General features: G+C 45.4%; 1 protein-coding gene across 1 annotated transcript; it reads right to left on the bottom strand.

Moving 5' to 3' along the window:
• Positions 1-38,743: 38,743 nt before the first annotated feature.
• Positions 38,744-39,353, bottom strand: LOC100281006 (thioredoxin-related). Its single transcript, NM_001153925.1, has one exon. It carries the CDS (start codon positions 39,321-39,323, stop codon positions 38,964-38,966), a length of 360 nt encoding a protein of 119 aa, NP_001147397.1. The 5' UTR covers positions 39,324-39,353; the 3' UTR covers positions 38,744-38,963.
• Positions 39,354-72,089: the final 32,736 nt, after the last annotated feature.

Here is a 72,089-nt window from a genome sequence, read left to right as displayed (position 1 = left end):
ATGAAGTCATATTGAAGACCTTTACACATGCTAAGAGTCCAATACAAAAAGTGTAGAAGTGGGAAGCAAAGCCACAAACAAAAGTGAAGTAACCAAAGTTGAGACAAAGAGGTAACTGAATTAGAAGTGTCTCATGATTTTTGATCTACTTAAATTGACATGGCATCAACTTTAGGATGTACAACTTTTCATTAGCTTCCCAAAAAGTCTAAGATCATCAAAACCAGAGTTCGAGGCTAAAAGTTATGCCCATGATACAAAATTAGGCATGCCGAAAAAACATTGAAGTGGACTATTGAAAGGTCTGGTGCACCAAATCTACTCAAACCGACATGGTATCTGTCACACCCGGTTTTAGGGGCAAAACTGAATGCGTAGCATATGTGTGCTAGGATCCGTTTTCCACACATATGTTGACGTCACAAGTGTAATATATCAAAAGACAATGCAATAAAGGCGTAAAAAGAGTATAGTAACTTTATTACATCATCCAGACTTAAGAGCCTTAAATAGTATCATCATGAAAGTATAGCGGAAATAGTATGGGTAATCTTCCATAGGAAGATGATTGGCGCATCGCTAGACTTAGTACTCGTCGTCACCATCGCCACAGTCTTCCTCATCAGCTTCTGATAAAAGATTTAGCAAGTGGTGAGCTCACTTATGGTGGGCGCTCAACAAGTGGGAGGAGTTATGCAAGGCTAACAAGGTAGGCTATGGTTAAGCGGTAAGCATTTTAGTTTGGTCAATATTTTATTAACAACGCCTATCTTACTAATTGTAAGTGTATCCCAAAATATCCCAATTAATCATAAGCATATGATTATATCTCAAAAGCACTTAAGTGAAACCACTTAAGCAAACCATTTATAAATCATCAGATCATGATTTATTCTCCATCTTTAAGTTCAGTTATCATGTGAGGGTCTAGTTTGCTCTTAACCGTGAGCACATCTGACATATCGGTTTTACACTCTACAGAGGTGGTACAACTTTACCCACAAGACATGTATCCCATCCAGACTGGGTTGTACAGACCCTTAAACACTGCCGAGGTGAATGGCTAGGGATCCATTATGAGGCTTTCACGAAATATCCTTATTACAAAGCCACCCGCTAAGGTTTCCACGTCAGTATTGGTGACCCTCTGGGCGAGGTAACTTAGCCAAAACTACCACCCCATGTTAACATGCGCTGCCACCAAACCACTGCCGCCCCCTCTTGCCCATCTTTCAGGTAGGGTTGCTAAGCACTAAGTCTATAAAGCTATTTACCAAAGCCAGAGCCATGATAGCACTCGTGGTTGCACTAGGTGGTCACTCCATGTTCCATTTAATACGACATGATCTTGTTTAACCATCGGGTTATCATCATAATACAAATTTTATTTCCGAAACATCAATATCATTAAAGAGTGACATCATAATGATTAAGTTGAGCATTATCACATTTACTAAGCACCATATATTATCCTAGGGTAAGCAAGGAATAGGGTTGGTATTTCTAGGTAATCCTATTTAGGCAAATCCCATCAAATTTATACAAATATCCAAAAGTAAACATTATTTTATGCATTATTTGGTTACAAAAAGAAATGAAGTGGGAGAATCCACTTGCCTTGCTCAAAGGTGTCCTACGGATCGTCTTCAAATGTATTTTGGTCTTCTACCACGAAATCAACTTCTAATATAGATTCACATATATTACATACAAAAGAAAACATACACTAAATAAATAAACATAAACCAATACATGGATAACATATACCATTATATGAATAAGCATATACCATTACATGAATAGACATATATTGAACAAACCATACTCATAAAAATGTCTAGAATAAAACTTAATTCATATTTATATTATTAGTCTACACGTATTGACATCCATTTGCTACGATAATAAAATATAAACTTGTCGGGGACCATAATTAGGGATACCTCCAAGACTCCTAATCTCAGCTGGTAAACCCCATCAGCACAAAGCTGCAAAGGCCTGATGGGCGCAATTCAGGTCAAGGCTCCGTCCACTCGAGGGACACGATCCCGCCTCGCCCGAGCCCAGCCTTGGGCAAAGACAGCCGACCCAAAAGGATTCACGTCTCGCCCGAGGGTCCCCTCAAGCAACGGGCACACCTTCGACTCGCCCGAGGCCCAGCTCGGGCAGGCCTCGCGGAGAAGCAACCTTGGCCAGATCGCCTCGCCAGCCGACCGGATCGTAGGAGCATTCAATGCAAGGATCGCCTGACATCTTATCCTGACGCGCGCTCTTCAGTCGACAGAGCCGAAGTTACCGCAGTCACTTCGCCCCTCCACTGGCTGACCTGACAGGAAAACAGTGCCACCTGCGCTGCTCCGACTGCTGTGCCACCCGTCAGGGTGAGGCTGATAGCCGCCAAGTCTGGCCTCAGGCGCCATAGGAAGCTCCGCCTCGCCTGACCCCAGGGCTCGGACTCAACCTCGACACCGGAAGACGGTCTCCACCTCGCCCGACCCCAGGGCTCGGACTCCACCTCAACTTCGGAAGACGGTCTCTGCCTCGCCCGACCCCAGGGCTCGGACTCCGCCTCGACTTCAGAAGACGGTCTACGCCTCGCCCGACCCCAGGGCTCGGACTCAACCTCGACCTCGGAAGACGGTCTCCGCCTCGCCCGACCCTAGGGCTCGGACTCCGCCTCGACTTCGGACGACGAACTCCGCCTCACCCGACCCCAGGGCTCGGACTCAATCTCGACTCCGGAAGACGGTCTCCACCTCGCCCGACCCTAGGGCTCGGACTCCACCTCGACAGTCGAAGACGGTCTCTGCCTCGCCCGACCCCAGGGCCCGGACTCAGCCTCGACTCCGGAAGACGGTCTCCGCCTCGCCCGACCCCAGGGCTCGGACTCCGCCTCGACTTCGGAAGACGGTCTCCGCCTCGCCCGACCCCAGGGCTCGGACTCAACCTCGACCTCGGAAGACGGTCTCTGCCTCGCCCGACCCCAGGGCTCGGACTCCGCCTCGACTTCGGACGACGAACTCCGCCTCGCCCGACCCCAGGGCTCGGACTCAGCCTTGACTCCGGAAGACGGTCTCCACCTCGCCCGACCCCAGGGCTCGGACTCCACCTCGACAGTCGAAGACGGTCTCCGCCTCGCCCAACCCCAGGGCTCGGACTCAGCCTCGACCTCGGAGGAGCCACCACCTCGCCCGACCTCAGACTCGGACCAACCATGTCACAGGGGGGGCCATCATTACCCTACCCCTAGCTAGCTCAGGCTACGGGGAACAAGACCGGCGTCCCATCTGGCTCGCCCCGGTAAAACAGGTAATGATGGCACCCCGCGTGCTCCATGACGACGACGGTTCTCAGCCCCTTACGTCAGCAAGGATCCAACAGCCCCGACAGCTGTACTTTCACAAGGCTCAAGCGCTCCTCCGACAGCCACGACATCACATGAACAGGGCAGCAACACCTCTCCGACAGCCACGACGGCATGTACATAGGGCTCTGGCTCCCCTTTGCTAGACACGTTAGCACATTGCTACACCCCCCCATTGTACACATGGGCCCTCTCCTTACATCTATAAAAGTAAGGTCCAGGGCTCTCGTACGAGAAGGTGGCCGCGCTGGAGAACGGGCCGACGCGCAAGGCTCTCGCTCTCTCTCTCTCCCTCGCGAACGCTTGTAAGCCCCTACTGCAAGTGCATCCGCCCTGGGCACAGGACAACACGAGGCCGCGGTTTCCCCTTACTATTTTCCCCCTTGTGTTCCGTCTCGCGCTGATCCATCTGGGCTGTGACACGCAGCGACAATTTACTCGTCGGTCCAGGGACCCCCCGGGGTCAAAACGCCGACAGTTGGCGCACCAGGTAGGGGCCTGCTGCGTGTTGACGAACAGCTTCCCGTCAAGCTCCAGATGGGGAGTCTCCAGCAACCTCTCCAACCCAGGACGATGCTCCGTTTCGGGAGTCTTGAGTTCATGTCCCTCGACGGCAGCTACGACATGATACTCCTTCCTCCGACGCGCGACAACGACAATGGCGGCCGTCAGCCCGCCCGCCGGCGGCGGAATCGACGACGTCTTCCCCACGTGGCGGAAGAGCAACATCCGGGTCTGTCCCGTCACCTTCCCCGCCGACGGAGGAGGAGGCGGGGCAGGCATGGCCAAGCAGGAGGCGGCACCTCGTCGGCTGTCGAGCGAGTCGACGGCGCCGGCGCCCCAGCGGGGGACACGTCGGGCATTGACCTCGCGTCTGAGACGAAGACGAGCGTCGTTTCCCCGCAACACGCCAACCCCAAGCAGACGGACGACGCCAGCACGCTCGCGAAGGACTTGCTGAGCGTTAACCTCGTACCTGAGATGACGGTGCGGTCCGTCCCTGACGCGACTTCGTCACCATCCGTCGATCAAGAGGTACCGTATGTTTCCCATCCTGTGCCTTTTAGATTCAGCTTCGACCCACCAAGCGATCCCGCTTCGGTGGACGCTTTCATAAAGGCATATCCGAACCTTCCGGGGTATCATATGCGGTCAACCTGGGACCGACTAACGGCCGTCTCGACCTACGGGCCCCCGGGTTCCGAGGAAGATGACGAGCCTGACTCTGGTTGGGATTTCTCCGGGCTCGATAACCTTAGTGCCATGCGGGACTTCATGACCGCATGTGACTACTGCCTCTCCGATTGCTCCGATGATGGCCACAGCCTTGACGACGAGGACTGTGGCCCAAGTCGTGAATGTTTCCACGTCGATCTAGGGGGTCTCGACGAAGGCAACCACCTTGGTATGCCGGAGGACGGCGATCCCCCTAGGCCTGCGCCTCGCCTTGACATTCTGACGCGGCGAAAGCTGCGACACTACTTCGAGTCTCATCTGGTGACTGTGGTGTCATCCTTCCCCCTGGGAGAGATCATCCAGTGCCGAGAGGCCTCGGGTAGGATTGCAAAGTGGGCGGTGGAGATCATGGGCGAGACAATCTCATTCACCCTCGGAAGGCCATCAAGTCCCAAGTCTTGGCGGACTTTGTGGCTGAATGGGTCGACACCCAGCTTCTAGCAGCTCCGATCCAACCGGAACTCTGGATCATGTTTTTCGATGGGTCGCTGATGAAAACAGGAGCGGGCGCGGGCCTGCTCTTCATCTCACCCCTCGGGAAGCACCTCCGCTACGTGCTACGCCTCCATTTCCCGGCGTCCAACAACGTGGCCGAGTACAAGGCTCTGGTTAACAGGTTGCGCATTGCCATCGAGCTAGGGGTCCGGCGCCTCGACGCTCGTGGTGACTCGCAGCTTGTCATCGACCAAGTCATGAAGAACTCCCATTACCGCGACCCGAAGATGGAAGCCTACTGCGACGAGGTTCGGCGCCTGGAGGACAAGTTCTACGGGCTCGAGCTCAACCACATCGCTCGACGATACAACGAGACTGCGGACGAGCTGGCTAAGATAGCCTCGGGGCGGACAACGGTTCCTCCGGACGTCTTCTCCCGAGACCTACATCAACCCTCAGTCAAGACCGACGACACGCCCGAGCCCGAGAAGGTCTCGGCCCTGCCCGAGGCGCCCTCGGCTCAGCCCGAGGCACCCTCGGCCCCCGAGGGTGAGGCACTGCGCGTCGAGGAAGAGCGGAATGGGGTCCCGCCTAATCGAAACTGGTAGACCCCGTACCTGCAATATCTCCACCGAGGAGAGCTACCCCTCGACAGAGCCGAAGCTCGGCGACTGGCGCGGCGCGCCAAGTCGTTCGTCTTGTTGGGTGACGGAAAGGAGCTCTACCACCGCAGCCCCTCAGGCATCCTCCAGCGATGCATATCCATCGCCGAAGGTCAGGAGCTATTGCAAGAAATACACTCGGGGGCTTGCGGTCATCACGCAACGCCTCGAGCCCTTGTTGGAAACGCCTTCCGACAGGGTTTCTACTGGCCAACCGCGGTGGCCGACGCTACTAGGATTGTACGCACCTGCCAAGGGTGTCAATTCTACGCAAGGCAGACCCACCTACTCGCTCAGGCTCTGCAAACAATACCCATCACCTGGACGTTTGCTGTGTGGGGTCTGGACCTCATCGGTCCCTTGCAGAAGGCACCCGGGGGCTACACGCACTTGCTGGTCGCCATCGACAAATTCTCCAAGTGGATCGAGGTCAGACCCCTAAACAGCATCAGGTCCGAACAGGCGGTGGCATTCTTCACCAACATCTTCCATCGCTTTGGGGTCCCAAACTCCATCATCACCGATAACGGCACCCAGTTCACTGGCAGAAAGTTCCTGGACTTCTGCGAGGACCACCACATCCGGGTGGACTGAGCCACCGTAGCTCACCCCATGACGAATGGGCAGGTAGAGCGTGCCAACGGAATGATTCTGCAAGGACTCAAGCCACGGATCTACAACGACCTCAACAAATTCGGCAGGCGATGGATGAAGGAACTCCCCTCGGTGGTCTGGAGTCTGAGAACGACGCCAAGCCGAGCCACGAGCTTCACGTCGTTCTTTCTAGTCTATGGGGCCGAGGCTATCTTGCCCACAGACTTAGAATACGGATCCTCGAGGATGAGGGCGTACGACGATCGAAGCAACCGGACCAACTGAGAAGACTCACTGGATCAGCTGAAAGAGGCTCGGGACATGGCCTTACTACACTCGGCGCGGTATCAGCAGTCCCTGCGATGCTACCACGCCCGAGGGGTTCGGTCCCGAGACCTCCAGGTGGGCGACTTGGTGCTTCGGCTACGACAAGATGCCCAAGGGCACCACAAGCTCACGCCTCCCTGGGAAGGGCCATTCATCATCGCCAAGATTTTGAAGCCCGGAACATACAAGCTGGCCAACAGTGGCGAGGTCTACAGCGAACGCTTGGAACATCCGACAGCTACGTCGCTTCTACCCTAAAGATGTTTTCAAGTCGTTCATATACCTCGTTTACATACGCAAATAAAGTCTAACCATCAAGGAAGGGTCAGCCTTGCCTCGGCAAAGCCCGACCCTCCCTCGAGGGCTAGAAGGGGAGGAACCCCCTCTGCGTCAAATTTTTCCTCGGAAAAAGTCTTTCTGCTAGAACATCTTTCGTGCTTTCCGACTACTTCGATAGTGGGATCCTGAAAACGACGGAGTACACATAAGCGGCAAGGTCGACCAAGCCGAGGGACTCCTACGCCTCCGGGATACGGATATCTCACTCATCACCTTCTGCGATAAGTAACTCACGCTCGGATAAGCGATTCCGCTGACCGAACAAGTCGTAACGCTCGAAAACTTTTCTGCCGAAACGATTTTTCGTGCTTTCTCGACTGTATCGATAACACAATCCTACGGACGAGTAAGAGTACACGTAAGCGGCAAGGCTGACCGAGCCGAGGGACTCCTACGCCTCCGGGATACGGATACCTCACTCATCACCTTCCGTGAAAAGTAACTCTCGCTCGGATAAATGATTCTGCTACCGACGAACAAGTCCTGATACTCGAAACAAGGGGAAAAGAAACGCAGCTTTACAACACAACGACGGTATGTTTGGGCCTCGGCGGCCGCAAAAAACATACGCACACTACAGATAAGCTGTTCCTACAGGATCAGACATCAGTAGGGGGAGCAGCAGCACCCTCGGCATCGACTCCACCTTCGGCGGCATCCGACCCGACCTCGGACGGCGACACGGTCGGAGGATCTCCACCTTGAAGGAAGATGTCAGCATCGCGCCTGGGCCATCGTCGCCGGGGTCTCCTCCAGGAACCCGGCCCAAGCAGACGGCTCGACCGGCCGCTCCGTAGCCTCAGCCAGCTGTCCCCCGAGGACATCAGCCCGGCTCACAGCCTCGGCAACCCGACTCCAGGGTTGGTCCCGCAAGTGGACGACCCGGCCAGGCTCCGGCCGTCGCTGCTACGCCTCCTCGGCCTGGGAAGTCCCCTGCTCCTGGGCCGATGAAGTCTTCTTTTCGAGCCAACTCCGCCTCTGTCCATGCTGACACCGCTGCCTCCTGCTCCCGCTCATCGCAGAGCGGCCGATGGTTCTTTTAACTAAGCAAGAGAAGCCTCGGACGGCAAGGCCGACCGAGCCGAGGGACTCCTACGCCTCCGAGATATGGATACCTCACTCGTCACCTTCCGCACGAGGCAACTCACACTTGGTTAAGCGGTTCAGCTTGCCGACAGGCGAGTCCTAGTGCTCGAAATGAAGAAAAAACATGGCTTTACACCCAAATACACACATGTTCAGGCCCCGACAGCCACAATGAACAGACACCGGCACTCAAGGTGCCATTACAAATGGAACTCCGGTTCCACTCCCGTGGGTATGAACAACCTCCACATCGGAGAGCCTGCGGGACGACAAACTTCGGGTGACTCGCCAGTGACCTCTGCAGCAGCAGCGATGGTCCCAGGACGGACGCTACCACTGGAAGGCTCTCGTTCATGTCCCCTCGTGGGGGACGAGAACCAGATATTAAAGCCAAAGAGCTGGAGGTCGGTCCGCGGGTAGTGCTGACGGTCTCGTCGGTGGAGAAGCTTTCTCCAGCTGCCACCACCTTAGCGCCGACGGTGGCGTCCACCTGTCCACCAACACCGCACCAGCGAGCGCCGACCGCCCCAAAGTGCACCGGGAGGTCCTCACTCCCGTCCTCGCCACGAAAACGAGGACAGAGGATGGAATGTTGCACCCTGGCTGGGCAGCAACAGTTCGCCTTCCCCGGCATGGCTGGAGGGCGCCTCCTCCACAGAGCTGGAGGATGGTTTCCACCCCCAGAAGCTAGAGGAAGAAGCGGGACACCGACCCACGCGAAGGCAGGCCCCGGCTCGCCTCGCCCTCCGCCCCAGCAAGGATGATGAAGATCCTTGAAGCTGAGGGCGGGGCAGAGGCCGCAGCCCGGCTTGCTTCTCCCCACCATCAAACTGGTGGTCACCATCTTGGGTGACCATCGGCGAGGGGATGCAGCCGGGCTGCCTGATGAAAATCCTTGAAGCCGAGCGATGGCTGAAAGGTACAAACTTCTGTGAAGTTGCGCTCCTCCAACAACGACAGCAAGACGAAAGCAATGCGGGCGCTCCCCATCCGGGGGCTTGGAAGGTGGAAGGACGCGATGCATGAGGGGAGTGCGAAGGCATGGCTGCCATCCAAGGGGGTCGCCCCCCTTTTTAAGGGCGACTCTCCCCAGTTGCGTCCTCAACCGTCGCGGACTGAGTCTTCACCAACACTCTCCAAGGTCCTCCCCCTACGACACGGGGGCTGGGTCCCACGCGTCATGCAATCTGGCCCAGGACAGAAGAAGCCAAACCGCCACGCGCGGAGCGCGTAACAGCCCAGCGGTTACAAGCACTCCTCCACTTTCGCCCAGACCAGTGGGTGAAAGGGCGGATCGCCATGCAGACGGCATGCAACCGCACCAAGGGGGCGCACCCTTTTGACTTCGACGCGTCCAGCATGGAGGCCCAGGCCCACACGTCATGAAACCGGCTCGCCGGTTACTACGTGCGAGAAACTGCACCGCCACTTACGCTAGTACCGCGCCTTCTCGACTACGGAACCGGTGCCGCGACTCGAGGCAACCCTGCGCATGGCCCAACAGTGCCAACCGAGCACATCGGTCACGGGTCAGTCAGCCGCGGGAGAAGGCGCGACAGTCGATATGGCCAAAGGTGGGCCGGCAGTAATGGCGACAGCAGGCGAGCGGAAGCGGCGATCAAATTGACTGCAGGCTCACGTCCCCTCCTGGAGCAGCAGGAGAGCCCTCTCCCACGGCGTAAAGACAACGCGCCCGTGTTCCGTTCCTCGAATGGCTCGCGCACGCACAACAGCTGCCCCGCCAACCACTCGTCCCGTCGCGTTAACTCTGCGGCAGGGCAGGCGACACCTTTGGCAGGCGAAGCAGGCGACGCTTCACCTCCGCCATGATGACCGCGTCAAAAAAGGTACGCCACGTCGTTCAATTTCGTATCCTTTTCCTCTTCCCCTTTCTCTCTCTTGCTACAGGGACCGAGAAAGGGGATACTCCAAAAGGGATCCTTCTCCACGAAAGAAGCGGGCCCCGAGCCCTCCTACTAATCAGAGGTTCGAAGGCTGGCCCCTCGGAAGGGTTCGACAGCCGCCTCAGAGCACTCGGGCTCCGCGCCCACTACTGGTCAGAGGTTCGAAGGCTGGCCCCTCGGAAGGGTTCGACAGCCGCGTCAGGCCACTCGGGCTCCACGCCCACTACTGATCAGGGGTTCGTAGGCTGGCCCCCGAAGGGTTCGACAGCCGCCTCAGAGCACGCAGAGCGAGGGATGACTCTAGGTATGTCCGATACATGGCCGAGGCTCGGGCTACACTCCCGAGGTACCCTAGGACATTTCTGAGACCAGCAGGAGCGATTCTGTAATGGAATCCCATCAGAGGGAGGCATCGAGCCCTCGGACCCTATCAAACGGGACCGGGTCTGGCAAATCACCTACAGGTACTTTTGGAGCGCGCCTCTGGGCCTCTAGCCGACCCTTATCGAACGGGGCACGGGCGTCCACTCGGATCACCCGTTAGCAACTCATTGGAGACACCATGTTCGGCGCCCTCCGAGGGCAACATGGCGCTCTCCCCCCCACCTCCTTGCGGAAAGGCGATGAAGGGGCGTATGATAAAAGCTGAGTCGGTCCTTGACCGTCCTCTCGCTCTGTGCGGAGGCTCGGGCGCTGCTCTCGCAAACCCGGCTCCGGCCAAACCGTTGACAGCGTCAACATACCAGCCCGAGAACTTGGAACCTGACTATGCACCCGGGCAACGACCAGTTCGCATGAGGGAACAACCAGACCGGCCGAGGCATCACGAAAGGCATTAAGACCTCGAAGGAGTCAAACCACTCCTCCGAGGCCTCGGGGGCTACACCCGGCGGGTGCGCTCGCGCGCACCCACCAGAACGAAACGCAACCGAGAAAGGTCGGTCCCCTTGCAAAAAAGTGCGACAAAATCCTCCAAGCGAGTACTAACACTCCCTTCGAGGCTCGGGGGCTACTGTCGGGGACCATAATTAGGGATACCCCCAAGACTCCTAATCTCAGCTGGTAAACCCCATCTGCACAAAGCTCCAAAGGCCTGATGGGCGCAATTCAGGTCAAGGCTCCGTCCACTCGAGGGACACGATCCCGCCTCGCCCGAGCCCAGCCTCGAGCAAAGACAGCCGACCCAAAAGGATTCACGTCTCGCCCGAGGGTCCCCTCAAGCAACGGGCACACCTTCGACTCGCCCGAGGCCCAGCTCGGGCAGGCTTCGTGGAGAAGCAACCTTGGCCAGATCGCCTCGCCAGCCGACCGGATCGCAGGAGCATTCAATGCAAGGATCGCATGACATCTTATCCTGACGCACGCTCTTCAGTCGACAGAGCCGAAGTGACCGCAGTCACTTCGCCCCTCCACTGGCTGACCTGACAGGAAAACAGCGCCGCCTGCGCTGCTCCGACTGCTGTGCCACCCGTCAGTGTGAGGCTGACAGCCGCCAAGTCCGGCCTCAGGCGCCATAGGAAGCTCTGCCTCGCCCGACCCTAGGGCTCAGACTCAACCTCGACACCGGAAGACGGTCTCCGCCTCGCCCGACCCCAGGGCTCGGACTCCACCTCAACTTCGGAAGACGGTCTCCGCCTTGCCCGACCGCAGGGCTCGGACTCTGCCTCGACTTCGGAAGACGGTCTCCGCCTCGCCCGACCCCAGGGCTCGGACTCAACCTCGACCTCGGAAGACGGTCTCCGCCTCGCCCGACCCTAGGGCTCGGACTCCGCCTCGACTTCGGACGACGAACTCCGCCTCGCCCGACCCTAGGGCTCGGACTCAGCCTTGACTCCGGAAGACGGTCTCCGCCTCGCCCGACCCCAGGGCTCGGACTCCACCTCGACAGTCGAAGACGGTCTCCGCCTCGCCCGACCCCAGGGCTCGGACTCAGCCTCGACTCTGGAAGACGGTCTCCGCCTCGCCCGACCCCAGGGCTCGGACTCAGCCTCAACCTCGGAGGAGCCACCACCTCGCCCGACCTTGGGCTTGGACCGACCACGTCACAGGGGGGGCATCATTACCCTACCCCTAGCTAGCTCAGGCTACGGGGAACAAGACCGGCGTCCCATCTGGCTCGCCCCGGTAAAACATGTAATGATGGCACCCCGCGTGCTCCATGACGACGGTGGTTCTCAGCCCCTTACGTCAGTAAGGATCCGATAGCCCCGACAGCTGTACTTCCACAGGGCTCAAGCGCTCCTCCGACGGCCACGACATCACATGAATAGGGCAGCAACACCTCTCCGACAGCCACGACGGCATGTACATAGGGCTCTGGCTCCCCTTTGCTAGACACGTTAGCACATTGCTACACCCCCCATTGTACACCTGGGCCCTCTCCTTACATCTATAAAAGGAAGGTCCAGGGCTCTCATACGAGAAGGTGGCTGCGCGAGAGAAAAGGCCGACGCGCAAGGCTCTCGCTCTCTCTCTCCCTCGCGAACGCTTGTAACCCCCTACTGCAAGCGCTTTCGCCCTAGGCACAGGACAACACGAGGCCGCAGTTTCCCCTTACTATTTTCCCCCTTGTGTTCCGTCTCGCGCCGACCCATCTAGGTTGGGACACGCAGCGACAATTTACTCGTCGGTCCAGGGACCCCCCCCCCCCCCCCGGGGTCGAAATGCCGACAAAACTCTACTTTGGATTGTCACTAGTGAAAGTTATATGGAAATTCGACTACAAAGGTAGTTTACATAACATAGCTTAGATGTAATGATTTAACTAATTCCACATAAATAAATTAATTATTCATTAATTATCTCTACCATAAATATTTTTAGTTTTTATCTTTTCTTTCTAAAAGAAAATGTCATCATAATAAGCAGATGTGAAATAATTTTAATCTCTACTAACTATTAAGTCATTAATGTAGACTGCCCCCGCCTCTATGCTATCCGCGCCCGCCCCGCATGTCTATCTGCATGCGGCTGTAGTCTGTGCTCTCCGCGTCTATCCGCATGCAGCTGCAGTCTGTGCTCTCCGCGCCCGCCCTGCATGTCTATCCGCATGCGTCTGCAGACTGTCCTTGCTTCTCGACGCTTCCCAAATAGAACGAGGAAAAAAAGGATCGAGAAGAGGAGAGTTGGTCGCTGGAGCCCGGAGTTCAACGGAGCAGCCACAACAGGTAAAGCGCGGGTGTGGAGAGTTGGTACATGGAATAAGTACATTTCTAGGAGCCGGTAAGCCCTGGGAGGCCACATATTCCTGAACTGCGAGAAGCTTTGCTGGAGTAAAGCGAGTACCTTCGACGAAAAGAGCTAGCCAAAATGGTCTAGGGAAGTCTTTCAACCTTTGGAGACCCCACTGTATGCAAAAAATAAAAAGCTCAATATGTGAAAAAGGAAAAGTAGGATGCCTTGTACAGCTAAGGTGGAGAATTACCTTTAGGTCCCGTTTGTTTCGTTGAAATTGAATTTCATTTTAATAATTATAATTTAGATAAAACTAATTAAGTTTATATATTTATATATGTAATATATTTGTATATTATCCTAAACATATGAGAGATTGTTGGCCATTAAAGAGTCACATATGTCGAAAGATGAAATGATAAAGGATAAAAAACATTATATGGACATGTGCTTCTGGGTAAGTTTGTTTCCAATCAATAATGTAGTAATATATAGTATCTATACATATAATCCTCATGTGGACATGTATATATATTTATCCAGAGAATGGTTGGTTTTGGTAAACTTCCAATGTACCATGAGGATCCTATAACAGAAGAGTTAGCCAAAACACTCGACTGTTGACCTTCATTGAACTATTATATCACTGATTGTAAATATGTAAGTATGTGTTCATTTTGAATGTATTTATAAAAGGCACTTCGTTACAATCCTAATGATTGATATTTTGTAGGTTCTTATGCCATGGAAATTCAACGGATGCTACGCGCTTTTTGTAATCGATCATGGTAAAAAGCACGTAACTTTTATAGAATTTACACCCACTCAAGATTGATGTAAACACATGTCATACAAGAGGTTTGCGGAAGCAATTATCATGGCCTCAAAGAAATATAAGATTGACTATAACAAGAAACGTTTTGGATGAACAGAGGATATTTTTAAGTGGGAACATACAATTTGGTCTGGTGTTCCAATTGACTTAAAAGAGTATTTTATCAATACCACGTTCTCAACAGTTTAATTTTTTTCTATGATAACCATTGTATATAATATAGTTGGCCAAACATTATTCTATAGGGTTAATATCAGCTACTTCGTTCTACAAGCTATGGTCATGTGGGGGAATGATAGACGAATGGAGTTTGATAGGGTGAGTGGAGTACGTTTGTTTCATGTTCAAACATACATTTCAGTTACATAATATAAATTTGACGTTTTGTTCTCTTATGTCTTTGTGTGTAGAATGCAAAAATTCTTCGAATGAACTTTGTGATTGATCTGTTAAGTTACGAGGACAATTCATGCCGCTATGCCATCTCTGCAAACATACAACAAAGACTTATCAATATCGCTAAAAAGGATTAGATTAATGTACGGTTGTCGACATATTTGACTATTATTAAAAATTCTATACTGACTCTTTAAAATAGTTTGTGTGATATTGATAATGTTTGTCACACGGATTCTGTATATTATAGTGAATAGATGGTGAGAGACTATACACGAGGCATGCAAATTAACAAGACTCATACAAGCGTGGAACAGTGTGCTGATGGGGCACAATAGTAACACATGCTCAGGCCTTAATATATTTGGCTTCTGAGCAAACTTTCTCCAGACCTCCAAGAAAATATAAGATCCGATTAGATATGTGTCGATACTCATCCCAGCGTACTCCCGTTGCAACGCACGGGCACACATCTAGTAATAAATTAAACCACTGATGGACTACAATATTTGAATTATTATGAACACGGGTACTACTTATATTATCTCAGTGTTAATAGAGACTGTATTATCTATTTAGTGGATCTAAATTAAGTATATGAGCCTATAAGTATAAACTACTCGACTAATTCTAAAATTCTTTATAAACAAGGGTAATTGTGAAATTATTCATCTAATGTTTTCATCACTAACACATGGTCTACCAAATCCTGTCATTCTTCTTCCTAAACATAAATTCTAAAATAATTGTAAACAATTAGTATCCACCATACGACTGATAATAGCATACTAGTTCATCGCATACCCTTAAAATCAATCGTTTACATACACATGATCTTCAAATCACGAAACAAATATTTACAGAAATTATGAACTAATTCAAACATGTCTTTGAAAATTTAATAAAAATTTGTGTTCTCTTCCACCTTGCTCTCGAACTGCACGTAGGTATGAATCGACGAATGGAGGGGGGAGAGATTGTCCAAGACGAACGGCGGTCGGTGGCGAGAACACGAGTGCGGCCGGGGCACGGCGCGGACGGTTCGGCGGCGGCGAGAGAGAAAGAGAAAGAGATGGAGAGGGCAAGCTCGGTAGGGGAGGGGAGAGCTCGGCAGGGACCAGTTTAATAGAGGGGAGAGGGAGAGGAAGAGTCGGGGTGGGAGAGGGAGAGGTCGGCGACGGTTTCACGAGGGGAGATGAAGTGGGGAAGGAGAAGGGAGAAAGGAGCACTAATGCTCCATCAGTGGGGCAAGGGGAAGGGATGATGGGGAGATCGAGGAACGGTTGCCCAAACTGGCACCGGTTCGGCTGCCGGGCGCGGCGGGACGCTGGGTGCTCGCGCGCGCTCGATGGGAGGAAGGGGAAGGACGGGTCGGGGTGGGCCCCACATGTAAGAGAGAGAGGGAGGGAGGGAATGGGGTGTGGCTCGGCTGGCTGATGGGCCTCGGCTGGGCCTGTTTTGGCCTAGCCGAGTGGCTAGGTTTTTTTCTTTTTCTTTCTTTTCCAAAAATATAAATAAATGGGTTTATACCAAAATTATTTATAATTAAAATATTTATTTTTGGATCAAAGTTCATATTTTAATTAAATGGGTTTCACATAAAAGGGATTTTATAAAATCATCAATCAATTATGAGCAAACAAAAATCTTTCTCTAAAGATAAATGAGATCAAACAATTGATTTAAATTTCTACTTTACTCACTACTAGGTTTTAAATGACTATTAATATATTATTTTAATTGATGGATTTGAGGCATTACAAAACCTACCCCCTAAAAAGAATCCTGTCCTCGAGATTAAGGAACTTCTGAAAATATCTAGGGGAATTCTGTTCTGAACTTAGCACATATTGATAACCTTACTCTAAGTAATTCTATGAGATGTTTCCAGAATTCTGACCGCATACTCAGAATATGTTAATTCTTCATTAACATCCAATTATTCTATGGGTAACTATTCTTCCAATACTCTTAAACATTTCTTGAGTTGTGACACATGGAACACAACATGTACATCTGGTAAACTGTCGGGCAGTTCCAATTGATATGCTACTTGTCCTTTCCTTTCCAAAATTTTGAATGGGCCAATATAACGGGGAGATAATTTGCCTTTAATTTTAAATCTTCTCAATCCTCTAATTGGGGAAACCTTAAGATGCACGAAGTCTCCAACTTCAAAGTTTAATTCTCTTCTATTGTCAGCATAGCTTTTCTACCTTGACTCTGCTGTTTTCAGATTTTCTCTAACAATATAGTACTTGCTTTTCTGCTTCTTGGAGAATTTCTGGACCAAATACTTGACTTTCTCCAGTTTGATTCCAATATAGTGGTGTTCTGCATTTCCTTCCATAAAGTGCTTCGAACGGTGCCATCTTTAAACTTGCTTGGTAACTATTGTTATAAGAGAACTCTGCATAGGGCAAACTCTTATCCCAACCTTTACCATACTTTAAAGCACAAGCTCTTAACATATCCTCTAATACCTAATTTGTTCTTTCTGTTTGGCCATATGTTTGCGGATGGTAAGCTGAGCTGAAATTTAACTTAGTATCCATAGATTCATGTAACCTTTTCCAAAAAAACGTGAGGTAAATTGGGTTCCTCGAACTGATACAATTTTCTTGGGTACACCGTGTAGACAAACAATTCTTGACATTTACAGTTATGCTAACTGAGCTCTTGAGTAAGTTGTCTTCACAGGTATAAAGTGTGCAACCTCAGTCAATCTGTCTACAATAACCCATATGGAATCATAACCATCACGGGTATGGGGTAATCCAACTATGAAATCCATACCAATTTGTTCCCATTTCCATTCAGGTACTTTAAGAGGTTGTAGCAAACCTGCTGGTCTTTAATGTTCTGCCTTAACTCATTGACATACGTCACAAAGTGCAACATAAGTACCAACATCTCTTTTCAAACCATACCACTAATATTTTTCTTTTAGGTCCTGGTACATCTTAGTACTTCTAGCGTGTATAAAATAAGTCGAATCATAAGATTCTCTCAATATAAGTTGGTGTAGATGTTCAATTTTTGGTACACAGATCCTCTTTTTAAACCAAGTTGTGCCTTGTTCATCTGATGTGAAGTAGGGGCTTTTCCCAAATTAATGTGTTTCAATTTCCTAAATTTTCTCATCGGATTCATGTCCCATACGAATTTCTTGTTCCAAAGTAGATTCTACTTCCATAATGGTTGCTTTCGTATTATTAACAATACCAAATTTAAGTTGTTCCATTTCTCAACATAATTCTTGCAGCATCAAATAGGTAGTAACATTGTTCACTTGACCTTTACAACTCAAAGCATCTACCACTACATTTGCTTTTCCTAGATGATTGTATATCCAAATCATAATCTTTGATTAACTCAAACCATCTTCATTGTCTTAGGTTGAGTTCTTTCGGAGTGAATATATATTTCAAACTTTTGTGATCCGTTAAGATTTTACACTTGTTTCTAATCATGTAGTGTCTCCAAAACTTTAAAGCGTGCACTATGGCAGCTAATTCCAGATCATGTGTCGGGTAATTCTTTTCATGTTTTTTCAACTGCCTTGAGGCATAAGCTATTACATTTCCTTCCTGCATTAACACACATTTGAGTCCTAGATGTGATGCATCAAAATACACATCAAAACCTTTGTGAATATCAGACATTACTAAGACTGGTGCGGTGGTTAGCTTTTCCTTTAATTCTTCAAAACGTTTCTGACATGCTTCATCCCACTTAAACTATTTACCTTTCTCCAATAGTGAAGTAAGAGGTTTCACTATCTTGGATAAGCCTTCAATGAATGTTCTGTAGTATTCGGATAATCCAAGAAATCTTCTGATCTTGAACACATCTGTTGGTTGCTTCCAATTTAATATTTCACTTATTTTACCTAGGTCTACCTTGATTCCTCCATCTGTGATAATATGTCCTAGGAAAGCGACTTCCTTCGGCCAAAAATCACACTTTAAGAATTTTGCATATAATTGGTTGTCACGTAGTTTCTGTAGAACTAGCCTTAGATGATCTTCATGTGTTTCTTCATTCTGGGAGTATACTAGTATATCATCAATTAATACGACCACAAACTGTCGAGATATTCCATGAATACTTTATTCATCAAGTTCATAAAGTTTACTAGTGCATTAGCCAATCCAAATGATATGACCAAGAACTCATATAGCCCGTATCTGGTAGTAAAGGTTGTCTTTGGTACATCTTTAGTTCGAATCTTCAACTGATGGTAACCTGATCTTAGATCTATCTTTGAGAATATCTTAGCTCCTCTCATCTGATCAAACAGATCTTCCATCCACGGTAAAGGGTAGTTGTTCTTAATTGTCACTTCATTCAAACTTCTATAGTGGACACACATTCTTCTTGAACCATCTTTCTTGTTGACAAATAGAACTAGGGCTCCCCAAGGTGACGAACTTGGGAGGATAAAACCTTTTTCTGATAATTCTTCTATTTGTTTCTTCAGTTCAACTAAATCCTTGACGTCCATTCTATACGGTCTTTTTGAAATAGGTGGAGTTCTGGGTACTAATTCAATAGAGAACTCTATATCACGATCATGTGGTATACTTGGTAATTCCTCCGGAAATACGTCTGGGCATTCACACACTATTTTGATGTTTTCCATAGATTTGTCCTCCAAATAATTTACCATGGCTTCTGCTTCTGCTGGCATGTTAACATTGACTTCCATTTTCTCTCCTTGCAAACTTGTTAATGTAACCATTCTCTTAGCACAAGATATTACTCCATCATACTTGGTTAGGTAATCTATTCCAAGTATCACATCGATTCCACTTGACTCCAAAATTATCAGCTCTACTAGAAAGCTTATTCCCCTAATCTCAAGCTTAGTTTGAGGGCATGAGTGAGTGGCTCTAATTTCACCTCCTGGTGATCTAATTAATAATTTCCTCCTCAAAGGATAGTTTTATATATTATGCTTTTCCACAAATGACTTTGTTATGAAAGAGTGAGATGCTCTAGAATCAAATAAAACTGATGCGGGTATGAAGTTAATAAGAGGAACATATCATACACCACGTCGGCATCCTCTAGAACTGTTTCTGCTGTCACATGGTTTATTCTTCCCTTACTCTCGTTCTACGGAGTCTTCTTCTGTGCAGTACCACGAGCAGGTGTATTCTGATCAACTCTTTGATTGTTGTTCCTCTAGGGTGTCTGTGGGTTGCGCTTTGGGTAATTGTTAGCTTAATGACCAATTTCTCCACACTTGAGAAACATCCACTAGGCGGAACTGGGTAGTTGGGTTGTTATTTTTGGTCGGTGTGTTCACGGTGCTTCCTTGACGATTCTGCTGGTAACCACTAGACCTTTGACCGGTTTGAGAACTGTTCCTCTCTTGGTTCTAGCATTGATTGCTTCTCTGTCCTTGCTATCCAGAGCATTGCATTTGATAATTATTATTTCCACTCTGAATTCTAGTGCGAAACTGAGAACCTTGAGAGTTGTTATGTGGACGAGTATTCCTGCTAGACTGTCCCTAAAATTTCAACTTGTGATCCGACAATTCCCTTCAATTGCTTTTGAGGCCAATCATCTTGTTAAGCAGCGTCTGGAAATTCAGGAAATTGTGGCTTTGTAGCTGATAGTTCAACGGTCTAATCAAGCCTTCTAAGAACCACTCTTGGCGCTTCTCATCTGTGTAAACCTCCTCCGGTGCATAGCGAGAAAGTTGTGTGAAATGATCCCTATATTCACTAAGACATACCTCCATGAGTGAGGGATAGGAATTCATTCTTCTTAAGTTTCATTATTTCCGAGGGAATTTGATGAGCACATAAATTCTCTTGAAATTCCTGCCAGGTTATCGCATCTGCATCTGTGTGTGCCGCAGTGAAGGCATCCCACCAGTCGGACACGATGCCTTCAAGTCTTCTAGAAGCATACAAAAGTTTCATTATTTCCGAGGGAATTTGATGAGCACATAAATTCTCTTGAAATTCCTGCCAGGATATCGCATCTGCATCTATGTGTGCCGCAGTGAAGGCATCCCACCAGTCGGACACGATGCCTTCAAGTCTTCTAGAAGCATACAAGACCTTTTCTCGCTCATTGCATGGTGTAATGTCTACCTTATTGCTTATAACTTTAAGCCAGTCATCGCCATCCGATGGATCAACCAAGTGAGAAAAAGCAGGTGGGTGATGGCTCATGAAATCTCTATGTTTGTCCCGAGCTTGGGGTGCATTCTGTTGTTGGGGATTCTATTGGTTCTGTTGAATTTGTTGTACCGAGGCAGTGAGGCCTTGGAGAAGTTGCATCTACACGGCAATGAACTGCTCCATTGTTGGGTTGGGTGGTGGTGGTGGCAGTTGTTGACCAGTACGTTGACTTTGTGTCTACCTGGGACCTGAGCGAGTGTTCACCATCTGGTTGGTTAGAAAGTGCATCCTTTAGATGAGTGAAGAGTACAGAAAGATTCTAGGGGGAATAGCTTTTAACTAAAGTGAAGCTTATTTTATAATTTTAAATGTTCTTATGGCCATCATTCCATAAGATCCTTGCACTCAAGGAAAAATTCAAATCAAACATTATGCAAACATCACCATCACATGGTTATCATAAAGAGTTTCATCGTCTAGCGCAAAATAAAACTTATTACATCATGACTTATAAATCTCTAGAGTAGCCTAGTAATAGATCCTGGGGCTCCATAGCGAATCCTCTTGTGGGGCAAGGACACAACTATGGCATGGACTTGGGCTTTAGGTGGATTCCTTCCTTCGAGTTGAGCTTCGATGGCTGCAATCCTGGCATGTGCGTCTTCTAGTTCTTCATGTACCCAGGAGAGGTCCAGGGTAGCAATGTCCAGGTCAGTGTTAAGACCTGCCACCACACCTACAAGGGTGTTGAGGTGATCTTCTCCAGCTTCACCTAGAACAACACTTGTTTGGCTTTCTCCATGAGGACGTAGGGGAAGGTGCATGTACATCATTTCATGCAGCTGTTGCCAATAGGTATGGCTGGGGGACCACCAAGCTCTCTGAGAAACATTGTTGACCGAAGCAGCATAGGTGGATAGCAGCGTCAGAGACTCATGAGATGATAGAGTCATGAAACCTCTATCTCCTGCATCCAACACTCTGATATGCATACAAGTGATGTAGTAACAAGCCCGAGGAGGCTTAGACACTCGCCTTATGTCATATAGAGGTTGAACATAGGTTCCCAACACATGCAGCACATCCTGCAGCAAGTTTGGAAAGTGTCCAGTCTCGAACATCGAAGTGTAATGTTTTGTGACAGACCGCAATCCAACGAAGTTGTCTTCTTGTTCATTGTGGACATCCTCGATGTTGTCATTGTTTTCTTCTTCATCATCATCACTGTCTTCATCATTACCGGAATCATCTGGGTCATCACCTCCAGGAGCTAAGGCTTGAGCTACTAGTACAGTGGTGCTGAAGATGAAGCTCCCACAGCGAATGCATGAGACTCTAACAATGGAGTGGGTGTTGTCAAAATCTCCTTAGAACTGTCTTCCAAGATTACACCATTCCTCACTTGAAGGTGGTGTAGCTCCACAGGGACTTCTTCCACTAGCACTGGGTAGAAAGGAGCCTATCGTGGCAGAGGGATATGATTGGTGTTTACACGGGTGGTTTGGAGAGTACACACCATCTACAATAGAAAGTGTCACCTTAGTTGATTTTTTTAAAGAGGCAAGATTAATAAAATAAATTTGTAAGATCAAAATAAACATATTTTGAACAGACTGGGCTTTCCATTTCTAACTTGTCTAACAACCTAGAGTCAGCATAGCTTTGATACCACTTCTATCACAACCGGTTTTAGGGGCAAAACCGAATGCATAGCATATGTGTGCTAGGATCCACTTTCCACACATATGTTGACGTCACAAGTGTAATATATCAAAAGACAATGCAATAAATCCGTAAAAGAGAGAATAATAACTTTATTACATCATCCAAACATAAGAGTCTTAAATAGTATCATCATCAAAGTACAACGAAAATAGTATGGGTAATCTTCCATAGGACGATGACTGGCGCATCGCTAGACTCAGTACTCGTCATCACCATCGTCACAGTCTTCCTCATCAGCTTCTGATAAAAAATTTAGCAAGGGGTGAGCTCACTTATGGTGGGGGCTCAGCAAGTGGGAGGAGTTATGCAAGGTTAACAAGGTAGGCTTTGGTTAAACGGTAAGAATTTTAGTTTGATAAATATTTTATTAACAACGCCTATCTTACTAATTGTAAGTGTATCCCAAAATATCCCAATTAATCATAAGCATATGATTATATCTAAAAAGCACTTAAGTGAAACCACTTAAGCAAACCATTTAGAAATCATCGGATCACGATTTATTCTCCATCTTTAAGTTCAGTTATCATGTGAGGGTCCAGGTTGCTCTTAACCATAAGCATTGTTGACATATCAGTTTTACACTCTACAGAGGTGGTACAACTTTACCCACAAAACATGTATCCCATCTAGTCTGGGTTGTACGGACCCTTAAACACTGTCGATGTGAATGGCTAGGGATCCATTATGAGGCTTTCACAAAATATCCTTAGTACAAAGCCACCCGCTAAGGTTTCCACGTCATTATTGGTGACCCTCTAGGCGAGGTAACTTAGGCAAGACTACCACCCCATGTTAACATGAGCTGCCACCCCCTCTTTCCCATCTTTCAGGTAGGGCTGCTAAGCACTAAATGTATAAAGCTATTTACCAAAGTCAGAGCCATGATAGCACTCATGGTTGCATTGTTTTCTTGGGTGGTCAGTCCATGTTCCATTTAATACTACATGATCTTGTTTAACCATCGGGTTATCATCATAATAAAAATTTTATTTCTGGAACATCAATATCATTACAGAGTGACATCATAATGATTAAGTTGAGGAGTAGCACATTTACTAGCACCATATTTATCCCAGGGTAATCAAGGAATAGGGTTGGTATTTTTAGGTAATCCGATTTAGGCAAATCCCATCAAATTTATGCCAATATCCAAAAGTAAACATTATTATATGCATTATTTGGGTACAAACAGAAATGCAGAGGAGAATCCACTTGCCTTGCTCAAAGGTGTCATACGGATTATCTTCAAATGTATTTTGGTCTTCTACCATGAAATCAGCTTCTAATATAGATTCACATATCGTACATACAAAGAAAACATACACCAAATAAATAAACATAAACCATTACATGGATAACATACACCATTACATGAATAAGCATATACCATTACATGAATAGACATATATCGAACAAACCATACTTATAAAATTTTCTAGAAAAAAACATAATTCATAATTATATTATTGGTCTAGATGTATTGACATCCATTGCTAGACATAAAATATAAACTCTATTTTGGATTGTCACTAGTGAAAGTTATATAGAAATTTGACTATGAAGGTATTTTACATAACATAGCTTAGATGTAATGATTTAACTAATTTCACAGCAATAAATTAATTATTAATTAATTATCTCTACCATAAACATATGTCTACTTTTAGTTTTATCTTTTCTTTCTAAAAGAAAATGTCATCATAATAAGAAGAGGTCAAATAATTTCAATAATAAATTAAACCACTGACTGGACTACAATATTTGAATTATTATGAACACATGTACTACTTATATTATCTCAGTGTTAATAGAGATCGTATTATCTATTTAGTGGATCTAAATTAAGTATATGAACCTATGAGTATAATCTACTCGACTAATTCTAAAATTCATTATAAACAAGGGTAATTGTGAAATTATTCATCTAATGTTTTCATCACTAACACGTTGTCACACCTGGTTTTGGAAGGCAACCCGAATGCGAACCATATACGTGCCAAGATCAGAAACTCACGTACACATCGATTACATAATTGGACATCATCACACATTGCTCACAGTAAATAGCGGAAAGGTACTTTATTACATCAAGATGTCCAAGACATCCACAGAGTCATTACTTAACATTGTCATTAGTATTATCGAAGTGCGGAAATACGAAACGTAGCGGATAAGGCCTTCACAGGCAACTGGCTGAGGGTTTGCCACTAACATAACTAGAACTCGTCGTAGTCCTGGAACTCCTCAAAGTCCTCCATGTTGCCTGCATCTCCTCCTGAGCACTGAATACAGTGGGGACAACCTAGGGTGGGGTGGTTTTTAAAGCAAGGATGCATGTTGCCTACATCTCCTCCTGAGCACTGAATACAGTGGGGACAACCTAGGGTGGGGTGGTTTTTAAAGCAAGGATGAGTACACATCAACGTACTCAGCAAATGTCCCATTTGGCTAAAGTGGACTTGTTGTATGTGGAGTTAAGGTTAAGCAGTTGCTTTTAGTTGGTCAGGTATTTATTACTAATAGTATAGCCAAGTTTTAGTAATAAAACCAATTATTACCCAAAAGTACTCAAGTACTCCATCCAAGAGGAAATACCAGAGACCAGAATTATATTCATCATCATTAATCATAATCGTATAAGTATCCAAAGTTCTTCTAATCAAAGAGGATCCCAAAGCTACTCTTGACCGTGAGCACGGCTGATATACAAGTTTCTAACACTCTGCAGAGGTTGCACACTTTACCCACGAGTCGTAATCCCTTTCCAACCTAGGTTGTACAGACCCGATCTTCACTACCAAGGTGAATGGACAGGGATACACTATGTAGCCTTTACAAAGACTCCCCTGGTGCATAGCTACTCGTTAGGTTTTGCCAGTCGTACAAACACAGTACACCTCCCTAAGGTGGATGACTAACAAAACCAAATTGAATGAACCTCGGCACCCACCCTTAGGAGAGCGAGCACTATGCCCCGGCCCCCATTGACGGCTCGCCGGCAAAGCCAACTACACCCCTAGGTTCATCTAATTATTTAGCTAAGGGCATCCCTTTCCACCCTCATGGTTGCACTGTTATCCTGGGTGGTCACTCAACAAACAGGTCCTTACAGAGAGGTACTCGGGAAACGGCCTAAGTCCCCTAAAGTGCCATAAGAACATCATCATAGACAGGATAACATCGTATCATAAAGATTCACATCATGATCGTTGATTAAGCTAAAGCAGTACCATTAAGCTAACCATAATAACCCAAAAGGTAAACAAAGATGAGGTAAATACAGACTAGTCAATCCTTAGCTTTCAAATAAAGTAATGCGGGACAGTGAATTATAAAGTAAATAGGACATAATAGGTCAGAGGACACTTGCCTTCACCAGGTTGTTGCTCAGGAAGGTCTTCGGCAACACACTCAGGAACCACGGGTTGCTCGTTGTGTAGATAAAGCTATCATGCATTCAATACATTTGGATATAGACAAATGAACAATACACCAAACATGTACAAACAAGTGAACTCATCTCAAAAGAAAGTATAAACACAAGAGGTAACTTGGGTTATAGGGTGAACTAACACATTTAGAAGTATGTTATTCTCTAAATTTTGTCTATCTCCATAGACTACATAATTAGATTTCACTTATTTTAATAAGACACAAAAATTACACTAGGGATAGATTCATACTTTACATATTATTAATTTTACAAAGTTAAACATCTAATTACCCTTGGGATTTTCCTTTTTATTTTCTTATTTAATTAATAAACCATTACCTAAACTAATCTATAGTCTAGGCATAAAATTAGAATGTGCAGATAGTGAATGATCCTAATTTTAACAAATACAAAATAATCCCATGAACATTTTGCAATTTGAATCACTCAATTTGGAGTTCATATGTAAAAGATATGAAATAAACAAGTTTTGGAATTTAAAACCCTAAATTAGGTCTAATTTTGTGATTAAATAAAAGTCTAGGGTTCTATCTGCAATAATACAGGGCATGCGCATGAAAACTAGAGACGGCGGGTTGATTCTTACAAAGTCGAGGGTTTCTTTAGCAATTTTACCGCACGAAGGGGTATCACGCTCTCTCAGCCATCAGATCTTAAATCAACGGCCGAGAGCAGATACCACGGGCGAGCGCACAGACGCGGGCGCGCGCGCAGCTGACAAGTGGGTCAGGGCGGGCAGTGACTGGGGATGGGAGGTTGGTTGACCGGTTGGGCTTAGCGCCAGGGGGCACAGGCGACCGACAGATGGGGCCCAGGGGCAGGGCACGCTTGCGCGAAGTGGTACCCGGTGATCTGAGCCGTTGGATAGGTATCAGACAATCGAGATCAAACTTTGGGGGGTTAACGGTTGTGGGCGGCGCCCCTCCTGCCCACGATGGTGAGGTCGTCGGAGCTAGGACAGGTGCAGGCTATAGGGGCTTCGAGGTCACCAGAGTTGGCCAAGACCGGTGAGAAGGATCCGGCGAACTCACTGGTGGGGTTTCGGCCACGAGACCGAGGCTCGGGGCAAGAGAACGGTGGGGGGAAAGCTCCGGGCGGGTCATGGTAACTCCAGCGAGGAATCCCGGCCATAGGGAGGGGGAATTGGGCGTGCTAAGGCTCGGACTAGCTTCAGCGAGGGTAGGGGGATGCTATGGACCAACACAAGGGTACGGTGTGAGGCTGAATTGGCCAGTCACCGTGTGGGGCGCGGTGAACCGGCGCGGATGAACTCTGGCGAGGCCAAATTGGCTAAGATCAGGCGGGAATAAAGAAAACCAAGCACGGGAACGAGTTCCTCACCTCGGGACAGAGCGCGGGATGGCTTGGCGCAGCTTCTGGCAGGCTGGACGGCCGATGTCACACCTGGATTTAAGGGATAAAGTCGGGTGCGTCTCATATGTGCGCCAAAGAAGAACAACACATATAATGACCAAGTGTATAGAGATAAATGTCACAAATATTATTACATAGCGGGAGTGTCTTACAAAAATAAAGGATAACAATAAAGCGAACTAATAATTATTCCTTGGTGCCATCAAGCTGACTAGGAGATGCCACCTAGATAAGCTCGTACTCCTCGTTGTAGACCTCCTCCTGGACTACCTGCTCTTCACCTGTGGGGGGTTATATATCGCAAGGGTGAGCTCACAAAAGATCATAACTTAACAAGTTGTGGGGAATAATGTACATGAACTCACCAAAGGTGGGAGTTCATGTGAAGTGTAAGGCTGATCAACAAATAATGGTTAAAGCTGAGCATTGATTTTAATAAGTTGGTCAAATTTTATTAGCAATTACTAAATGTAAGTATATACGAACCCAAAGTAATAGTAGATCAAAATTAATAACAAATCCACAATATGATGCAAATGACAAATTAAATTTACTTCCATAAATTAATCATGTGAGTGTTTGAGCCGCTCATGACCGTGAGCATGGCTGATATACAAGTTTTACACTCTGCAGAGGTTGCACATCTTTACCCACAAGCCATACAACACATTTGCCAAGGGGTCTAGAAGTCCCATTCATCTCTACGGAGGAGACGAGGCAGGGTAGCACTACGAGGCCTTTCCAAAGTTCCACTAGTTCGAGAAAACCCGCTACGGATTTAGGAAGAAGGAAGCATAGGAATCCCCTGTCTGGAAAGCTAAACAGACAGTCTGACCCAAGAACCTCCCCGCTTGCCCCTTTCAGGTAAGGTAATCTCTCCCTAGCTTTCCTAATTACTTGGCCAAGAGTGTCCTTCCACCATATTCAAAGAACATAGCAAGTGGGTCCTAAAATTTGCATGTGACCCCCTAAGCTTCTGGAAAATTGTTGCCGCGGCCTAGGGTTAATAAAGTGGGTAAATTTAATAAGAAAAATGATTTTTAGTATAAAAACAATTCCAAAAACTTGTTTAATTCATATTTAATTCCTTTTAACTCCAAATTGATTCATACCAGTTGCAGTAAATCCATAATAATATTGTTTATCCCCTGGTAACTTTATTTTGTTGTGAAACCTAAATTAAAATTATGTACTTAATTTCTTTTGTACCGACTCCTAAATCTTTAGAAAACCATATCATTTCAACCGTAACTCCGAATTTAGTGATTCTCAAACCCACGATCTCGTAGCATTGCATATAATATTATTATGGTGTGATGTTAATTTTGCCTATACCATGTTTGTTTGTATTGCTATGAATAGCAGTGAGGTCACGAGAATCTAAAGATCATCTTGGTACCTGGAATTTCGAGTCCTGAGCAAGTTGTGCCCTAGATCACTTTTCTCTACCTAATAATGTTTCTATTAATCTCTGTGACATGCTCAGGTTAATTTGATGGGACCTAATAGGTTTCCCTAGAATTGTTTATCCCCCACCTTGCAAACAGATGAATTATTGGGTAGATTTGTTATTGCTCTACCGGGTTTTGGGAAACTAATGCTTTATTATGATCATGTTCCAATTATGTTGTTTAATTATTGTTCTTGATAAGATCATATTGTTAATTGGAACATGGACAACCACCCGGGAAAACAGTACTACCACAAGGGTGGAATGGGACACCCTTGGCCAAGTAATTAGGAAAGCTAGGGAGAGATTACCTTACCCAGAAAGGGGCAAGCGGGGAGGCGTCGCTGCTAGCGTACAGGGAGGTCCTCGGGTCGAACTATCTGTAAAGCTTTTTGGACAAGGGATTCCTATGCTTCCTTCTTCCTAAATCCGTAGTGGGTTTTCTCGAACTAGTGGAACTTTGGAAAGGCCTCGTAGTGCTACCCTACCTCGCTTCCATGGTAGAGGTGTATGGGGTCCGATCAAACCTATGGCAGATCGGTAACACGACTTGTGGGTAAAGATGCACAACCTCTGCATAGTGTAAAACTAGTATATCAGTCATGCTCATGGTCATGAGCGGCTCGGACACTCACATGATTAACTTATGGAATTAAACTTAATTTGTCATATGCATTGCATTGTGGATGTTGTTATTAATCTTGATCTCTTATTTAATTGGGTTGGTATCTACTTATACCTAGTAACCGCTAATAAAATTTTGACCAACTTTAAAAACAATGCTCAGCTTTAACCATCATCTTTGGTAAGCCTTACACTTCACATGGGCTCCCACCTTTGGTGAGTTCATGCACATTATTCCCCACAACTTGTTAAGCGCTGAACGTATGTGAGCTCACCCTTGCTGTACTCACATCCCCCATGTCAAGCACAGGTACCCCAGGATGAGAAACATGAAGGTTGGCGTGATGTGTTCGTGAGAGGTCTAGGCCATCGTCTCCCAGTCAACTTTGGGTTGCTGGATCGTTGTCTTCATATGATGTAATTATTTAACTATTTTGTACAGAACTCCGTTATATATTAATGTTGCGACATTCATTTCTGTACCATGAGTCATCATATGTGTAAGACTTGTTCCTAGCACACTTGGTGATTATTTCGCGCCTGGGTTTTGGTGCCCCTAAAATCCGGGTGTGACAGAAGTGGTTTCAGAGGAATGTTGACTGTAGAACGAAAGCTAGATAGAACTGGACAACCCTTACCTACTTACCTCTGCTACTCTAATTCTTTCTTACCTTAATCTTTTCTCATCTATTGCTGCTTTACACTGATTACTCTTACCTTTTCACTTCTAAAGACGAAAGTGGATTTCACACTTTGAAATCCTGTATTTAAAGTGACTTTTAGGAATAGGAGACCTAATCTTAGGAACAAAAAAACAAAACTACTTTTACAGGTATCTATGTTCTTGAATGTTTGTTCTTATGATACTTGTCTGATTTGGATCTTTGATTGAATGTGATGAGTTGTGGAGTAAAGTCCACAATTGCATCTACATCTAGGCATAAAGGAAAATATTTATAAAATAACTAGACAACCTAGATTATCCTTATTAAAATGTATCTAGTATCACATATCTATCTTATCTTGGCAGAGTCTATCTTACCTTTTGAGATTCATCTTATGAGCCTAGTCAACCCGACATAGACACAAAACAACAGATCAAGCTCTGCTCATGATCCTTCAGTTTATGACCAGCTACTAGCCTATCTGTTTGCCTACTAAATAATTTCCCTTGCAAAACTATTTTACCATATATTTCTAACCCAGATGGTCAATACCAGGAAGGGAGGCGGTATCGATCTACCTGCTAACAACCGAAGCAGGAGGACTGTTAGCCAACCACAACCAGAGATGAACCCTCCACCGGCTGGACCAGATCCCGTTGCTGCTGCTCAGATGCAGCTGCTGTAGCAAATGGCAAACACCATGACAGAAATGCAAGCACAAATGCAACAAGAACGTCAGGAGAAGCGCCAGGAACGGTAGGAAATACGACAGGAAATGAGGCAAGAACGCCAAGAAATGCGCCAAGTATGGCAGGAACAACAACAACTACCACCTCCACCACCACCAGCTCCGCCCAGGGATAAGCACCAGGAGTTTATGACTCACAAGCCACCTACATTCTCTAACTCCGCAGATCCACTACAAGCTAATGACTGGCTAAAGTTCATGGACAAGATGCTCAACATAGCCCAATGTACTGATAGAGAGAAGGTGCTATATGCATCAGGTCGCCTCACCGGTCTAGCTGTGGATTGGTGGGATGCATATTGCGCTGCTCACGCTGCTGCCAACACCATCACCTAGGCAGAATTCTCCACTCAATTCAGGAATTACCATATTCCTGCTAGCCTTATGAAGATTAAAAAGAAGGAGTTTCTATCCCTCAAACAGGGAGGGATGACAGTAATCGAATACAAGGATAAGTTCATCCAGCTATCCCGATATGCTCCTAGTGAGGTCGATGATGATGAGAAAAAGCAGGAGCTATTTCTGGAAGGTTTTATCGGGCCACTACAATATCAGCTGATATCACACACATTCCCGTCCTTCCAAAGACTACTGGACAAAGCTATTGCTCTAGAAAACAAGAGGGATGAGTTTGGAGAAAAGAGGAAAGCTACTAACCATGGACAAGCTGGAAGTAGTTCCCATCCCCGTTATACTACTACTCAAAATACACCTGCTCGTGGCAGTGCTGGGCAACAAACTCAACAGACCCAATCTTCTCCTCCTCAAGCAAGCACTCCAGCTAGACCTGTTGCTCCTAATACATCCACAAACAGGTCATGCTTCAAATGTGGACAGGCTAGACATTATGCTAACTACTGTCCCAACAGAGCAGCTTACACCACTCCGGCTCCGATGAAGCAAGGTCAGGCCTCGGGAGGAAAGAGTCAGCCCTTATCCGTCAACCGGGGGCAAGTCCAACCATGTGGAAGTAGAAGTTGAATCCAGTGAACTCGAAAACCAAGAAGAAATGTCGGTTGAAGGTAAAGAAGCTGGTGAAGAAGTCAACGAGCAACAAGATTAGAGTATATGCATATATATACATAAATATATATATATAGGAAGTAGCATTTGTATGACCTAAATAATACCTTAGGTAGTAGCTAGTATTTTACTATTTTAGGAGTAATAATAAGGTCTATTTGAACCTATATTTTGAATAACAAGTTATGCATCATGCTGAGATTTTTGTTTGTGCATATGTTTTGAGGCAAAACTGGGATACATCCTTTTAATCTCGAGGACGAGATTTCTTTTAAGGGGGTAGGATTTGTAAAGCCCAAAATTGGTATAAGAGAAAAATAATAAAATAAATAAATAAACATATTGCTAGAATTCGAATACTGGATTTTTTTAAGGGGGTAGGATTTGTTGATGCACTTGATTAAGGTGTGAAATCCCCAACATGAATTTAAATTCGAATACTGGATTTTTTTTAAAATTAGGAAGAAGTTCAAATTTGAAACTCAAAATAGAAAATGAGAAAAGAAATTTGTAATAAAGTCAATTATTGCTAGAATCACATAATGGGAAGGATAATAAATAATAATATGGAAAACAGTAGAGTTTAAATTCACATTAGGATTATGTTTGATATTGGGAATCTGAAATTCAAAACAGAAATGTGAATTTGGTTGGAATACTTGAAATTTGAAATTTGGAAACAAAGCAGAAAAATTTATAAAAGAAAAGAAAATGCAAAAGCATGTTTGGGTCGTTTCCCCTTGACAGCCCCATCCCCACTCCCCATCCCACCCGACCCAACTCACACATGCCTCGGCCCAACTTGGCGACCCGGGCCGCCCATGCGTCCGGTGCCTGACCGGCGGGCCACTCAGCCAGAAACGTTGTGCGCATGTTCGGTTTCACTGCTGCTGGGGCCCTCCGGTCAGCCACACTCACTCTTTCGCGTCACCTACACGTGGGTCCAGCTGGTCATCTTCTTCCCTACCGATCGTAACAAACTCCGCGGTTCTCGCCAGGGGTGTCAGACTGGAGGTTGTCTGGCACGTGCCTCCTCGGGGTATATAACCAGCTCGGGTCGGGAGCTTCCTCCGTCAAAATCCGTGGGTGTTAGGGTCTATTCATGCGCAGAGGGTGAGAGATAGGAGGTCGAGGGAGAGTGTCACTGCCACCATAGATCCGACACGATTGAAGTCAAGGAGAAGCGGAGCATAGACCTCGCAGGGGAAATGGATGTGATTGTCGGGGTCTTGCGAACCTGTCTGGCTTATCGTCAAGCTGTGGTTTGGGTGGTGGTCGTTGGAATTCCTTGTCGGAGTGGGGTGCTCGCTGTGGGACCACCATTCACCGTGGCTGGCTCCCTCTCCCTTCATTACGCGTCGTACGAACCCTCCCTGAATCTTCGCTTTGTCGTTCGCATCGTGTTGCTCGTGTCGGGACCATGATGGGTGTTCTGGAGCACCAGATCCGGAACTCCGGTGATGGCCTCCACTGTGGGGCCAAGTGCCGTCGCCGCCTGGGTGGCCGTCGTAATGGGGGGATAATGGATGACCGTCGATCCTGTATCGTGCGGTGTAGATCAACCTACCCATCCTAGCACAGGGTCGATGGCTAGCATAGAAATGACCGGCCCACACAGATCCTAAAGAACAACCAGAGTACCAAAGGTCTTGGTCAAAACATCGACATTTTCCAGGGACGAACATCCTCAGGATGCTTGTTCTTCTCCACTAGATGTTTCAATGGCAACGACTTGAGGAATGCATGAAATGCAGTCAACAATGGTGTACAAACATCGAGAAAGCGATGCGGGAAAATATGTACTTGAGGAGGCTTCGCGGACTGAGGACAATGATCATGTCTCTTTACATGCCCTCTTGGCAACCACTCTCCTCACTTTTGTCTGGGCCTAAGGTTAACGATTTCTAAAGACCGACTTCTCTTAGGAATCGCTTTTAGGGAGTCAGGCTATCGTTGCAGTATAAGCTTCTTCATGGGGGAGCATTCCTACGGAAAAAGGCCACGGAAAATGGTCTCGAGGAGCCGAGAGGGCGAACCATCATCGTTCATAGGTTCTGGTCGTTCTTGTTGCTACAAAAGAGGAAAAAACAAAATTGGCAATAAGGGGGAATAAGGGAACACGAGAGGACGGTCAAGAACAATACCTCCCCATCATGGGCCTCGTAGTTGGCATCGATCTGCTGCAACATTGGCCCCAAAGCCCTTCAAAAAGCGTGAGACTTCCACATTCCCCACCATGAACTGCAGCCATCAGTTGTAGAAGTGAATGATAAGTCGACAAGAATAAGGATCTTCAGATCATCGAGCTGTGAATAGCACCGATGAGCAGTGTTCGAATCAGGAAGGTTGGCTCTGCATTCTGTCAGCTACTGGAGGTGAAAGTGGGGAGCAAACTGTCCAAGGCCAATTTGTCGGGACACAACGATGGGTTGGTAAGATTTGTAACCAGGCTTGATAATGCTTTTAGAAGTACTCATTCCAACTGGAAGGAAGCCAAGGCGAATCAGGAGCAAGTACAGGTGTCGAGTGCCACTGTCATCGGCAAAATTGTCTAAGAGCATCTCCAACAACAAACCCTAAAATAGAGTCCTAAAATTTGAAATAGGACCATATTTAGAATGTTTAGGGTCTCAAAAGAAATGTTTACTACAATAGTCAGGCTTTAAATAATGCTATTTAGAAAATAAATCATGATATTAGGAAATAAATGGTTAGAGATTAAGTGAAAATGAGGATAGGGCTCCAGTATATGGGTACTATATTTAGGACCCGAAAGACCGAGCACTATAACCATTTGATGAAATTTTATAAAATAGAGCCGCTGTAGGAAGGATGTTTTATGGTTTTGAGCCCTATATTTAAAATAAGACCATATTTAGAGCCTCTCTTGGAGATGCTCTAACCTGAAAGAATCTGGGTTCTCAAATTCGACAGGATCAGATTAAGGAAACAAGAGAGGGTTGTCCAGACCCTAAAAAAAGGTTTTGAACCAGCTAGTGGCATCCCTGGGATTCAATCTGTAGCCAGGGAGACTGTATAAGGCTTGGCCATAACTAGTGCACCTGATCTGTCTGCCAGACTCGTCAGGGAAAGAATTGTTGACCAAAACTAGAAAGTTGGGAATACATTGTTGAAAGTGCAAGTGAGCCCACAGCTGGATAAATGACCATGGGCCATCAGTCCTAAGTTTTTTACCACTAAGGTCTTGTTCGGTTAATCCCGTTACCTATGGATTGGACGGGATTGGAAAAATTGTGAAAAAATTTGACTTGCTTGGGATTTAAACCCACCCAATCCCACTCAATCCACATGGATTAAGAGCTAACCGAACAAGCCCTAAGCAGGCTGGAGGTGGTCATATGGAGGAATCGGTAAACCTCTCCTAAGAAAAGCTTTCCACGACTAATGGGGTTGCCCCTGGTTAAGTGATGAGCCAGGGAGATATAATTCTTTGTTGAAGCAAGGGAAGGGCCACAAAACATGAAGTGCTCAAGCCAGACGTTAACAAAAGTCGTATGTTCTTTTTCAAATACTAAACCTTTTGTTTTGGCATGCTGGGACATGTAAGCCCCCAACTGGTGCTATCTGTTTTGGACGAAAGTTGAAAAGGGACTTCAGACATATTGAAGGCAGAAGGGCTAACAAACTCAATATACAAACTAGTTGTCATCACTACATCCATATGGGTAGGGGTCATGGGTCCATGGCCAAAAAGGAAGCAATTTAGAGCATCAGACCAAAAATAACCAATGGTTTTGAGGAGGTTCTCATCCTTTTCAAGGGAGGATAACGACAGAGAAAGTGCATCGGCTATGCCATTGGCGTGCCATTGGGACTGATAAGTTTGGGCCACTCTTCTATACCAGATCACATAGCCCTTAGGTGAATTAGGTTAGGCTCACATAACAGTAGGACCAAGAATTCAAATCAACGCTTTTTCATACAAATGGGATGAATTTTGCCTCACATGCAATCAGATCTACCGGTTTTTCATAAAGGGGCCAAGACAGAGTGAATTTGGAAGAGAGGGATGGGCCAAGAGTATATCTGATGCCTGAAAAAGCGAATAAAAGGAACAGTAACAACGAGAAATGGAGGAGTTGAATCTTTTTACATTCAAACCAAATACAGCTGCATCAGCAACAAAAGGCTTCTCCATTGAACACTGAGAAACTACAAATCTAAAATCAGAGCCGGTTGAGGGGTTGCCTCTCCGCAAGGTTTAGATCACACCCTAGAGGAAGGTTTGGGACGAAATCAAGACTAAATACCAAACCATCGCTCATATTCAGGAAAGCACTTCAAAAACAATTTTTGAATGGCGATAGTGGGGTTTGAACCCAATTCCACTCTGGCTACCCTAAAGAACTATCGCATTTAATCCTATTGGCAACAAAGAAGGGAGAAGCCAATGCCCTGCCATCAGCTCTCAGTGGATCAGAAATAGACAAAACTCTTAACTAGGCAAACGGTAATTAAGCAAACGAGTATGATAGCCTTTATAGATCGATCCATTGGACGAAGGAGAGAGCATTGCCAAAAGTACTACTACTGCTACTAGGGGTCCTACTAACTACTCGACCTTGTTGCGCATGGACTAAGGAGACGCGTCGGCCTCATTGTCGTCGCCACTGCTATCGGTGTCGTCACCCTCCTCATCGTTAACATCCTCCTTGCCGCCGCCACTAGAGCCACTGGCGTCGCTGGTCCCCTTGCTAGCGATGTCATCGTCGTCGTCGTCGTCATCGTCATTGGAGAACCGGACGAAGAGGGGGCTCCTCTGTCGGCTCCTCCTCAGAGGACACATCGTCCTCCTCGCCCTCCAAAGACTCGTCGACTCCATCCTAGGGGAAGAGGTTTTCGTCGCTCTCCTCCCAGTCCTTACCGAGGAGGAGCTTGAGGTCCTCACCATCGGTGAGGGAGGCATCATCTTCGGACTCCACTGCGAAGTCACACTCCTCTGCATCCCAATGCGGAGGAGCCTCCTTCTCATAGGCGGTGACGGGGTTCCACTCTAGGGTCGGCTCCTGATCGGAGTTGTGCTCGAAGTAGGAGGACAGGATTCCACTCTAGGGGAGGAGGAGGACGAGGAAGAAGAAGAGGTGGGGGCATTACTTACAAGGGCAGGGCAGCACGTTGCGGAACACGACTAGGAGGGAGAGGCAGACGGAGAACTCGAGTTGCCTAAATCAAGACTAAGTAAAGAATACCGATTCTGTTGGGATTGGCTACACAATGTATCACCACTGCATGTGGACCGGGATGCGCATCAGACCCACATGTCAACCTCTGGGGCAGAATGCAGAGGATTTTGATTCCCCAATGAGGGGCTAGGGTAGAGAAAGAGGCAGCACTACGTCCGTTTCCATGGGTATGAACAGACATGTCATGTCCCATTAAAGAGACGCGACCGAACAAAAACGGGACGATGGAAAAAGAAAATTGGAGAACTCGGTGGTTTTGAAATTACCATTGTCGAAACTAGGGGCATGTGTTATTGCCGGATTTTAGTCGGGCCAGAGATGGGCCACAACGCAGAATGGACCACGAAGAGCGACCTGGAGGAGTAGAAGAACACCCCACGCGAGAACATTTCGGGCCAAGCAGCCATGAATTTAATGAAAATAAGTTAAACTAGCTTGAAAGTAGGAGGATAAAATTTGTATTTTACGCTATGGTTAGAGAGTCGTCGGGACTATAAATATGTGCCTAAAGTCATTTGGTAGGGTGATCGTAAATCTTCACACGTTTTGCGACCGCGGGCTTTGGCGCATCGCCGCCCTGTTCTTAGGGTTCTCCATGGGTAAGTGCCATGCCACCCTGATCGCGTCTTGCGATCAGGGTGGTGTTGTTCTTATTCGTTAAATCTCTGTGTTTTCTCATATTGGAGCATTTTTATGGCGAGATGCACTAGTTATCATAATATATGTAATGGTGTATCGGTAGAATCGTTATGTACATATGTTATCTTTCATTCATAAGCGATCTGTCTCCTTCTCGCGAGTTCCTAAGCGCGAGGGCGACATCTTGTTTTGTCTCCGCTTGGCAGATCCGATCTGTCACGGTTAGTCTTTGGTTTATCAAAGATCTGTTTAATATCCATACAACTAGGCCTTGCATGAGAGTTAGATGTTCCGGTGACTTGCCGGATACTTTGAATCGGTTTGGGCGGGGATTGTTCCGGGAATTGGCTCGTATCGGTTCTTAGGCCTCTAATCTTACCGGCACTCAGGTACCCATCACAATCGCTAGGCCTAACTATGTGTAGGATGTTCCGGTTGTGTGGTGAAGCTTTAGCCTTAGTGGGTTGGACCTGTCTGGTGTGGACAAAGCGAGGATTTCAAGGGCCATCGGCTCCATGCACCACTAAGGCATGTACCCGGTGCGAGCCCAAGGAGAGTTATCGGCTCCTTAAAGCCGATATGACCTGGGGAGCCGAACACAGCTCGGACTAACGTTTGCACATGTTTGTGTATGCAGGGAACCTATTCGGAGCACGTCAACACCTTCCTGATCGGGTATAGATCAGGTGGCACGCCAGACAAACCTTGAAGCCTGGCCGTACGCCAGGATGTAGACTGTTGATCGAGGGACCGAGGCCCGTCAGCCGTCTCGGCAGCCTCCCGGCTCTTCGTGTTTCCTGTCGTATCTCGTCGGTGTATTTTGGGTGGCAACATCAACACATGTGGAAAAGCTAAGAACTTTGGAATATGATCATAGCATTTGAAGAATTTATTTCAAGGAACACATAATAAAGTTGTTCAAGTAAAATTTATATGACCAAGAGTTAAAATATAGGTATGCTTTTTGTAAATTCATTTCTATGTAATACATTACGACATTTATATTGTTGTAGTTTTATTTTTCTAGTGATTTGAGGAGAATGGTCTTTATTCAGTAGTGTCGTACAAGGCCAAGTTTTTTGCCGGTACACGGCCGTGATTTTTGGTGAAGTTGCTGTTTTTGTTAGTGACGACAGGTGACAGGCTGTTTGGTAGAGCGTGGAGCTGGATAGGACGTACGTATAGTCCTAGCTACTAATGGTAGTTCTGTAGGTCACCAAATTTTGCACTAAAAAAAGTGAGGTGGCTGATGAGCTACTCAGTGCTAGGAATTAATACAGGTTTGACGTCTACATGCATACTGGAACTGCATATATGACTATATACATACTATATATAATGACAGTGCAAAGAATTTGTATTGTATTGATAAGTGATAATTCATATATATTGCATACGGGGATACGTATAAAAGCACATTTCCATGGTAAGGTTACAATTAATTAACCGGCGTGTTATGTACAAGTTTCATGGTAGCACGCTGTGTATTTTTGTACGCTTGGCAAACAGGAAGAACTCAGTAATGCATGCCTCAGCTCCAATGCAAGAAACGCGTCTAGCTAGTACTCGTCGTGGCGGCGGCCGATGGCGAGAGCCCTGACGAAGCAGGCGGACGCGCCCACCGCGAGCCCCGCGAACGCCGGCGGCACGAGCAGGTCGATGCCGGACCGCCCGGCCATCCGCGCCGGCACGCAGACGTGGTCCCCTCCGCCGTCCAGCGGCACGCGCACCGTCCCGGCCGCGCACGCCGCCACGGGGCCGCCTCCCGCCAGCGCCCACACGAAGGCCGCCTCCGGCGCGAACGACGCGACGGACACCGCGAGCGCGAGCGCCCCCGCCCACGCCGCCGCGTGCCGCACCGCCGGCGCCCAGTGCTGCCGTTCCCCGACGAGCGCCTCCACCAGCGCCAGCGGATGCATATCGTTCACCGCCCGCGCGCGTGTTGCGCCTTTGCTCGATCCTGGCGCTGGCGGTGCGGCTATATGGCTGTGGTGTGCTGTGGAGTGGAGAGAGCGGAGGTGGTGAAGTGGGTGCGCACGCACGTCGTTTCGAGGTGGAGACGTGGAGTACGTGGAGGGGCACCGAGCTAGTGTTAGGTGAGCTAAGGCGGGAAGTATTGCGATTCGTCTTCCCGGCTTTGGAGGCTGGCTGCTCCTCCTCCGTTGATTTTCTTGGGGGGTTGGTTGGGGCAAGACGGTGACCGGCCTGTGGGTAGAACAATTTCACCACAGTACCTGACGGTTTGTGCCATAACATCAACATTTAGATTGTCGAGACAACCATTTCGAACTTTTCTTTCTATGGAACCTACGTGCCAAGTTTAATTGTTTGGAAATGGCATGACCAGATCGAGAGATTAAAAAATGATGAAAAATTCGCATTTCCTGCGGTAGACGTATAAAATGTCAACTTTCTTCAGCCGGTGAGCATCGCATGAAAGCTTAGATCATCTCCAAGAGCTCTCTAAAAAATAACTCCTAAAAATCAGTTTTGAGAAGCACCTCAAAAAAATATTAGGGATGGAATTAACTCTTTCTCCAACACTAGCCTTAAAATGGATCAAAAATATTTTAAACTAGCACTAGTACAAAAAGGCTCAAAGCCTGCGGGGACGATATATTTTTACAGGCGGTTTCGGTTATCCACCGACTGTGTTATTTCTAGTGGCGGTTCCTTAAGAAAACCGCCACTAGAAATCGTATTTCTACTGGCGGTTCCTTAAGAAAACCGCCAGTAGAAATCCATGATTTGTAGTGGCGGTTTTCTTAAGGAACCGCCACTAGAAATACGATTTCTAGTGGCGGTTTTTTAAGGAACCGCCACTAGAAATCATTTTTATCCTTAATTTTTCGAGTTTTTCAAACGGCCTCGTATGACAAAACCACCAAACTAAAAGTTGTAGATCTCTAAAAGTTATGAAACTTTGTAGTTGACAACTTTTTTGTTTGAACTCATTTCGGTTCTCAAAAATTGAATCTAAGTATGTCAAATTTAAAATTCAAATTTTGCAAACTACCTCGGATGAAAAAAGTGTCAAAATAAAAGTTGTAGAACTTCAAAAGTTATTTATCTTTGTAGTTGACAACTTTTTTATTTGAATTCGTTTAGGGTCTCAAATAAACAATTTACACTCAAATGGTTGTAATATGTGGAGAAAACAACTACAAATTAGACACAAGACATGTCATAGACGGAGTGGTAGGGGAGGGTACGCGCGAGGGTGAGGTCGACGGTTCGAATACTAACAACCGCGTAGCGCGCGAATTTTGCGCGAAAAATGCCGCTACTTGCACTGGCGGTTTTATTACAGACGGGTGGGGTGGGCCTAATAAAAATAAATTTTTTAACTATTTTTAAAATATGTTTTATGTTTCCTGGAAACGATTTGCACTGGCGGTTTTATTACGTCGACCGCCAGTGAAAATCGATTTTCACTGGCGGTTTTATTACGCCGACCGCCAGTGAAAATCGATTTTCACTGGCGGTCCTCAGTTACCCGCCTGTAAAAATGATGATTTCTACTGTCCCCTAGCACTGGCGGTTACGAAAAACACCACTATAAATAGGTTTACAACCGCCACTATAAAACTTCTCTGTACTAGTGTAGGTCAAGTCAGCCTTCGACTCATATTGATATGTTTCACATTTGTATTCTCTTCTTCCGCGGCTTTGATGTCTCCAAGCAATTAAACATGTGCAGCCATCAAAGGTCGCTAGCGGTACACAGGCGGGCATGGCTAACATGTGAGAACCAACGGCAAACATGCTTTAGTGACAACAGAGGCCTAACCAAAGACGGAGGTCCAATGGCGGATCGTGCGACGATATATGTTGGATAGCGACAGCGCGCTGCCGGCGGCGAACGATGAAGTTGCGCACACAAGGATGCAGTGAACAGCAGCGAACGATGACGTTGTGCGCGAAGCGTCGGACAACTCGATAGATGTTGTAAACGACAACGAGGAAGAATAGGAGCGATGCGCGAGTAGACAAGCATCAAATGAATACGCGAAGCAGTAAAAAGGAAAGAAAATCAGCTCGATTTCGCGTGCGTTTGTGTTTCTGGGGAGCCCAAAAAATCCTTTTTCTAGCTATAAATGAGGGTGTTTTAAGGGCTATGAAAAAGTTGGAGGCATTTTACGGGACTGTTGTAAACAAGCTTTTGTGTTTTTCGAAAAAAAACTTGATTTAGGGGAGACTGTTGGAGACAAGTTATAGGGAACTTTGAGCACTCAGTTTCATTATATACAAAAGTTGTAACACCTCAAAATCCTATTTGTAGGATTTAGTAAAATTCTCTAAATATTAAAAAATGTGTTTTAATGAAGTTTATATATTTTGAACTATTTTCCTTAAGATAAATAAATGGTAAATATTAAATTTTGACTATGTATTTAAACTACTTTCTTAGACAAATATATGATGAAATAATTATTCCTATTATATTATATATATCTAAATGAATTAAACAATAAGTAAAAAAAACCTTGCATTGCAAGCTGGATATTTTTATTGTTGCATTTAAATTATAATTTGAACTTTGTTTGACTTTGACTTGAAATTTTAAAAAATAAAATTTTGGCAAAACATCTTCACAAAATGTAATTGGCAAGCCATTTCCTTTATTTGGTAAATGCTTCTATATTTAGGGTTGAACTCAATAATTGAGAAAGCATGTAGCTTTTCAAACTGCTTAGCCCAAATCAAATAGGTAACAGCATCGACTAATGCTACATATACCTAAATATATACGAAGTAAGTAACCAAATCCAACATTTAGCATAAGAGATAGATTCTGAAATAAACTCTTATCTAGTTATCCATGATATGTGTAATGCCCAAAATTCTAGATAAAAAAAGAGTTAATAAAGATAATGAATGTGTTTGCTCTCTTATTTAGTCACCTTATAATTACTCATGCTCAAGTCATCTACTTAATTAAACAAATAGTAAACAAAATAAGTTTATGGATACATGCTAGATTTTGACTTGTGAATCTAAAATAGGGTTTGGAACTTTGATTAAAAGGTTGAATTTGAATTCTTGTAAACAAAAATGGGAAGAAAAAGAAAATAAAAATAAAAGGAAAAAGTAAACACTCTTGTTGGGCCAAAAATCTCCTCCGCGGCCCAAAAGCGCTAATCCACCCTGCCAACCCAGTGTGTGTGCGCGCCCCATCACCTAACATAGTGGCTGATGGGTCGGGCTCGCAGATCAACCCAGGCAACCTGTGCTCATGCGCCCCTTCCTTCGCTGGCTGATGGGATTGGACGGTCAGCGCCTATGGCACTTCTGCGCACTCACCTCATCACAGCCAGGTGGGCCCTCACCCCCCTCCCACGCAAGCGCATGTGGTCGAGCTCTCCGTTGCCCGCGCGATTCCAGCTGGCCAGCCGCAACCGACCTTTGCCGGAGTTATAAATCTGTGCACCTGGCGTACCTCATCCCTTCCCCTCTTCATCGACCCCAATCACGCCATACAAAGCCAGACACTGCCATCGCCGCGAGAGAACAGCCAACATCGTAGTCGCTTGCCTACATAGTCGCCCGGAGCGCACGGACAAGCCCGAGAGCTTAGCTCTTATGGCGTGGTCATCACCGCTCCAAAGAAAACAACAGAGGGGGTTGGCCAAGGTACTCTGCAGCGCGGGGTTATGGTCGCGACTCGCACCTCACCGTGGGTGAGAGACTCTGTGCCACCATAACCCGGTAAGCCTTGCCCTGATCGATTGTCATGGACCCTGCCTTGTGTAACACTGATGAGCACTAGAAATCTCGTGATCCTATGTAGCCAGAATTGCTCACCGGAGCTAACTCGGCGTCATGGATCCGCACCAAGCAATACTCAGGCCCGAAGGCCTAGGGGTGAAAACGGGTAGGGTACCCGAAACGGGTACCGGATACGGATACTGATTCGGGACCATTTTTCGGATACGGATACGAGTATTTTTAAGATTCGGGACGGATACGGGTAATACCCGGATAGTATGACTTCGGATTCGGGTCGGATACGGAGCGAGTACTACCCGGTAAATACCCGGATATTCGGGTCGGATACGGGTACCCGGAATTCGGGTACCCGTTTTTTCTTTTTCTGCAAAATAATATAGTTATAAAATCATAACTTTTACATATGAAATGGGATGAAGATAAAGTTTATATGAAAATTGTAGAGCTCGAAGAGATCTATAACTTTGTAGTACATCACATTTTTGTTTAAACATATCTTTAGGCCAAAATCATTAAAATAATGTCTAAATTTATATCAAAATAATAGACTTTATCATTTTCATGTGGGAACTTAAGATTATATCCATGTGGGAACTTAGGATTATCTTTTTATAAACTATTTATTAATATTGGTAACTTATTTGCAATTTTCGGTCGACGCTACAATATTTTTATGAATTTAATTGTATTTTGATGATTTTCTACAACAAGAAATTAATAATACACCAAATAGCCTAAAAAATTCATGAATTTTTACGGGGACACAACATATATCCACATATAGTTCTCAAAAACATTTGGACTATAAAATCCACAAGATGTTGGTGTTTCTTCCTTTCTACTCCCACTTATTGCGTGAGTTACATGTGAAATCATTTTATGTATCGAAGTTTCAACATAATTAATATTTCACTTATCATTTTCATGTGGCGACTTGAAGTTTTATTTGAATAGAATGTTTATTTGTTTTGGTAAGCTTTTTGCAATTTTGGATCAAAACTAGTGTATTTATGAATTTTAATTATACTTTGATGATTTTATGTAGAAAGAAATTAATAATGTATAAATAGCCTCAGAAATCTATGAAATTATACGAAGGTACAACATATGGCCACATATAGTCATAAAAAATAATGGGACCATAAAATCCACAGGATGTCAACGTTTCTTCTATTTTATTTCCACTTATTGCGTGAGTTACACGTGAAATCACTCTAAGTATCCAAGTTTCAACATAATCAATACTTCACTTTACCATTTTTACGTGGGAACTTGAGATTATCTTCTATTAAATGCTTATTAGTATTAATTTACTTGCAATTTCGTGGCCGAACAAGAATATTTTTTGATAACCAATTAATGCATTATCCGACAAGTATCCGATATCCGATCAAATAATATCCGTATCCGTCACTTATCCGCCCGGATAAATATCCGGTCCCTGTATCCGTATCCGTCCTGTTTCTAACTATCCGTATCCGATCCCGAATCTGTTTTAAATACATTAGGGTAGGATACAGGATGAGCTAATATCCGTCCGTATCCGCCCATTTTCACCCCTACGAAGGCCCTTCTGCACACCAGTAAGCTGCGCCCATACGGTTCACGATTACCTACTCCTCGTGTATCATCATGAAACAGGTGATGTAGAGCACGGAAACGCGGGATTGGGAAAACTCCGGCGAGTCACCGTCGTGGCCTCATCGCGCCGGCGTCGTCTTCTCAGGAGGAGGGAGATGGGAATCACACGTCGTCTGATCACGATCGAATTGTCACAAATAAAACATGGGGTAATCGTTCAGCGAGTGGTGCCTGACCATTGATCGGTCGATGGACGGTCGCGGATAGATCAAAGGAATTTAAAATTTTAGCCGCAGATCTGCTGATAACTGGCCCTGATTGTGTACCTCTATGCGATGTAATATGAGCCATATAATTGGAATCGGAGGGCTCCGATTTGTCCATGTTAGGTCGGCTATGTGACCATTGCTAAAGAGGCCCTGCTTATTAACAAAGTAACTCGCAGTCCAACCTAGTGTATAGATCAATGCAAGTAGGTCCTAGATTTAACGATTTTGACCCTGAACTATCCAAAAATAGAAGCCGCAATCCAGGAATCTCTGAATTAATGTAAATTAATTCTAAAAATGATTTTATTGTAAAAATAAATCGAGAGACCATAGAAAAATTCATAACTCCTCTATTTTAACTCCAATTTCAGTGGTTCTCAAACCTACGGATTCGTTGCGACGTGTAGAATGTTATTACATGGATTGTTTCTATGTTTGGTATAATGTTAATTTTTGTCCCTATATTGTTTGTTTGTATTGTTGCGAGTAGATGAGCAAGTGAACGAGGAACACGAAGCTTGCAGGTTGAAGATTCTGAGTAGGAGCTCGTTGAAGGCAGGTTGTGCCCTTGATCACTCTTCTTTACCTAATAATATTCTCTATAATCACTGTGACATAGTCAGGCTCATTTGATGGGACCTAATAGGTTACCTAGTTTTGTTCGCCCTAACCTTGCAAACAAATGAACTATTGGGTAGTCTAGCTATTGCTCTACCTAGTTTTGGGATTAATGTTACATCTGAATTATGATCAAGCTTATCTTTATTGTTGGATTATTTATTGTTCATAATAAGATCATTTTATTAATTGGGACATGGAGAACCACCCAGAAAAACAGTGCTACCACAAAGGTGGAATGGGACGCCCTTGGCTGACTAATAAGGAAAGCTAGTCGAAGACTACCTTACCTGAAAGGGGCAACCACTGTGTGAGGAGCTGTCGGTATAGGGAGGTTCTTGGGTCGATCATGCTGCGATGGCTTTTCAGACGAGAGATCCCAGTATCGCCCTATTCTCGTAGACTGTAGCGGGTTTTCTAAAGCAAGTGGAACTTTGTAAAGGCCTCATAGTGCTACCCTGCCTCGTCTCCTATGTAGAGATGAATGAGATTTCTAGATCCCTTGGCAAATGGATAACACGGCTTGTGGATAAAGATGTGCAACCTCTGCAGAGTGTAAAACTAGTATATGAGCCGAGCTCAGGGTCATGAGCGGCTCGCACACTCACATGAGTAACTATGGAATTATAACTTAATCTGTCATATGCATTGTATTGTGGGATTTATTATAATTGTGAACTCTTATTTAATTTGGTTAGTATACACTTATATTTAGTAACTGCTAATAAAATTTTGACCAACTTATTAAAAGCAGAGCTCAGTCTTAACACTTATTTGTTGATAAGCCTTACACTACACATGAGCCCCCACCGTAAGTGACCTTAGGTATATTATTCCCCACACTTGATGAGCGATACATGTATGTGAGCTCACCCTTGCTATAACCCCACCCACAGGTGAAGAGCATGTACCGTCGGAGGAGGACTACGTCGACGAGTTCGATGAGATCTAGGTGTCGTCTCCCAGTCAACTGTTGGCGTCGTGGAGATAGTTATATTAGTTTGATTTATTTATTACTAGCTATTTTGTAAGACATTCTCATTATTTAATAAAGTTTTTGACATTCATCTCTATACACTGAGTCATTTTATGTGTGGATATCAATTTGACGCACATATGAGACGCACTCGGATTTAGCCTTAAATCCAAGTGTGACAATATGAATATTGACACAAGGAGTAAATTAAAACCTTCCCATGAGATTGTGCGGGTAAATCTTTGACCCAAACTAGAACTATCCTAAAACTTCTAAAATATATATTTCTTATGTCGCATGTGTTGTACCTTTGTTAGTAACTTGTATGTACCAATTTAATTTAGGATATCACAACAAGATATTTAATCCCTCCTTCCAAACAAATAGGATAGGATTATGATGGATAAGTACAGTTGGATTATCACATGGTTAGGTTAACACATTAAATCTATCAAATAACCGTCCACCTTCCTGCTTATATAAATATGTGCCACTCTGACCCCTCAAGCCATTAACCATAGAACCCATCTATTTCCCTTCTCCTCTCTCTCCTTTTCCCTTTCTCCCACTCCCCTCTATTGCCACGACCTCTTCCCTATAGATGGCCATTTGGCACTAACACGATGGGCCAGCCCAGGCACGGCACGAAAAAGCACGGTCCAGGCACGACCCGGTCCGGTTAGTATAGTGCCAGTGCCTGGCACGACACGGCTATAGTGCCGTGCCTGGGCCACTATCTCGACCCGTAGTGCTGGCACGGGCACGACACGGTTACATTTTTTATTTTAAAAATAATAGTTTACATATATTAAGTATAAGAATTCAACATATAACACAATAAAACTGTAGGTGCACTGGTTAGATGGATGCGTTTAAGCCTCTTATGCACTAGGTTGTGGGTTTGAGCCCCCACAACTAAACATTTTTTTGCTAAATTCTACAATATACTCAGATGGGCCATAGTGCCATCGGGCCGGCCCGGCACTACTAACAGGCTCACGGGCCGTGCCTGGGCCGCGGCAGCGGCACGCCGGCCCATCTAGGCACGGCACGATTCGTAGCCGGGCCTGGCGGGCCGTGCCGGGTCAGGCCGTGCCGGCCCGTTTGGCCATCTATACTCTTCCCCCACAATACTGTTGCAAGGGTCGTAGTGCAGCTGACCGCTACTTTGTAGACGGCTAGCGCCCCCACCATACCAGGCCCTAGTGCGGAAATGCCTCTTTGTTGGCTAAACTATGGTCGGCGGCCCCTTTCCCTCCATTTCTGTGCTTCTTGTCTTGTTTCAAGGAAAGGAGGAAAGAAGATAGAAGATGGTCACACATGGATCTCATATATTACGTCTATTTACCTTGTAATTCTTTATATGACCTTAATCTAACCAAACAGATCACGTCATGTCACCTATTTCTATGCAGCCCTACTAATTTATTAAACATATGATATATTTTATGTTAGACGTATGATATATTCCATTCAAATTGTGTTTGGTTCGTGTTAATTTTGCCTACGCAGTAATAAAATTGTTTTAATTATGATGCATGTTTTAATTAATTAGTTAATTAATTGTTTAACCAATGATTATTAAAATGGCTTTTTTAATTAAAACTAACTTTTAATTTTTAATCTGCGCTTTTTATAAATAATTGTTAAAGTGATTAATACCAACTCAAATGTTTCGATTTAATACTTGCTTAGTTTAAACGTGATATCTATTAGATCCCATCTATTAGATTTATTGCATCTAAAATATCGTTTATCCATAAGTTCTTTGTTTTAACTCCAAATTTGGTGGTTTTTAAACCTACAATCTCGTTCAACAAGTAGAATATGCATACGCTGTTTATTTCCATGTTTGGTGTAATGTTATTGTATTCATTGCTTATTTGGACGTATTGCTATGAGTAGAAGCAAGGTTACGAGGAATTTGAAGCCCAAGTTTGGAAAGCACCTAAGCTGATGAATTTGTAAGTAAAAGGCAAGTTGTGTACTTGATCACATTATTTGACTTAATAATGTCAACTTTTAAGTTCTCACACTGTTTGCACTGTTAGGTTAAACTAGTGGGACCTACTAGGTTAACTAGTTTTGTTTACCCTACACCTTGCATACAAATGAATTATTGGGTAGTCTTGCTATTGATCTACCTGGTTGAGAGATCAATATTATATATGAATTATGATCATGTCTTATTACTATTGTTGGCTTTGTTTATATTCATTATAAAATCATTTTGTTAATTGGAACCTAGAGCGACCACGTGAGACAACAGTGCTACCACAAAGTTAAAAGCAATGCTCAGCCTCAACTGTTTTCCTTGGTAAACCTTACACTACACTTTTTTCCACACTTGCTGAGCGATGACCGTATGGAATCTCACCCTTGCTATAATCATAACAGGTCAAGAATAGGTACCACCAAAAGGAGGATCACCAATGATAATTTCGGAGAGATCTATGTCGTCGTCTCCCAGTCAACTATAGTTGTGGAGGATCATCGCCTTCATATGGTGTAATTTATTTAGTTATTTTGTACAGAAATTGTATTAAATAATAAATATGTGACGTTGTTTTCTATACACTGAGTCGTCATATGTGTGAGACTTGATCCTGGCACATGTTGGGGACTTGTTCTCAAATGCTATGAATTAAGAACAAGGCAACACAAAATGTTAAGTATTAATGCCCTTTGTTCGCTGAAGCATTATCTCCCCAAGGATTTAATGAGCTTCGGACGAAGGTCATGAGCAAAATATCACGAAGGTCACACCTTCGTACTGGTAAAACAATATAAAATAAAATATAAAACATGAAACATTATAAAAAGATATATTAAAAATAGATACCATTATTCACATATTTTATTATATGAACTCAAATATTAAAACATAATATTTAGGTACATTTATACCTTCGTTTTGGCAGAAAGCAATAATTCCAGCGTAATGTGCCAGCAGCTACAAGATTGCGTGAACAATACAGGGGTACTGTTCATCTATTTATAGGCACAGAGCGCAGCCTGTATAAAATTACATTTATGCCCCTTACAATCGACTACAATAATGATACAAAACATAGTGGGTCTTTTAAGTCATTTCATCTTTAAGTCGGTTCACCCCTTTGTCTTGAGATCTGTCACTGTGTCGAAGCTTTATAGGTGATAGCTTCGGCGCTGCTTCTGATAGGATCTGCCGAAGGTGTTCTCTTTCTTTAGGATCTTCGGCTACGAAGCATACCCCCAACAGTAGCCCATTCGCGGTGCTAGATCGTTTTTTGTAACGAGCTTGATCCGTGAAAAAAGTCTTCTAGGCTTCAGGATGGCGAAGATCCAAAAACACCTTCCCTGAGCTCGTTGGCGAGAAACGATTAAAATAATCCGCGCTCGAGGTGGCTCCATCTGGCAGCAGTTACGCGCGCCCTGGCGATTCACCCTCTCGGACCCTGTGGCCCACCGTTCAGCGAGTGCGGGTGACTGTTTGTTTGGTGCGAGAGACCTTGACGATTCACCTTCCCACCTGCGACACTATATAAACAGACGGGTAGGTGTGAAGTTACCACAGCATTCATTGCTATTGCACTGTTTTGCTGCCAAAAATTTAACCATAGCCGAAGCTTGATCATCGTGCTCAAACGAAGTGCCGCTTTTGACTCTGCTTCGTCACAAGCGGAAGAGCTTTGGAAAAATCAAAAAAGTCAACAACAAAAATTTCAAGAAATTCATAATCAAATGGCAAGAGTTCGTTCCACTGCCAGAGTTGATCGTGAGGGGGATGAAACTGAAGCTACTGAGACTGTTCCGATTTCCGAAGCGATGAAGCGGTCTGGGCTAGTAACATCGGAGGATGCACCTGCCGCTGAAGCAGAGCAGGCTGATGTTGAGGAGACTGAGTCTGAAGATGATTATAGCAGCGCAGTGCCAAGTAAACCCAGCCATCTGGATTTTGGAAAATCCACCATCTCCGAAGGTGACTTACCTAAGATGTTGAACTTGGGCTATTTAAATGAAGCGAAGAAAGAGCTGATTCGTTTTGGTGGAGAAGAAATTACTCCGAAGCCAGGAAAAGATGAAGTAGTGATCTTCAAAAGTTTCTTTAAAGCTGGTTTAAGATTCCTTTTGAACAAGATGATTGCTGATGTGCTGAAGAAGTTTGGGATCTACCTTCATCAGCTAACTCCTAACGCTATCGTTAGGCTTAGCGTTTATATTTGGGCTCTCCGAAGCCAAGGAGTGGAACCATTTGCCGAAGGTTTCTGCCGAGTGCATGAGCTTCATTACTAGACCAAGGCTAGAGGAGATGGGCTACATGAAAACTTTAGCTGCTACAATTTTGCCTACCGCAAGACTACAAAATTTCCAGTGATCAGTTACCGTAGCAAGTGGCCAGCTGGCTGGAAGTCTGAGTGGTTTTACGTCAAAGTTGACGAAGATAAGGAGAAGCTGGTCCAGAGTCCGTTAGAGTTGATCTTTGAAGAGACCAGACCCCCGTGCAACATGACACCAGAGGGTCCCACCCAAATTGCTCTGGCTGAATTTAGAGTTATTGCGGAGCACATCGGCACTAGGGACCTAGTGCAGGAATTCTTGGCTTTCAAAGTGTTTCCAACTATGAAAGAGTGGGCCATGCCGAAGCTTGAAGGAAAAAAGAAGGAAGGGGAGCTTGTTCGGTTGCCTTACCATTATAAATTCAAGAAACATTTCAAAGTGCCTTGCCAAGAATGGCTGGACACGATCGAAGTAATGTGTAATGAAATACTTGGCAATTACTCTAAAAAAGAAGATCAATTGATGACTGCAGCCTTCGGCACCCGTCCGAAGCGAAGGTTAAACCGAGTAATGGATGCTCTGGGCTTTGAATATCCTGACTACGAGCGGCTAGACAAGGGTGCCGAAGGGCAAAAAAGGAAAAGAGTGGCTGATGTTCTGAATAAAAATGATGAAGAACAACTGAAAAAGAAAAAACTGAAGCCTGAACCAAAAACAGATGCTTCGAAGAAGAGAAAAGCTACAGCTCTGAAGTAGAAGGCAATTGACGAAGAAGAAGCGACTGCTGCATCACCCTCTACCACTAACATGGAGGAAATTTTAAAGGTAATGACTGAATCCTTGCCTGTCAAGCTGAGTCCATTAGGGCCACATCTGACGAAGCTTTTTCAGAAGGACAAGGAGCCCGCGCAAACGAAGAAGGTAGCTAGGCCAAAAAAGCAAAGAATCATTACAGTGACAGAAGCCATCGAAGGGACACCACCACAAGCTTCAGCTCCGAAGGTGCCAGCTGTTGAAAGCACGACAGCTACTGAAGCTGCGGCGGAAGATATCCATTTAGAAAGCATGGTTGCTGATATAGATAAGATACTATTAAACATGGCCGCGGAAGAGGCTGCCGCAGAAGAAGCTGCCACAGCCACCGAAGAGACTGCGGCCCCAAAGCCCGAGAAGGAGAAAGAGATGGCGGAATACACTTCGGAAGATGAAGCTTTTAACTTTCAAAACTTAGTTGGTCAAGAGCTGACGAAGGCTGAAAAAGAAGAGCTAAAGGAATATGCCAGATCTTGCGGATATCGGCCGGGAGCGCTTCTCTTCGGTGGCATCGATGACGAAAGGTTGGGCTGCGTGCGGGATCAAACTGGTGCGAAGGTTATCGGTACTCTATCAAAGAGTATCGATTTCCCGAAGCTCGAAACAGATATCAGCCGCTACCGACGACAGCACATCGTCGGTAGTTTATTTTATTCCAATTTCAAGGTAAACAACTTTTCTCTAACTTTTATTGTTTGTAATAACTAATATGTTTTCTAACGAAGGTTGTTTGTGCGCAGAGCATGCTGCTGAGCAAAGCTTTGAAAATGCAGCAGGACTTGGAAGATAAAAAACACGAGGTTATAATTGGAAATTTGGAGAGCAAGATAAAAGAGTAATCAGCTGTTATTGAGAAGAAAGACTTCGAGCTTCAGACAACCGAAGGCTTACTGGCGGAAGCTGAAGCTAAAATTACAGAATTAAATATGAAACTTCTCTCTCAATCAGAAAACTTTGATCAAGAAAAGCAGAAGCTTAACACAAAACTTGAGGCCGAAGTCCAAAAAAGTTCAGATTTGAAAACATCATTGACAAGCCTTCAGAATAAATGTCTGGAGTTCAGCAATCGATGCGTTCACCGGCTGAAGCAGGTGTTCTATTTTGTTGGAGCCAGCAGCGAGAAATTTACTCCTTCGGCTGAAGACCTGCCAGGTGCCTTCGAGCATATCGAAGGTGAAATTGATGACCTTGACGAAGTTATAGCTGGACATGGTGACTTCTGTGCCCTGGTAGCTTCTCGGGGCACAGTTGTTGCCTTTCTGAAGTCTGGCTACGAACACGGAAATATTATCAATAGACCCAATTTCAACTTATCACCAGCAGATTTGGATAACATTCCCAACCTTGCCCGAAGCATAGCCAATAGATTTATAAAATTAGTATGGACAAAGGGTGGACGAAGCAAAGCTGGTGATGAAGCTCGGAGTCATCTTAAGCCAGTAACAAAATCATACCTTGTGCTTACCTTTTCCTTCGGACTTGAGTTTTGCTTATAATACTTTAATACGTATAGGATGACGAAGCTGAGGCCAAAGCTGAAGAGTGAAAAGACGAAGCTCCATGGATACTGACGAAGCTTGAGTAGTCTGTAGAAAAAGCTCTAAAAACTCTTGTAATAACTTGTGTAAAGAATGATGTAATTAAATTTTACTTCGTGGACTTTGTCCATACCTTGTAATATATTCTTACCTTCCCATCAATGTATAAAGTGCTTTGATGTGAACGAAATTAGCATTTTTGAGCCGAAGGCGAAAAACACCTTCCCTTCTTTTCGTACACAGCGAAGCAGAAAACTGCTTCTTTTCCTTTTTCCGAAGCCTTCTCTTTAAAACCGAAGTAACTGTTTATGTTATGATGATGATGATCCTATGTATGTCTAAATGAATGTTTATGAATGCAAATGTATGATGTAATGTATCGTGCAAATGAATGTCCAAACCCACACATACGAAGCCATAACCAAAGCCTTCGTTCCCTTAGGAACAACCAAAGTCTCTTTGCCGTTTATTTTTCGGCTTCACCGCTTATTTTTCGGTTTATCAGCGCTGACTTTTCGCTGTAAGTTCTACATTCCCTTAGGAACGTCTTTTGAACTTCTTCGCCTTCTATTTCGGCGGCATCGCGTTGACTTTTCGCGCTTCGCCTTATATTTCAGCGGAATCAGCGTTGACTTTTAGCTATAAGCTCTGCATCCCCGTAGGAACGACTTTTGAGCAGAAAACTTACGCTGCGCTCCCTTAGGAACGGCTTTTTGTAGCTTCGTCGTGCTCTGCATCCTCTTAGGGACGTATTTTGAGCTTCTCCCTGTTTTTCCTTTTCTCTTTGCACTCGATGGTGCATGCTCAGTTTTTACATTTACATCTTTGGGGGATATTGCTCTTGTAGAGCTCAAATAAGAAAAAGAGAAATTACATGCTATGGCCCCATTAAAAACCTTTCTCCCCTTTGGAAAGGAAAAGGGTGCCATAGGAAAAAAATAGAAAATAAAAAGGATTACATCAAGCTACACATAATATCGCCGAAGCTCATCCGCATTCCAAGATCTAGGAATGTCGTTGTCATCCATATCCTTCAATCTGTAAGAACCGGGTCTTGACGAAGATACTACCAGAAAAGGTCCTTCCCACTTTAACTGTAGTTTGCCTACTGTATCTGGGTTGGCAACTCTCCGAAGTACCAAGTGTCCTGGCTTGATATTTTTTAACCGAACTTTTCTGTCACTCCATTTTATTGTTTCGGCTTGATATTTATTGATATTCTCCACAGCCTGAAGCCTGATCCCTTCTATAGCATCTTTTGCCACAGAATAATCAGCTTCGTCCTCCACCGAAGCCACTGTTCTTATTGATCCCGCTTTAGCTTCTTCTGGGGTTATTGCTTCGTCACCAAACAACAATTTAAATGGTGTAAAGCCTGTTGACTTTGACATTGTTGTGTTGTGGCTCCACACCACTTTGATTAATTCATCTGGCCACTTTCCCCTGGGCTGATTGAAGATTAACTTCATTATTCCTGTCATTATAATGCCATTAGCTATTTTGACAAGTCCATTTGACTCTGGATGCCTAACCGATGCAAAATGAATCTTCGTGCCAATTTGTTCACAAAACTCTTTGAAAGCTTCGGCATCAAACTTTGTTCCGTTGTCCACAGTAATAGCCTTCGGCACTCCGAAGCGACAGACAATATTTTGCCAGAAATTTTTTTGAACAGTGACCGAAGTTATTGTGGCTAAAGGTTTCACCTCAATCCACTTAGAAAAATATTCCACTGCCACCACAACATATTTTAGATTTTCTTGTGCTGGTGGAAGTGGGCCTAGCAAATCGAGGCCCCACATTTGCAACGACCAAGTGGGCTGTATTAATTGAGTCAAAGACGAAGGCTGTTTTTGATCTCTTGCACATTTTTGACAGCCTTCGCATTTTTGGACTAATTATGCTGCATCCGAAACTGCCTTCGGCCAATAAAATCCTTGACGAAAAACTTTTCCTAGCAAAGGCCTAGATCCGATGTGAGAACCACACAGGCCTGTGTGTATTTCCTTCATCAATTCTATACCTTCAGCTCTGGATAAACATTTGAGCAATGGAGAACAAACTCCACGTTTGTATAACTCCCCTTCTATTATCACATATGGTCGAGCTCTTGCCTCTATTCTCTTATTATAAGCTTCATCATCTGAAAGGAAATTGCCCTGGAGAAAAGACATGATTTCAGTTCTCCAATCTTCACTATAAACAGGAGATATATTGAGCACAGCTCTTTCAAGAAGTTCCACCGAAGGTGCTTTTATTGTTTCAAAGAATACTTCCGAAGGTAAAGGCAGCCCCTGTGCCGCTGACTTGGCTAGCAGATCGGTGTGATCATTTTCTCCTCGTGGGATATTCTTGACAGAAAATCCTTCGAAGGAAGCTTCAAGCCTTCGAACTGTATCCAAATATTTCTCAAGCTTCAGGTCTCTTGCTTTAAAACTCTTGTCAACATGACCAGAAATAACTTGGGAATCGGTTTTGAGAACCGCCCTTCTTATCCCCATTGCCTTTAACTTCCGAAGCCCCAAAAGTAAAGCTTCGTATTCAGCAATATTATTTGTGCAGCTGAAATCAAGTTTCACTGCATAACATGTTCTAGCTTTGGAAGGTGCAACTAAAACAACAGCTGCACCTGCCCCGAAGGTTCCCCAGGAACCGTCGCAGAACATTGTCCAGGCTTCGGCATCTTTACATGCTTCTTCTTCCTGAGCCCCTGGCGTCTAGTCAGCGATGAAGTCTGCTAACGCCTGGGACTGAATCGAGGATCTGTGCACATAATCAATGCTGAATTCGTTGAGTTCTGCAGCCCATTTTCCAATTCTTCCAGTAGCTTCTATGTTCCTCATAATATCCTTCAAAGGCTGTGATGAAGGGACAATTATATGGTATGCTTGAAAGTAGTGACGAAGCTTCCTGGAGGCCATTAAGACAGCATATAGCACCTTCTCCAATTTTGTATAGTTTTTCTTTGATAAACTGAGGACTTCGGAGACAAAGTACACTGGGGCTTGCTTTTTAGTTTGTCCTTCAAGCTTCTCCTAGACAAGCGCCGCACTCACTGCAGAGTGCGAAGCTGCCACATACAGCAGCAGAGGAGCCCCTGGCGCTGGTGGAGTTAGCGTCGTTAGATCGATCAGATACTGCTTCCGCTCTTCGAAGGCTTTCTGCTGAACTGATCCCCATTGAAAGACTTCGGTCGATTTCAGCACTTCAAAGAATGGTAAATTTCTCTCTGCTGATCTAGATATAAATCGATTCAAAGATGCCAATCTTCCTGTCAGCCGCTGAGCCCCCTTCTTTGTGCTTGGCGGCTCCATCTGAAGAATGGCTTCAATTTTGTTTGGATTAGCTTCGATTCCTTTTGTTGAAACTAGACAACCAAGGAATTTGCCCTTCTTTACTCCGAAGACACATTTTTCTGGATTCAACTTCAGGCCAGCTTGCCTAAAGTTAGCAAATGTTTCATGTAAATCAACAATGTGATTTTCTTGCTTCGTGCTTTTTACTATGATATCATCAACATATGTTAGCACATTTCTGCCTATATGAGAATGAAAGACTTTGGTTGTCATCCTGCTGAAGCTTCCTCCAGCATTCTTGAGCCCCTCAAGCATCCGAAGGTAACAATATGTACCACTGGGGGTGATGAAGCTTGTTTTTGGCTCATCTTCCTTTTTCATCCAAATTTGATGATAGCCTAAATAACAATCTAGTAGACTCATGAGCTCTAACGAAGCTGCTGCATCTACTAGAGAATCTATCCTCGGTAATGGAAACTCATCCTTCGGACAAGCCTTGTTGAGATCAATAAAATCGATGCACATTCTCCATTTACCATTGGCCTTCTTCACCATGACAGTGTTAGCTAGCCATTCTGGGTATTTTACTTCTCTGATGACTCCAACGCTAAGAAGTCTTTTTACTTCGTTCCGAGCACCTTCGGCTTTGTCATCAGACATTTTCCGAAGCCTCTACTTTCTGGGTCTGAAGGATGGATCAACATTGAGCGAGTGTTCAATAACATCCCTGTTGACACCACAGAGATCGTTAGCTGACCATGCGAAGACATCTTTGTTATTGAACAGGAACCTTATTAGGGTTTTCTCCTGCTCCTCAGACAATTGAGATCCTAGCAGCACCTTCTGCTCTGCTATATCTTCACATAAAAGCATGGGCTTCGGCTGATCAGCCGAAGCAGCCTTCTCCCTTCTGTACTTGTATTGCTCAGAAGCTTCGGCCCCATCTATGTTATGGATTGCTTTTGAATCCGTCCAGTTTCCTTCAGCTTTTCTGGCAGCTTCCTGACTTCCATGAATAGCAATAGGCCCTTGGTCCGAAGGTATCTTCATGCAAAGATATGCTAGGTGAAGAATTGCTTCAAAAGCATTGAGTGTCCCACGACCAATGATTGCATTGTAGGGGTACTCCATGTCGACAATATCGAACACAACTTCCTCAGGTCCTTGTATTGTTCACAAATCCGAAGGTTACTGGCATGGTGATCTTGCCGAGCGCTACAATATGCCTTCCTCCGAAGCGACAAAGAGGGTGTGTAGCATCATGAATCTTATCCTCTGGCTCTTGCATCTGTCTGAAGGCCTTAGCAAATATAATATCTGTAACACCCCAGGTGTTACCTAGGTGTTGGCTTCCTAATGGCACATATACCCATTATCACATGTGGTTAAAACTTGGAGGAGAGGGAGTGCTTAAGACCTTGGAAGCATGAGTGAGTTAAGAAATGCCAAGGACCCAAGTATTACCCAAGCTTTTAGGCAATGATCACCTAGGGCAAAGGAGGATTGAACCTTGGACCCCCTCTCTTAAAGCCTTTAGTTAAGAAAAAGATCAAGCAAATGCACATTTCATAAATTAAACCTTAACCAAAGTTTAAGAGTACCAAAATGTTTACAAAAGTCAGCAAAGGAACTTTACAAAAGACCCCTATAAGACCCCTAAATCAGCCCCAAGTGGAGAACACTATGGAATCACCCCCATTCCCTCTAAGTCCAAAATTAGCCCTAATCTAGAGATCAGGGGTGTTCACCTAGCTAATGGCACCAAAACCCCAAGGTCTAAATAACAAAAAGGAGCCAAATTATCTAAGGAACCCCCTGGAAGAGTTTGAACCCAAGCCAAGACCGTTGGACACGAGTTGGCACCTGTTTTGTCTCGGGTTGAACAGTGCAGACAGACAAGACTTGGCGCCACTATATCTTCTAAACCGGACCCGATCTTCCCTTGGAACTTACATGAACTAGGTAGCCCTAGGTGCAGGGAAGAAATCTTACACAAGCCATAGGGCGAGATTCGCACGTTTGGCTGCTCAGCAGGCGCAAGAACAAAGGCAGAAATCAACGGCCACGTGTTCGACGCGCTCTGGACTCGCCAGAGCACGCCCGACGCGCGCCCCGCGTGCCTCGCGTCGCGCCAAAGACTAGCTGGCGCCATGGCCCGCGCCCGCGCCTATAAAGCACCCAGGGACCTAGACCGTACCCCTCCGCACGCGCTCGACCTCACCGGAGCCCAAACCCACCGGCGTTTGCCCGTGCACGGCGTGTCCGCGACCGCCCGATCCCCCTGCCACCGTAGACCGGCCAGCAAGGCCTTTCCCAACCCCGTCCAGCCCTCGGAGAAGACTGTGCACACCTCGGTGAAGCTCCCCGAGCAAGGAATCGGAGTTTGCTTCGCCGGAGAGGCCAGTCCACGGTCGTCGGACTCCACCTGACCGCCGGCGAGCGTAGACCGGGTAATCCTCTGCTCCATTCTTCGATTCCTTGTGCACATAGCCTCTACGTCACCCCGTGAAGCTCACCGTGCCATTGGATTGAACTAGGTCGCCGTGGATTGGCCGGCACACCCGCCGCCGACGAGAGCACCCGCCTGCGCACGTGGACCGGGCGATTCCGACCACCCCCACTGTCGAGCCGTACACCGTTGTGACCGCCAGAGCCTCCCAGAGCCAACCCGCCCCTCGCCGGACCTCTCTCGCCGCCGGTAAGCCGCGCCACCCTTTTCTTTCTCGCGTGTACTGTTTAAACCTAGGGAGGGACCGCGGGGGAGAAGAAGAGAAGGCTAGGGGGTTTTGCGCAATGTCAGTGACTCGGATGAATAGTAGCGCGGGGGTATAACTGAGAGAGTTAGTTTGGAAATAACCCAGGGACTTCGGTGCAAAGTGGTTTTCCAGGAAACCTTTAATTAAATCTGATTTAAAATTTAAACAGCACTTGAATAATTCATATCTTCTGTTTTATTCATCCAAATTGAGTTAAACCAATTTTGTCATATCTTAAATAATATAAACTACTTAAGAAAAATATAAAATTCCTATGTGCTACAGAAAACTTTAGGGTTCTGATTTAATTATTGTTTTGGCCAAAAGCTAAATAATAGGAAGAAAAATAGTTGCACTATTTAACTGAGGTTAAGAAAATTTGGAGAAGTGCATGACCACCTACTGACCTATTAAAAAGTGATAAACCCCTCTGTCCACCCTATTAAGGTAGCATTTGCCATTTATTTTACATTGTGTTTAAAGTTAAAGAAAATAAGAAAGGTGATTTAATTAAGGAACCAGGGGGCACCCCTATTTTTGTTAGGGTACTTATTCAGTATAGTTTACTAGAAAAATTTATTATACCCTGGTTTAGTATAAAGTAAATAGGATACCTTTTATTTTAAGAAAACAAGGAAAACTTAGAAAAACCCTACAAAAATAACCCCAAGGTGAAAACACCCAACCCTTGGGATAGTTAATGTTTTGTTATGAAGAACATAGGAAAAATATGAAATCTGCTGTTTGACATTTTTCAAACAACAAGGTAGTGGAAAGTGCCTTTTTGGCATTAAAACTTTGGAAAATCACAACTAAATAACCATCCCTTAGCTTTCTGTGATTTTTGGCACAGAAGCTTATTATTACTGTTAGATACCAACAAAAATAACCCTTAGGACAGAACCCACCCCTAGTTAAGAGTTGTAGTACAAAGTGGCCCATTTACACAACTTTTGTTATTTTTGTCTAAAGCATAGCCTTTTTATTTTGAACCTCAACTTCCTAGAATGGGCTATAGTGACCAATGGCAACCCACTGTAATTTTTACAAAATTTTTGGAAAAAGTTAAACCACTGTTGTAGTTCAAACCTCCACTAGAATTCGTAAATAGAAAATAAAGAAAGGAAAAAAGGAATAATGGAAATTGATGTCATCCTAAAACCCTTTGTAAATTGTCCACTGAAATATACAAAGGAAATACCAATCCACTATGCTTATCCCTAACAAAACCTAAACCTAGAGTGATAAGCATAAACCACTAAAAGCCACGTATGACCAAGAAACCCTAAGTTACTCATTAACTTAGTTTTTCTTCCTTTAGCATAATGTTATTAAATCCTGCATAATCATGACATACATATTCATTGCATTTTGATAGACTGTAACCTCGCTGACAGAGAGTACGTCCTCGTGCCGGAGCAAGGAGCTGCTCAGGAGGTAGCCCCGGATCCAGCACCAGAGCCTGCACCAGAGGATCTGCCTGCCACAGCTTTGGAAGGCAAGCCCCGGTTTATGCATAACCTGTTATTTATGCTATTTTACTACACTTAATGATTGTAGGATTGAATGTGCACTTAAGTGTAGGAGTTGTTTGAAACCCTAGTTGCATGATCTCAGGAATCCTATTGAGATGAATACTAGTATGCTAGGTCGAGTAGCTGCTTTATTAATTAGGATCTCGGTAGAAGTCAAGTGATTTTTTTAGCATTCGCGCGAGATCAGGAATTGGTTGTACCCACTTTCATATCATCATGATACTAGTCTGTGGACAACAATCCATGTGGATTGGTTGTCTACGAGATGGGAAATTGGAATAAGGATTAACGTGCGGATACCTGTGTCAAGCGTTTGAACGTACTAAACACATACCGAGAAATATGGTAAATCGGTAAGCCTAGTACCTGATTGAACCTGGCAGTGGACTTTACCCCTCACGCGACCTGAGACGTGGTCTCCCATTCCGGTTATGGTGGGTACAAGTGCGGTCACTGCACGACGGCAGTCGGGGTTAGTGAGGCATTGTACGCCAAGGCGGTGAGCCCTGATCTGCTGACGGGGAATTGATGGGGACGGTTGATGTGTGTGGGGACGGAGTGCCCCTGCATGTCGTGTGTTTAGGTTTACCTTGCAAGGATAAAAACTCGATTCGAATCGTCTGCTTCTCGCAGCTAATGAGACTGCTTGATCCATTGTACTGCATTGAGTAACAAGTGGAAATATGATGAGTTGATACAAGATATTGATTGCTCAAAATGTTTGCTACCATGTATGAGTAGATAGTACATATTTAGCCTTAAGAGAGTCACACTTAAATTTGACAAAGCTAAAACTTGATGTAGAACTCAGCTAGTGCTTTTGGCAACCAAACCCCACGGCCAAACAGCTGCATGTCTAGAGGTAGGGGAGTAGACTCCTCACACCGGGTAAGTCTAGCTAAGTATTAGTATACTCAGCCTTGCTTGTGGCACAATTTTACAGGTTTGTTGGAGGACATGGTTGCTGGAGTGACTTGGCCGTCCATCTTGCCACCGGGTTGGACTGTCGAGTGGGACCCCGCCTCGGCTGAGGAGGAGCATGAGGAGTGATGGGACAGGCTTCCCCATCCCTCCATTTATTTATCGTTAGTTTTATTCCGCTGCACTTCGAACAATGACAACTACTTTTGCAAAAACTCCGATTATGATGTAATAATTTAATACTCCTTAATGTATGGTTTTATGCTTTATTGTATTTGCTCTGTGACTCACCATCGAGTGAGATTGTGGTACCTGATCCTGTCAGTGGCCTCGTCGGACTAGATCCGAGGGATTGACGGGTTATTCCCATTTAAGTGTGGTCTAGCCTCTAAGGCGGGACTTAGGCACTTAAGTCGGAATAATTCGGGCAGTTCCGCCACAGCTGGTATCGGAGCTTGTACCACCACAGAGGAATCAATAAAATATACATACCATCCTTTTCCGAAGTAAAACTTGATAGAAACAGATGTTGGATAGATCGTAGGACGACCAGGATAGACCCAGGACGTGAAGCCTTAGGATGATAGAGGGGTAGTTAGGTGGCTAAGTGATTAAGCCCTACAGGCTACTATAAGGGATGGGAGTTCTTCCCTATTCCCTTTATATTGATGTGAGGTCGTTCAGGACGAGCATGCATGCATTCTTAAATTAAACAAATGGAAAATTAAGTAAGGACTTAAATACAAAATTATGACCAACTAAGTACCCCAGTACCATTGTTATAACTAGAGAGAGGCTGAGTTGTGTTTCCTTTTTCTTTTTATAATTCCTTTTCTTTTACTTACGCTTGACCGTACACAGATGACTTCCCACGGATCCTCAGACGACGGGAATGCACTGTCCCACACTAACGGGCTTGCACGAGAGGGCTTTCGCCGCATTTTGTGGGAGGTACTTCAGGGGGCCGGATACACGACACCTCCTCAGTACGCGGTGCAGCAGTTCGAGAAGCACCGAGTGCCCCGCTGTAGGGTGAGGATGACCTTGGAGCCTCATCCCCTGCAGCCAGGCTGTCGTTCGCTGGACTCTGAGTCTTTTGGATACCGGGCTGAGGACACGATCGAGGCGATTGCTCTGCACGGGTTGACCACTTTCTACGGATTCCATCCCTTGGAGCTGTCCACCCACCCCATTGGCTTGTTCCCCGCAGAGAAGGAGGACGACCCAATGTGGAAGGATCAGGTGGAGCATGCCAAGGACATCTGGGCTATCTACCCGGGCCAGATGGCTCACTTGACAGTGCGGTGCATGAATGCCCTGTACCGTCTGCAAGTGATGCGTGGTGAGGCAATGTCCCATCTGATGGCATTGTTGGAGGCAACAAAGATCACCCTGGACAACAGAGAGGAGCTTGTGGTTGATTTGTCCACTGAGATGGTGGAAAAGTACATGCAGGTGGAGCAGCTGTCCAATGAGATCCAAGAGCTGGAGGAATTAGTGGGGACCAGGGAGAACACCATCGAGGTTCTCGAGGATCAGCTTATCAACACCCAGCAGCAGCTTGCCGAGGCTAATGAGCACCTGGATATGCATCACCAGGAGATCCAGGACATGGAGGCCAACGAGGACGTCGACATTGAGGGAGGAGAGGAGCCTGCCTCCAGCTTGGACACTGCTGGCTCAAGGAGACCACCTTCCCCCGAGTCGAGTGTTGCCTCGTTCGCTCACTAGGTATCAGGAGTAGGGCTAGAAGTCGGTAATGGTGGGACTCCTCAAAGCTAGCTTAGCTTTTGCACCCTTGGGGTACTAGGCTAGATAGAGTTGAGTCTTTTGGGCCATTGATGTAATCGTGATAAACCCTTTTGGAAACATGGTTGATGGATGATGTTAGTCTTAATTTGGGAAGAAAAGTTTATGCCTTAAGAAATCCTTTATATTTATGCAAGAATCTATCAATTTTGCCTTTTGACTCTTTCACCGCGATTAAACCTTAAACTTGAAGATGTGTTATTAAGAAAATATGTGATTTTTTAGATGGCCGGGAGAGCGCGTCGTGGCCAGAATGAGCGCGTTCCTCCACCGCCGCCACCGCCTCCCACTCTGCAGGAGCTAATGGCTCATCAGAATGAGATCTTGAGGCAGCTAGCTCAGCGTCAGCCACCACCTCAGCACTATGGTGGTGGAGATCATCAGCGTCACCCCGCGGCAGCCACCTACCAGGAGTTCCTCAGTACCCAGCCTCCATTGTTCACCAGGGCAGAGGACCTACTTGATGCGGATGTGTGGTTGCGAGTAGTGGAATCCAAATTCCCGCTACTCCATGGAGTTTGCTCAGAGGTCACTAAGGTCAGGTTCGCCACCCAGCAGCTTCGCGGACTCGCAAGGACTTGGTGGGACCATTTTCTTGCTATGCAGCCAGATGACCGAGAGGTGGAATGGAGAGAATTCAAGGCAGCTTTCAGGGGGCACCATATACCAGCCGGAATTATGGACCGAAAGCTCAACGAGTTTCTGGCACTCACTCAGGGCAACAGGATAGTGTTGCAATATGCTCAGGCTTTTAATGACATGTGCCAGTATGCTGGGTATCATGCAGACACAGACGAGAAGAAGAGAGACAGGTTCAGGAGGGGGCTCAGCACTAAGCTTAGTGACCGTCTCAACATCGTTAGGGCCAACAGCTATAATGAGTTGGTCAATATGGCCATCTCCCAGGAGGACTGTATCACAGCTCGTTAGGCAGAAAAGAAGAGGAAGATCCCTGTGGCAGGACCTTCAGCTCAGCCACAGCGTTTCAGGATTGTGTCTGACACTCAGAATAGGGGGCCTCAGCAGCAGCAAGGGCGATGGGTGATCCGACCACAGCAGCAGCAGCAAGCACCCAACCATACCCAGTTTCCAGCTCAGAGGAACAATCAACAGCAACAGCAGTATCGCCAGGCAAATGACAACAAGTGTTTCACATGCGGCAACACCGGACATTATGCCAAGAATTGCCCCAGGAACCAACAGAGGCAGGGGCAGAATGTTAATCAGAATCAAGGCAAGAGACAGAAGGTGCAAGTGAGGCAAGGCCGGCTAAACTTCACCACCATGGCTGATATTCCAGAGGGGCACCCGTCATGACTGGTATCTTTACGGTTTTGAATTATCCTGCCATTATTCTTTTTGATTCTGGTGCATCGCATAGTTTTATCAGTGCCAAATTTAGTGCCAAGTGTCAATTGCCTTTTCACCACACCAATGGGGGTATCACAATTTCAACACCAGGAGGCAGGGTTGCCACCTATCAAGTCAACAGACATGTGCCCATAAGGTTTGGTAGTCTAATAATTAAAACCAGCCTCCTCATTTTGGGTTTGGATAGCGTGGATATCATATTGGGAACTGACTGGTTAACCAGGCATCAGGCAATTATTGACATTGCAGCTAGGGCCATTGAGGTGCACTCACCAACTTGTGGTGAAACCACACTATATTTGCCCGACCAAGGTTGTACCCGTTCCTGTGCCTTCGTTATGCTAGAATCCCCAGTAGAAAAGATCCCAGTGGTCTGTGACTACCCAGATGTTTTTCCGGATGAATTGCCGGGAATGCCACCTGATAGAGACATTGAGTTCGCCATTGAATTGCAACCCGGGACTGCTCCTATCTCCAAGAGACCCTATAGGATGCCTCCCGCGGAATTGGCTGAATTGAAAAAGCAACTGCAGGAGTTGTTGGACAAGGGTTTTATTCGCCCAAGTACTTCACCATGGGGATGTCCTGCTTTATTTGTGAAGAAAAAGGATGAGAGTTTGAGAATGTGTGTTGATTACCGCCCTCTCAATGCAGTGACTATTAAGAACAAATACCCACTGCCCCGCATTGATGTTTTGTTCGATCAGTTGGTGGGAGCCAAAGTGTTCTCCAAGATAGACCTTCGCTCGGGTTACCATCAGATCAAGATCTGTGCCAGCGATATTCCCAAGACGACCTTCTCAACCAGATATGGGCTTTATGAGTTTTTGGTGATGTCTTTTGGGCTAACCAATGCCCCGGCTTATTTTATGTACTTGATGAACTCAGTATTCATGCCAGAGCTAGACAAGTTCATGGTCGTTTTCATTGATGATATTCTGGTCTATTCCAAGAATGAAGACGAACATACTGAGCATCTGCACATCGTGCTTCAGCGACTGCGCGATCATCATCTTTATGCTAAGTTGTCTAAATGTGAGTTCTGGCTAAAGGAAATTAAATTCTTGGGTCACACAATTTCTCAGGATAGGATATCAGTTGATCCTGAGAAGGTACAAGAGGTAATGGATTGGAAACCCCCGACTACAGTGAGGCAGATTCGGAGTTTTCTGGAATTGGCAGGGTATTATCGATGATTTATTCCGGATTTCTCCAGAATTGCCAAACCAATGACTGAACTATTAAAGAAGGGAGTCAAGTATAATTGGAGCCAAAAGTGCGAAGATGCTTTTCATACACTGAGGCAGCATTTGACAACAGCCCCAGTGCTGGCTCAACCTGATAACACCAAGCCCTTTGAAGTTTATTGTGATGCTTCCGGCACTGGATTGGGATGTGTATTAATGCAAGATAACAGAGTAATTGCTTATGCCTCCCGAGCACTCAGACCCCATGAGCAGAACTACCCTACACATGATCTGGAGTTAGCAGCTGTGGTTCATGCTCTCAAGATATGGAGACACTACCTGATGGGAGCTCACTGTAACATTTACACGGATCACAAGAGCCTCAAATACATTTTCACTCAGGCAGATCTAAACATGAGGCAGAGGAGATGGTTAGAATTAATCAAGGACTATGATTTGGAGGTGCATTACCATCCTGGCAAAGCCAATGTCGTGGCAGATGCCTTGAGCAGAAAGGCCCAGTGCAATTGTATGAGCATGGATGCAAGAGTTACCACCCTGTGTGATGAGTTGTGCAAATTGAACCTGGAGGTTGTTTCTTCGGGTGATTTAAATTATATCTCGATGGAGCCCACACTGCAAGAGCAAATAGTCAGGGCACAGATTGAAGACAAGGGTGTGCAGGTTATCAAAGAAATGATCAAGAAGAAGGCGGAGAAATACAAGTGCTTCCGTCAGGACAGCAAGGGGATTTTATGGTTTGGAGATCGATTGGTTGTTCCCAAGGACCCTGAACTCAGAAAGAGGATATTGGATGAAGCTCATCTTTCCAAATTCTCCATGCACCCTGGTAGCAACAAGATGTATCATGATCTCAGATCCTTATACTGGTGGACCAGGATGAAGAGGGAAATTGCCAAGTATATATCCGAGTGTGACACCTGCCAAAGGATTAAAGCCAGTCATTTGAAGGCAGCAGGCCCTTTGCAACCCCTTCCCATACCATCTTGGAAATGGGAGGACATTTGCATGGACTTTACCGTGGGGTTGCCCAATACCTCCAGGCACCATGATTCCATTTGGGTTATTGTGGACAGATTGACCAAGACCACTCATTTCTTACCAGTGCATACCACCCACAAGACAGAGAAGTATGCAGAAATTTATGTTGATCAAATAGTGCGGTTGCATGGTATTCCAAAGACCATTATATCTGACAGAGGAGCACTGTTTGTGGCACGCTTTTGGGAGCAGCTGCAAGACTCACTTGGGACCCAGGTAATACGAAGCTCAGCATACCATCCTCAAACAGATGGCCAGACGGAAAGGGTAAATCAGATTTTGGAAGACATGTTGCGGGCATGTGTACTACACTACGGAAAGGATTGGGACAAGTGTCTTTCTTTAGCAGAGTTTCTTATAATAACAGCTACCAGTCCAGTCTGAAGATGGCACCTTTTGAAGCCTTATATGGGAGAAGATGTAGAACCCCGCTGAATTGGTCTCAAGCAGGAGAGAGGGAAATATTTGGACCAGACTTGGTACTTGAAGCAGAGGAAAGGGTCAGAGTTATTACAAAGAACTTAGAAGCTGCTCAGGCCAGGCAAAAGAGCTATCATGACAACAGGCGGAAGCCTCTACAGTTTGAAGTGGGAGATCATGTTTATCTTAAGGTGTCACCCACCAAGGGTGTCCAGAGATTCGGGATCAAGGGCAAGTTAGCTCCTCGCTACATTGGACCCTATGAGATCAAAGCAAGTTGTGGACCTGTAGCCTATCAATTGAAGTTGCCACCCAGCATGTCAGCTGTTCATGATGTGTTCCATGTATCTCAGCTACGGAAATGTGTCCGCTTACCCACTGAAGTGCTACCTGAACCAGACATTGAGATAGAACTAGACCTGTCCTATCAAGAGTACCCCGTCAAGGTATTGGATCAGAAGGAGAGATCAACACGGGCAAAATCGATCAGAATGTATAAGGTTCAGTGGAGTCACCATTCAGTAGAAGAAGCTACATGGGAGACTGAAGATTTTCTATGCTCTCGCTTCCCCGATTTTCTGCCCAAAGGAGTCGGTACGTAACTTAAAACCCCACCCCCACCTGCCCTTTGAATACAATTATAAGAGAAACTTAGATAACCAGGATAGTCTAAGTTGTGGTTTTAACTTAAAAAGGGCTTCCTTTTGAAGTTGTAAAGAGAATGACATTCGAAGAGCAGTTAACAAGAGAAACTTGGATAAGGGAAGGGTAGCACACCAGCACACCTTCACGGCACCCCTCCAAGGGACTCTACCTAAAATCTCGGGACGAGATTCCTTTAAGGGGGGAGGGCTGTAACACCCCAGGTGTTACCTAGGTGTTGGCTTCCTAATGGCACATATACCCATTATCACATGTGGTTAAAACTTGGAGGAGAGGGAGTGCTTAAGACCTTGGAAGCATGAGTGAGTTAAGAAATGCCAAGGACCCAAGTATTACCCAAGCGTTTAGGCAATGATCACCTAGGGCAAAGGAGGATTGAACCTTGGACCCCCCTCTCTTAAAGCCTTTAGTTAAGAAAAAGATCAAGCAAATGCACATTTCATAAATTAAACCTTAACCAAAGTTTAAGAGTACCAAAATGTTTACAAAAGTCAGCAAAGGAACTTTACAAAAGACCCCTATAAGACCCCTAAATCAGCCCCAAGTGGAGAACACTATGGAATCACCCCCATTCCCTCTAAGTCCAAAATCAGCCCTAATCTAGAGATCAGGGGTGTTCACCTAGCTAATGGCACCAAAACCCCACGGTCTAAATAACAAAAAGGAGCCAAATTATCTAAGGAACCCCCTGGAAGAGTTTGAACCCAAGCCAAGACCGTTGGACACGAGTAGGCACCTGTTTTGTCTCGGGTTGAACAGTGCAGACAGACAAGACTTGGCGCCACCATATCTTCTAAACCAGACCCGATCTTCCCTTGGAACTTACATGAACTAGGTAGCCCTAGGTGCAGGGAAGAAATCTTACACAAGCCATAGGGCGAGATTCGCACGTTTGGCTGCTCAGCAGGCGCAAGAACAAAGGCAGAAATCAACGGCCACGTGTTCGACGCGCTCTGGACTCGCCAGAGCACGCCCGACGCGCGCCCCGCGTGCCCCGCGTCGCGCCAAAGACCAGTCGGCGCCATGGCCCGCGCCCGCGCCTATAAAGCACCCAGGGACCTTGACCGTACCCCTCCGCATGCGCTCGACCTCACCGGAGCCCAAACCCACCGGCGTTTGCCCGTGCACGGCGTGTCCGCGACCGCCCGATCCCCCTGCCACCGTAGACTGGCCAGCAAAGCCTTTCCCAACCCCGTCCAGCCCTCGGAGAAGACTGTGCACACCTCGGTGAAGCTCCCCGAGCAAGGAATCGGAGTTTGCTTCGCCGGAGAGGCCAGTCCACGGTCGTCGGACTCCACCCGACCGCCAGCGAGCGTAGACCGGGTAATCCTCTGCTCCATTCTTCGATTCCTTGTGCACATAGCCTCTACGTCACCCCGTGAAGCTCGCTGTGCCATTGGATTGAACTAGGTCGCCGTGGTTTGGCCAGCACACCCGCCGCCGACGAGAGCACCCGCCTGCGCACGTGGACCGGGCGATTCTGGCCACCCCCACCGTCGAGCCGTACACCGTTGTGACCGCCAGAGCCTCCCAGAGCCAACCCCGCCCCTCGCCGGACCTCTCTCGCCACTGGTAAGTCGCGCCACCCTTTTCTTTCTCGCGGGTACTGTTTAAACCTAGGGAGGGACCGCGGGGGAGAAGAAGAGAAGGCTAGGGGGTTTTGCGCAATGTCAGTGACTCGGATGAATAGTAGCGCGGGGGTATAACTGAGAGAGTTAGTTTGGAAATAACCCAGGGACTTCGGTGCAAAGTGGTTTTCCAGGAAACCTTTAATTAAATCCGATTTAAAATTTAAACAGCACTTGAATAATTCATATCTTCTGTTTATTCATCCAAATTGAGTCAAACCAATTTTGTCAGATCTTAAATAATATAAACTACTTAAGAAAAATATAAAACCCCTATGTGCTACAGAAAACTTTAGGGTTCTGATTTAATTATTGTTTTGGCCAAAAGCTAAATAATAGGAAGAAAAATAGTTGCACTATTTGACTGAGGTTAAGAAAATTTGGAGAAGTGCATGACCACCTACTGACCTATTAAAAAGTGATAAACCCCTCTGTCCACCCCATTAAGGTAGCATTTGCCATTTATTTCACATTGTGTTTAAAGTTAAAGAAAATAAGAAAGGTGATTTAATTAAGGAACCAGGGGGCACCCTTATTTTTGTTAGAGTACTTATTCAGTATAGTTTACTAGAAAAATTTATTATACCCTGGTTTAGTATAAAGTAAATAGGATACCTTTTATTTTAAGAAAACAAGGAAAACTTAGAAAAACCCTACAAAAATAACCCCAAGGTGAAAACACCCCAACCCTTGGGATAGTTAATGTTTTGTTATGAAGAACATAGGAAAAATATGAAATCTGCTGTTTGACATTTTTCAAACAACAAGGTAGTGGAAAGTGCCTTTTTGGCATTAAAACTTTGGAAAATCACAACTAAATAACCATCCCTTAGCTTTCTGTGATTTTTGGCACAGAAGCTTATTATTACTGTTAGATACCAACAAAAATAACCCTTAGGACAGAACCCACCCCTAGTTAAGAGTTGTAGTACAAAGTGGCCCATTTACACAACTTTTGTTATTTTTGTCTAAAGCATAGCCTTTTTATTTTGAACCTCAACTTCCTAGAATGGGCTATAGTGACCAATGGAAACCCACTGTAATTTTTACAATTTTTTTGGAAAAAGTTAAACCACTGTTGTAGTTCAAACCTCCACTAGAATTCATAAATAGAAAATAAAGAAAGGAAAAAAGGAATAATGGAAATTGATGTCATCCTAAAACCCTTTGTAAATTGTCCACTGAAATATACAAAGGAAATATCAATCCACTATGCTTATCCCTAACAAAACCTAAACCTAGAGTGATAAGCATAAACCACTAAAAGCCACGTATGACCAAGAAACCCTAAGTTACTCATTAACTTAGTTTTTCTTCCTTTAGCATAATGTTATTAAATCCTGCATAATCATGACATACATATTCATTGCATTTCGATAGACTGTAACCTCACTGACGGAGAGTACGTCCTCGTGCCGGAGCAAGGAGCTGCTCAGGAGGTAGCCCCGGATCCAGCACCAGAGCCTGCACCAGGGGATCTGTCTGCCACAGCTTTGGAAGGCAAGCCCCGGTTTATGCATAACCTGTTATTTATGCTATTTTACTACACTTAATGATTGTAGGATTGAATGTGCACTTAAGTGTAGGAGTTGTTTGAAACCCTAGTTGCATGATCTCAGGAATCCTATTGAGATGAATACTAGTATGCTAGGTCGAGTAGCTGCTTTATTAATTAGGATCTCGGTAGAAGTCGAGTGATTTTTTTAGCACTCGCGCGAGATCAGGAATTGGTTGTACCCACTTTCATATCATCATGATACTAGTCTGTGGACAACAATCCATGGGGATTGGTTGTCTACGAGATGGGAAATTGGAATAAGGATTAACATGTGGATACCTGTGTCAAGCGTTTGAACGTACTAAACACATACCGAGAAATATGGTAAATCGGTAAGCCTAGTACCTGATTGAACCTGGCAATGGACTTTACCCCTCACGCGACCTGAGACGTGGTCTCCCATTCCGGTTATGGTGGGTACAAGTGCGGTCACTGCACGACGGCAGTCGGGGTCAGTGAGGCATTGTACGCCAAGGCGGTGAGCCCTGATCTGCTGATGGGGAATTGATGGGGACGGTTGATGTGTGTGGGGACGGAGTGCCCCTGCATGTCGTGTGTTTAGGTTTACCTTGCAAGGATAAAAACTCGATTCGAATCGTCTGCTTCTCGCAGCTAATGAGACTGCTTGATCCGTTGTACTGCATTGAGTAACAAGTGGAAATATGATGAGTTGATACAAGATATTGATTGCTAA

This window comes from Zea mays, chromosome 1 (genome assembly GCF_902167145.1).
Source record: "Zea mays cultivar B73 chromosome 1, Zm-B73-REFERENCE-NAM-5.0, whole genome shotgun sequence".
Classification (NCBI taxonomy): Eukaryota; Viridiplantae; Streptophyta; class Magnoliopsida; order Poales; family Poaceae; genus Zea; species Zea mays.
Note: the sequence above shows the minus strand (reverse complement) of the source record. Positions and strands in the feature narration are given on the sequence as shown.

What these genes read in the sequence shown, in the direction of transcription:
- LOC100281006 (NM_001153925.1), bottom strand. Translation starts at nt 39,323, where the DNA reads ATGCATCCGCTGGCGCTGGTGGAGGCGCTCGTCGGGGAACGGCAGCAC.